The sequence below is a fragment of the Microtus oregoni genome, unplaced genomic scaffold (genome assembly GCF_018167655.1).
Source record: "Microtus oregoni isolate MIOR12 unplaced genomic scaffold, Mior012 000016F_ref0000370, whole genome shotgun sequence".
Lineage (NCBI taxonomy): Eukaryota > Metazoa > Chordata > Mammalia > Rodentia > Cricetidae > Microtus > Microtus oregoni.
The window spans coordinates 39398040-39470128 of NW_024543075.1; the positions used below are offsets into that span (position 1 = coordinate 39398040).

Sequence of the window (72089 nt, forward strand, 5' to 3'; positions counted from 1 at the left end):
TGGGACTGTTTAAATCTTTATCACCATCCAAGGTTTTGTTCAAATGAATTATTAGATCAGGTGTTATTCCAATAGCTGGTCGTAGACTGGAAATGTCTCCTAACAGTCTTTGAAAGTCATTAAGAGTCCGTAGGCGATCTCTCCTAATTTGTGCTTTTTGTGTCTTAATTTTTTGCAAACCTATTTTATAACCTAAATAATTAACAGAATCTCCCTTCTGAATCTTTTCAGGAGCGATTTGCAATCCCCATTTAGGTAAAAGTATCTTTATTTCTTCAAACAGTCTGTTCAAGGTATCCATGTTTGAATCGGATAACAAGATGTCGTCCATGTAATGGTATACTATAGATTTGGGAAATTTCTTGCGTATTATTTGCAATGGTTGGTTCACAAAATATTGGCACAGGGAGGGGCTATTTAACATACCCTGGGGGAGGACAGTCCAGTGGTACCTCCTCGAAGGTTGAGAATTGTTATAAGTAGGCACTGTGAAGGCAAATTTTTCTCTATCTTCTTTTTGCAAAGGTATAGTGAAAAAACAATCCTTTAAATCAATAACTATAAGAGGCCATCCTTTTGGTAATAAAGAGGGCAAAGGAATTCCAGATTGCAGAGGGCCCATAGGTTGAATAACCTTGTTGATGGCCCTGAGATCTGTCACCATTCTCCATTTACCTGATTTTTTCTTAACCACAAATACAGGAGAATTCCAAGGGCTGGTAGATTCTTCTATATGTCCAGCATCTAATTGTTCTTGTACCAGCTGTTCTAAAGCCTGTAACTTTTCCTCAGCTAAAGGCCATTGCTTTGTCCATATTGGTTTCTCAGTCAACCATTTTAGAGGCAAGGCTGTTGGTATCTCTGAAGGGACATCAATTGCTTGTTCTTGTACAGCCCGAATGGCCGGTTTTCTCCGTTTGTAATATCTTTTAATATTATTCTCAGAAATATAGGCTCTAGATTTAGCAGGAATGTTAATTTTGGTATTCCATTGTTGTAATAGGTCACGACCCCATAAATTCATTGCGATATTGGCTACATATGGCTTTAATTTTCCTATTTGTCCCTCTGGCCCTATACATTCAACCCATCTCGTGCTCTGCCTTACTCGAGATAGGGTTCCAATTCCCAGGAGCTGAACATTTACATTCTGAAGAGGCCAATACGGATGCCAAGATTCTGGGGTAATGATACTTACATCAGCACCTGTGTCCAGCAGGCCAGTAATAAAAATGCCATTTACACACACTCTCAGTTTAGGTCATTGATCATTTATAGAAGTTTGCCAAAATACACGTAACTTATCTTTCTGATCATTATTGCTTGTAACAGTAGGCATGGGGCTTCCTAATTGTCCTGATGAGGCACGTTCTCTGCAGAAACTGGATATGACTGAACCACGTTTGCCATGGGGGCCTGTGAGGCCCCCCTCTCACGTTTCCCGGCTGTATCAGGTTGCCTTGTCTATCTCTTGTAGACCTGCATTCATTCGTCCAATGTCTGCCCTTTCCACATCTTCTACATAAACCTGAAGGCTGAGTACTCCTATTTCTGTTATTTCTAGAAGATGCATTATTATTATTATTTCTGAAAGATGCATTATTATTATTATTTCTGAAAATCCATTGTCTACAATTCCTTTTAATATGACCCATTTTTCCACAATTAAAACATTTGGTATTCTGGTGTCTCCTTTTACCATTGGAAATTGCTTCTTCTACCCATGCTTCAGTGCCATAATCAAATGTATCAACATTGAGTGTATGCAAGACCCATTCTTCCAACGGCGCTGATCTGAGCTTTAAAGGACCCAAAATCCTTTTGCATTCCACATTTGCATTTTCATAAGCCAAAGACTCAATCATTATACGTCTTGCTTCTGGGTCAGATATTCCTATTTGTACAGCCTTAGTTAATCTTTGTAAAAAGTCACTAAAGGGTTCTCTCTGACCCTGTTTAACTCTGACAAATGATTCCATTCTCTGTCCTGGGTCTTGTACCCTGTCCCAAGCCCTTAAGGCTGCTGTAGTACACATGGAGAGTGTGTTTTCATCCAAATTAGCTTGTTCCTGAGGATCGGAAAAGAGCCCTTCACCTAGAATTTGATCTAGGGAAATGTCAATTCCCTTCGCTTTTTCCTGCTGTTCTAAGAGTCTAGCCTCTTGCCTGAATAAGCATTTCCATTTCAATTGCGGTCCACTCTCGAGTACCACGGAGCTCAGCTGGAGCCAGTCTGAGGGGCTTGCTCTGCTTGTCGTGGCCCAAGATCTTAGCATCTCTTTAACAAAAGAGGCTTGCATCCCAAAAGTCATGACAGCCTGTTTTATTTCCTTGAGATCATTCATACGCACAGGCTCCCATGTATCCTCCTTGATGACCCTAGGGTTTTTGGAACCAATCACCTTCTCTGTTGTTATTACTGGAAAGGCAGGTAGAGACTTGACAGCTCTCCTCTAGGGAGCAGACGCCTGAGAGAGATGCCATGCCCCGCTCCCAGCATGAAGCTCCGACCCAGGATGGACATAGGCTAGAATCTCCCCGGTAAGCGCACCTTGGGGTGCTACACACAGATGATTAGAAATGGGCTAAATTAATATGTGAGAATTAGCCTAGAAGAGAATGGGCCAAGCAGCCCCGCCGCCCTTATTACTTCACGGGGTCCCTTGAATTTTTCAAAGATGAGTGTTTTTCTGTGGAGATAAGAACAGAACCCTGCCCCCATTCTATATGTTTTTCTTACCACCTGTATGAATATCATCATTGTGGATAAGTTGTCATTTTTCCTTTCTAAGAGGTTTCTCCTCTTCAAATCGAAACTTTATTAATTTAGATGGTATCCACAATGTTGGGTTGAAGGCTCCATGTAGGCACCAGCTTGACTTTTCCATGTTCGATGAGTTGTGTAGGGGTTGTGTTCAGCAAGGGAAGTGTGCTATCAGTTTGTGGAGAATAACTGAGGGTCTTGGAAACAGCTTGGGTTGTTTGGGGATTCCTACAGTGCCCCTTTGGACAACAGTTCAATTAGATATCACCTAATTCTAGTACTAGGAGCTTCACTTGGTGACAAGAAATATCTAATTGGAACTTTATTTCCCTCATTATTGTTCAATTTCATTTATATCACCTTCATGTAAGTACATATTTTTCAAACTTGTACTGTATTGGGTTTCCATACTACCTCTCAAATGAGCATTAGTTTTTTTGCTGTCCTTTTTCCTATACTGCCCTTCATTTGCTTCTCTCCTCCTCCCAACATGGCTTTCTTGTTATAGTTCCCAAACACATCTATTTTTAAGGATCTACTCTGTCTCTTTTCAACAAGATCTATCTGTACACTTTAGTTCTTTACTCTATTCTTACTTTCTGTGGTGTGATGAATTGTATAGTTTGGTTAGCATTGATTTAACAACCAATATCCAAATATAAGTCAATGCATACCATAGTTTTCTCACTATGTCTTGAATATCTTACTCAGTAAGAGTTTTCTATTTCTACCCATTTGCCTGCAAATTTAATGATGTCATTTTTAATGGCTATGTAATACTCCATTATGTAATTGTTCCCCATTTTCATTACCCATTTTTCTGTTGCCAAACATCCAGTTTCCAGTTCCTGGCTATTGTCTATAAAGCAGCAATGAATATGACTGAGAAAGTTTCCTTCTGGTAGATACAGCTTGGGTTTATACCTAAGAGTGGTTGTGCTTTGCATTACCCTGATGGATAAGGATGTTGAACACTTCCTTAAGTGTTACTCAGTTATTTGGTTTTCCTTTATTGAGAATTATCAAATTAGAGCTGTATCCCAATTTTACTTGAGTTATTTGTTTTCTTAAGATCTAGTTTCTTGAATTCTAAATATATTTTGGATATTAATCCTCTATCTCTCAAATGAGTAGTTGGATAAAAAAAATTTCCCATTCTATAGGCTGTTGCCCTGTGAGAATGACAACGCCCTTTGCCTTATAGAATACTTTCAGTTTCATGAGGTCTTATTTATTACTTATTGATCCTACTGCCTGTTATAATGATTTTCTCTTGAAAAAGTTGTCTTCTGTGCCAATGCATTTAAGGCTATTCCCAACTTTATTAGGTTGAGCATATCTGGTTTTATATTGAGGTATTTGATCCATTTAAAGTTGAGTTTTGTGAAGATGATAAGCATGCATTTATTTAAATTCTTTTACAAGCAGTCAACCAACTTGATCAGCAACACCATTTGAAGAATTTGACATTATTTTCCAGTGTGTGTTCTTATCGTCTTTACAAAAAAAATCAGATATTATTAGCTGTATAAATTTATATTCATCTTCAATCAATTTCCTGGTCAACATGTCAGTTTTTATGATAATTACATGATGTGTTTTAAAATTATTATGATTTTGTAGTATAAGTTGAAATTAGGAAAAGTGTTTAGTGATACTTCCTCAAGTTTTTTACTTCTTACATTTCCTTTCATGGTTTCTGAAAAATTGTGTTAGAATTCTAATGGGGATTACTACTTTGAATCTGTAAACTGCTTTTAGTAGGATGGTCATGTTTAATATGTTTATCCTATCAAATCAAGAATATTGAAGATCTTTCCAGGCAGCTATTTTATACAATATCTCAAACATTTAACATTTTTTTAATCATATATGACATTTATTTACTTGGCTAGAGTTACCTTAACATATTTTATATGTTGTGAGACTTCATTGTAAAAGATATTATTTTGGATTCAATTGTAAAGAAAATGAAATTTGTTGGTAAATTAATAGAACTATAAAAGATCATATTGAATAAGGTAATCCTGACCCAGAAAGACAATGTCACATGTTCTTTCCCATGAGAGGCTCTGAGATCCAAATCTTCAGATGTAAGAAATATCCTGTAGTAACTTCAGAATCCAGGAAAGTAAAACAGATCTATTGTCAGGAAAAAGGTCTGGTGAGCAGCAGAGTAGGGGAATAGCAAGGTAAATATGGTCTGATCAGGTAAATGGATAAAGGATTCTTGATGGGTGGAGACAGGGGTAAACACAGAATATGAAGAGGTTGAGAAAGGAGAATAGCAGGGTACAAAAGCAGGCAGAAGAAATGGAAAAATGGAGGGTTCTCTAGAAAGGGAAGAGAAGGAATTACAGAAGAAAGAGGGTGGGGTAAAATAACAGTAATGACCTCTGTAAAAGTCTTAAAGAATCATACTACTCACTGTCTAAGAATAATCCAATGTAATTCTTTTCATAAATACTCATATATAGTTTTAATAAACTTTTTCCATTTTGGCTAACAATGCTCTCTCAAAAAGTCAAAGACCACCTAACAAAATCTCCCAAGCCAAGCATGAAAAATTTGTTTTTTGACTTGTTAGGCAAAGTTATGCCAAACAGAGGGCCTATTACTATTTCCCTTGGTTGTCCCTGTGAGGTTCTCTGCAGATGTCATAAAGGAAAGTGAATTGAACAAAGGGACAAGAAAAAAAACCCAGTCACAGCTGGAGGGCCCAGCTCCCTGAATCCTAGCCCCCAGAGACACATTCTATGAACCATCCCACCCAGATAGGCCACAGGGACCTGAGAGCAGTCTCCTCACAGACATATCCATCCCCTTCCACATCTCTGACCAAGGGAGACTTGGTCATGATTGGCGCTGGAGAGTGGTTGTCTGGGCAGTCACTTATGCATGAATCTATGTATCTATGACCACCTGAGCCTTGTCCCTGACTGCTCTTGGAGATGTGAGTCTGGGTTTATGGCTGGAGTGTTCAGCTCTCTGGATCCTAACTCATAGGGGAATATACCAAGCCGTACCCCGACTACCAAACCCCAGAGATCCCAGAGCATTCTGCCTACACCCGCTGCCATCACACACTGCAATTAAGAATTGGAGCCTCCCTGAGTTTCATCAACGACTTCCAGGGTCACATTTCCAATGGCACCAAGAGAAAGAGTGATCATCTAAGTCACAGGCTCCACCTGTATTAATTGGAGAAAAAGATAACTCCTAAAGAAGAGGCCCCACCAGCATCCCTCGGAAAAAGAGATGGGTAGGTCCCAATGCAATAATACATTCAACAACCAAAAGAGGAATATGGTAACACCTGAACCTTGAGGCCCTACAGAAGGTAGACATGAACATCCTAACCCAGAAGAAGCAGAAAAAAAAAATACTTGAATATAACTTTCTGAAGATGATAGAGACCCTTAATGAGGAAATAAAAAATCCCCTTAAAGAAATGGAGGAAAAGGATCTTTCGGCGCCAGGAGACCCAGCATTGGGGTGAGTTTCTGGCCCACGGCGCCAGCCTGGGACGGGGAGCTCGGGGGTTTCTTGGCCCCCTGTCCTGCTTGGGCTCTCTGCAGGGCCTCTACTCCCCGGGTGCTGCCTCTTTCTTCCTGGCCCACCCAGCTTCTGTCCAGAGCCCTCCCCACTTCGCCCCCACTGCCCTCTTTTGGCGCGTGGCATCGCCCAGCCTATCTGGGTGCTGGATCCGAGTACCCGGGGCTCCCAGGCGGGCAGCAGTTCCTTTGTTTCTGGGGCCTGCCTGCACCAAGCGGGGTCGGCGCTTTGTTTGCGAGCTGCCCAACCAGCACGGAGGCCTGATCTTTCGGCGCCAGGAGACCCAGCATTGGGAGAGCCAACATTGGGGAGAGACAGCGATTGGTAGGCAAGGAGACCTGATCCGGTAAAAGAAGATCCATAGGGAGCATTTGGAAGAAGAGATGGGCCGACGTCAAGGCAAGAATTCGCCCAACAAGCTGAAAAGCAACATGAAGCTACCAGAAACAAGCGAACTCACAACGGGAGGACAAGAACCCCTTAATCAAGAGGAAGGAGAAAAGATTGACTTCATGAAAGTGATTGACACCCTTAAACAGCATGTAAAAAAACGCCCTTATAGAAATGGATGAGAAATATAACAGAAAGTTTGAAGAATTGAATAAATCAGTGAATGATACCCTAGAAAACCAAGGAAAAACAATCAAACAGATAATGGAAACAGTTCAAGACCTGAAAACTGAAATGGAGGCAAAGAAGAAAACACAAACAGAGGGCCGTCTGGACATGGAAAATCTAGGTAAACAAATAGAGACTACAGAAACAAGCATAACCAGCAGAATACAAGAGATAGAAGAAAGACTCTCGGATTCTGAAGATACCATAGAGAAAATAAACACACTGATCAAAGAAAACAGCAAGTCCAACAAACTCTCATCACAAAACATTCAGGAAATATGGGACACAATAAAAAGACCAAACCTAAGAATAATAGGAGTAGAAGAAGGAGAAGAAGTGCAGCTCAATGGTCCAGAAAATATATTTAATAAAATTATAGAAGAAAACTTTCCCAACCTAACGAAAGATTTTCCTATGAAGGTGCAAGAAGCATACAGAACACCAAATAGGCTGGATCAAAAAAAAACATCCCATCGCCATATAATTATCAAAACACAAAGCATACAGAATAAGGAAAGAATATTAAGAGCTGCAAAGGAAAAAGGCCAAATTACTTATAAAGGTAAACCTATCAGACTTACACCTGACTTCTCCATGGAAACCATGAAAGCCAGAAGGTCCTGGATAGATGTACTGCAGAAACTGAGAGACCATGGGTGCAAGCCCAGATTACTATACCCAGCCAAGCTTTCATTCATTATAAATGGAGAAAATAAAATTTTCCAGGATAAAAACAAATTTAAACAATACGCAGCCACAAATCCAGCCTTACAGAAAGTAATTGAAGGAAAATCACTAACCAAGGAGTCCAACAATGACCACAATAACTCAGACATCTAGAGACCCTTCACCAACACAAAACAAAGAAGGGAAACACACAAACTCTACGACTAAAAAAAAAATGACCGGAGTTAACAACCACTGGTCATTAATATCACTTAATATCAATGGACTCAACTCACCTATAAAAAGGCACAGGCTAAGAGATTGGATAAGAAAACAGGATCCAACATTCTGCTGTTTACAAGAAACACACCTCAACCACAAAGACAGGCACCTACTCAGAGTAAAGGGCTGGGAAAAGGCCTATCAAGCAAATGGACCTAAGAAACAGGCAGGTGTGGCCATACTAATCTCTAACAAAGTTGACTTTAAACTTAAATCAATCAGAAGAGATGGAGAGGGGCATTTTATACTCATAACAGGAACAGTACATCAGGATGAAGTCTCAATCCTGAACATCTATGCCCCTAATATAAAAGCACCCACGTACATAAAAGAAACATTGCTAAAATTCAAGGCAGCCATCAAACCGCACACACTAATAGTAGGAGACTTCAACACTCCTCTCTCACCAATGGACAGGTCAATCAGACAGAAACCTAACAGAGAAATAAGAGAATTAATGGAGGTAATGAATCAAATGGACTTAACAGACATCTATAGAACATTCCATCCAAATAGGAAAGAATATACCTTCTTCTCTGCAGCTCATGGAACCTTCTCGAAAATCGACCACATAGTCGGTAACAAAGCAAACATCCACAGTTACAAAAAAATATTAGTAACCACCTGTGTCTTATCAGATCACCATGGATTAAAGTTAGAATTCAACAATAATGCTACCCCCAGAAAGCATACAAAGTCATGGAAACTGAACAGTCAACTATTGAACCATACCTGGATTAAGGAAGAAATAAAGAAAGAAATTAAAGTCTTCCTGGAATTCAATGAAAATAAAGAAACAACATACTCAAACTTATGGGACACTATGAAAGCAGTCCTAAGAAGAAAGTTCATAGCACTAAGTGCCCACTTAAAGAAAACAGAGAAAGCTCACATTGGAGACTTAACAGCCCACCTGAAAGCTCTAGAAAAAAAAGAAGCAGACTCACCTAGGAGGAGTAGAAGACTGGAAATAATCAAAATGAGGGCTGAAATCAACAAAATAGAAACACAGAAAACAATACAAAAAATCAATGAAACAAAAAGCTGGTTCCTGGAGAAAATCAACAAGATTGACAAACCACTATCCAAGCTAATCAAACGGCAGAGAGAGAATTTGCAAATTAATAAGATCAGAAATGAAAAGGGGGACATAACCACAGACACAGAGGAAATTCAGAGAATCATTAGATCTTACTACAAAAGCCTATATGCCACAAAATTGGAAAATGTAAAGGAAATGGATACTTTTTTAGATAAATATCATATACCAAAGTTAAATCAGGACCTGGTGAACAATCTAAATAGACCTGTTAGTCGCGAAGAATTAGAAGAGGTTATCAAAAACCTCCCTACCAAAAAAAGCCCAGGACCAGATGGTTTCAATGCAGAATTCTACCAGATCTTCCAAGAAGATCTAATACCTATACTCCTTAATGTATTCCACAAGATAGAAACAGAAGGGTCATTACCAAACTCCTTTTATGAAGCCACAATTACTCTGATACCAAAACCACTCAAAGACTCAACCAGGAAAGAGAACTACAGGCCAATCTCACTCATGAATATCGATGCAAAAATCCTCAACAAAATACTGGCAAATCGAATCCAAGAACACATCCGAAAATTATCCATTATGATCAAGTAGGCTTCATTCCTGAGATGCAGGGCTGGTTCAACATACGAAAATCTATCAATGTAATCCAGCATATAAATAAACTGAAAGAAAAAAACCATATGATCATTTCATTAGATGCTGAAAAAGCATTTGACAAAATTCAACATCCATTTATGTTAAAAGTCTTGGAGAGATTAGGGATACATGGGTCATACCTAAATATAATAAAAGCTATATACAGCAAGCCGACAGCTAATATCAAATTAAACGGAGAGAAACTCAAAGCCATCCCGCTTAACTCAGGAACACGACAAGGCTTTCCACTCTCGCCATACCTCATCAATATAGTGCTTGAAGTTCTAGCAATAGCAATAAGACAACATAATGGAATCAAGGGGATTCGAATTGGAAAGGAAGAAGTTAAACTTTCGTTATTTGCAGATGATATGATAGTGTACATAAGCGACCCCAAAAACTCCACCAAAAAACTTTTACAGCTGATAAACAGCTTTAGTAATGTGGCAGGATACAAGATCAACTCCAAAAAATCAGTCGCCCACTTATACACAAAGGATATGGAAGCAGAGAGGGAAATCAGAGAAGCTTCACCATTCACAATAGCCAAAAACAGCATAAAATATCTTGGGGTACATCTAACCAAGGAAGTGAAATATCTATTTGACAAGAACTCTAAGGCATTGAAGAAAGAAATTGAAGAGGATTCCAAAAAATGGATGGACCTCCCTTGCTCTTGGATTGGGAGGATCAACATAGTAAAAATGGTAATTCTACCTAAGGCAATTTATAGATTCAATGCAATCCCCATCAAGATCCCATCAAAATTCTTCACAGATCTGGAGAGGAAAATAATCAACTTTATATGGAAAAACAAAAAACCCAGGATAGCCAAAACAATCCTATACAATAAAGGATCTTCTGGAGGCATTACCATCCCTGACTCCAAACTCTATTACAGAGCTACAGTAATGAAAACAGTGTGGTACTGACATAAAAACAGAGAAGTCAACCAATGGAATCATATAGAAGACCCGGATTTTATCCCACAAACCTATGAACACCTCATTTTTGATAAAGGAGCTAAAAGTATACAATGGAAGAAAGAAAGCATCTTCAACAAATGGTGCTGGCACAACTGAATGTCATCCTGTAGAAGAATGAAAATAGATCCTTATCTATCACCGTGCCTAAAACTCAAGTCCAAATGGATTAAAGACCTCAATATCAGCCCGAACACACTGAACCTGATAGAAGAGAAAGTGGGAAGTACCCTACAGAAGATGGGCACAGGAGATCGCTTCCTATGTAATACTCCAGAAGCACAGACATTAAGGGCAACATTGAATAAATGGGACCTACTTAAACTGAGAAGCTTCTGTAAAGCAAAGGACATAGTCACTAAGACACAAAGGCAACCTACTGACTGGGAGAAGATCTTCACCAACCCCACAACAGACAAAGGTCTGATCTCCAAAATATATAAAGAACTCAAGAAACTAGACTTTAAAATGCTAATTAACCCAATTAAAAAATGGGGCACTGAACTGAACAGAGAATTCTCAGCAGAGGTAGTTCAAATGGCCAAAAGACACTTAAAGTCGTGCTCAACTTCCTTAGCAATCAGGGAAATGCAAATCAAAACAACTTTGAGATACCATCTTACACCTGTCAGAATGGCTAAAATCAAAAACACCAAGGATAACCTTTGCTGGAGAGGCTGTGGAGGAACGGGTACCCTCATCCATTGCTGGTGGGAATGCAATCTTGTGCAACCACTGTGGAAGTCAGTGTTTCGGTTTCTCAGGAAATTCGGGATCAACTTACCCCTGGACCCAGCAATACCACTCCTGGGAAAATACCCAAGAGATGCTCTATCATATGACAAAAGCATTTGTTCAACTATGTTCATAGCAGTATTATTTGTTATAGCCAGAACCTGGAAACAACCTAGATGCCCTTCAATGGAAGAATGGATGAAGAAAGTATGGAATATCTACACATTAGAGTACTACTCAGCGGTAAAAAACAATGACTTCTCGAATTTTGCATGCAAATGGATGGAAATAGAAAACACTATCCTGACTGAGGTGTCCCAGACCCAAAAAGATGAACATGGGATGTACTCGCTCATAATTGGTTTCTAGCCATAAATAAGGGCCACGGAGTCTAAAATAGGTGAACCTAAAGAAGCTAAGTAAGAAGGTGAACCCAAGGAAAAACATATAGTTGTCCTCTTGGCTAAGGGAATTAGACCAAATTGCCGGGGAGAAAATTAGGATCTTGGGGGTGGGGTGGGATGGGGGTAAGGGGAGATGGGGAGAGAAAAGGTAGAAGGGAAGGAGGGGGGACTTGGGGAATCAGGAGAATTGGGATAAAGGAAAGGTGGATAGGGGAGCACGGAACCACAATTCTTAGTTAAGGGAACCACTTTAGGGTGAGCAAGAGATTTGACCCTAGAGGGGCTCCCAAGTGCCCAACATGAGGTTCCCAGTTAGTTCCTTGGGCAGCTGATGATTGGGAACCTGAAATGACCCTATCCTAGAGCAATACTGACGAATATCTTGCATATCATCATAGAACCTTCATCTGGTGATGGATAGAGATAGAGACAGAGACCCACACTGGAGCACTGGACTGAACTCCCAAGGTCCCAATGAGGAGCAGAAGGAGGGAGAACATGAGCAAAGAAGTCAGGACCACGAGGCGTGCACCCACCCACTGAGACAGTGGAGCTGATCTACTGGGAGCTCACCAAAACCAGCTGGACTGTGACCGAAAAAGCATGGGATAAAACCGGACTCTCTGAACATGGCGAACAATGAGGGCTGATGAGACGCCAAGGACAATGGCATGGGGTTTTGATCCTACTTAATGTGCTGGCTTTGTGGAAGCCTAGCCAGTTTGGATGTTCACCTTCCTAGATATGGACGGAGGGGGGAGGACCTAGGACTTAACACAGGGCAGGGAACCCGGACTGCTCTGTGGCCTGGAGAGGGAGGGGGAGAGGAGTGGGGGGAGGGGGAGAAGGGTGGAAGGAGGGGGAGAAGGGTGGGAGGAGGGGGAGGGAAATGGGAGGCTGGGAGGAGGTGGAAACTTGTTTTTTGTTTATGTTTTTTTCTTCTTTTCTTAATAAAAAAATTATATAAAAAAAAAGAAATGGAGGAAAAGACAAACAAATTGGCAGAAATCAATAATTCACTTATGGTGCGGGAGAACTGTCTGTATTCTGTCAATTATATTTTTAATAAATGCTGATTGACCAGTAGCAGGGTGGGAAGTATAGGCAGAACAACCAGACAGGAAGTAGTGGTGGGTCAAGGAGAACAGGAGAATTCTGTCAAGGAGGAAGTTTGTTCCTCTGCAGTCCTGTCCAGACACCAAAGAAGCTGGATGTAACCTGCCCCATTGAAACATCTAGATGACAAATACAAATGAACCCACATATGTAAAAGAAACATTGCTAAAGGTTAAATCCCACATCAAACCCAACATACTAGACTTCAACACCCCACTCTCCCCATTGGACAAGTCAACCACTAAGTAAGTTATCAGAGAAATAAGAGAACTAACAGATGTTATGACTCAAATGGACTTAACAGATATTTACAGAACATTTCACCCAAACACAAAAGAATATGTCTTCTTCTCAGCATCTCATAGAACCTTCTATAAAACTGACCACAAACTCAGTGACAAAGTAAACCTCAGCAGATATAAAAACAAAATGGAATAACACCCTGTACCTTATTGGATCACCATGGCTTAATGTTAGAATTCAAGACCAACACTAATTGAAGGAAGGCTTCAAACTCATGGAAACTGAACAGACTCAATTTAATCACCCCTGGGTCAAGGAAGAAAGAAAGAAATTAAGGACTTCCTAGAATGCAATGAAAATGAATGTACAATATACCCAAAGCTACGGGATACTAGGAAAGCAGTGTTAAGAAGAAAGTGCATATCACTAAGTGCCTACTTAATATAATTGGAGAAATCTCACATTAGTGACTTAACAGCACACCTGAAAGCTCTAGAACAGAGAGAAGCAGACTCACCCGGGAGGAGTAGATGATAGGAAATAATCAAATTGAGAGCTGAAATCAATAAAATAGAAACAAAGAAAACAATGTAAAGAATTACCGAGTATATTTTTAATTTTTATTGCTTTATAAATAATACCATTTAAAATTTCCACTTCTTCCCCTCCTCCCATTTCTCTCCCGCTCTCCCCTCCTCCTCAGATTTTGGTATCCATAGGAATTAGGGTAGCAATCTCTGGCAAACACTGAGGGGTGACTAGGCTCCTATACCACAATCTCTCATCCTAATGGTACCTGCTGCTTCGGAGTTTACAAATGGGAAATTAGAGGAGAGTACACAGGCAGAAAGCTCTGAAACACTGGAGACTTTCTTATGTGAAACAACTATCAATAAATTTTTACTCTTTTCAAAAAAACAGAATTAATGAAATAAAGAGCCAGTTTTTAAGAAAATAAGCAAGATAGACAAACGCTTATTCAAACTAATCAAAAGGCAGAAAGAATATTCAAATTAATAAAATAACAGAATTGAAAAGGGGTACATAACAGCAGATACCCAGGAAGTACAGAGAATCATTAGGTCATTCTTCAAAAATGTGTACCTGTACTCCACAAAATTGAAAAATGTAGAGAAAAAGGGCAATTATCTGGATAGATATCACATACCAAAATTATATCAACAAAATGTGAACAATTTAAATAGACCTATAATCTGTAAGGAAATAGAAGCTTTCATCAAAAAAAATTCCAACCATCAAAAACACAGGGTAATATGGTTTCAGCCAAGAATTCCACCAGAACATCAAAGAAGAGCTAATAGCTATACCCCTCAAATTGTTCCACACAATAGAAACAGAAGGAACATTGTCAAACTCTTTTGATCAGTTTTCAGTTTCCCTGATACCAAAACCATGCAAAAACTCACCCAAGAAAAGGAATTACAAACCAATCTCCCTCATGAAAATGGATGCAAAAAACTTAATAACGTACTGGCAAACTGAATCCAAGAACACACACAAAAAAAGAACTATTCACCATGATCAGGTTGGCTTCATTGTTGAGATGCAGGGATAGTTCAACATACAAAAATATATCAGTGTAATCCATCATATAAATAAACTGGAAGGACCTTGAGATTTATGTCCGGTGCTCCAATGTGGGTCTCTGTCTCTGTCTCCTTTCATCGCCTGCTGAAGGTTAATATTCAGGAGGATTCCTATATGTTTTTCTTTGGGTTCTCCTTATTTAGCTTCTCTAGGATCCCTAATTATAGGCTCAATGTCCATGGTTTATGGCTAGAAACCAAATATGAGTGAGTACATCCCGTGTTCCTCTTTTTGGGTCTGGCTTACCTCACTCAGGATAGTGTTTTCTATTTCCATCCATTTGCATGCAAAATTCAAGAAGCCCTTGTTTTTTACTGCTGAGTAGTACTCTAATATGTATATATTCCATACTTTCTTCATCCATTCTTCTATTGAAGGGCATCTAGGTTGTTTCCAGGTTCTGGCTATCGCAAACAATGCTGCTATGAACATCGTAGAGCATATACTTTTGTTGTATGATAAGGCCTCTCTTGGGTATATTCCCAAGAGTGGTATTGCTGGGTCCAGGGGTAAGTTGATCCCGAATTTCCTGAGAAACCGCTACACTGCTTTCCAAAGTGGTTGCACAAGTTTGCATTCCCACCAGCAATGGATGAGTGTACCCCTTTCTCCACAACCTCTCCAGCAAAGGCTATCATTGGTGTTTTTATTTTAGCCATTCTGACAGGTGTAAGATGGTATCTTAAAGTAATAAACTGGAAGAAAAAAAAAACCATATGATCATCTCATTAGGTGGTGGAAAAACATTAGACAAAATCCAATACTCCTTCCTGATAAAGATCTTGAAGAGATCAAGGATACAAGGAACATATCTAAACATGATAAAATCAGTATACAGCAAGCCGACAGCCAACATCAAATTAAATGGAGAGAAACTCAAATCAATTCCACTAAAATCAGGAAGAAGACAACTCTCTCCATATTTGTTCAACATAGTTCTTGAAGTTCTAGCTAGAGTAATAAGACAACAAAAAGAGATCCAACAAATTGGAAAGGAAGAAGTCAAAATTTGGCTGTTTGTATGATAGTATACATAAGTAATCCCAAAAGTTTGATGTGGAAATTCCTACAATAGATAATCACCTTTAATAATGTGGCAAGATACAAGATTAACTAAAAGAAATCAGTAGCCTTCCTCTATACAAATGATAAAGGGCTGAGAAAGAAATCAAAGAAACATTACCTTTCTAAATAGCCACAAATAACATAAAATATTTTGGGTGAACCTAACCAAATGAGTGAGAGGCCTGTATGACAAGAACTTTAAGTCACTGAAGAAAGAAATTGAAGAAGATATCAGAAAGTGGAAAGATTTCTGATGCTCTTGAGTAGGTTGGATCGGCATTTCTACCAAAAGCAATCTACAGATTCAATGCAATCCCCATCAAAATCCCAATACAATTCTTTAAAGGCCTCAAAAGAGCAACTCAACTTCATATGGAAAAGCAAAAAACTCAGGATAGCCAAACAATTCTGTTTAATAAATGAACTTCTAGAGGCATCACCATCCCTATCATCTAGCTCTACTATATAGTTATTAGGGAGACATTGTGGGGCTAGTAATAATAAACACTTTGGTACTGGAATAAAAATGACATGTAAACCAATGGAATTGAATTGAAGACCCAGATATTAATCCACACAGCTAGGAACACCTGATATTTGATGAAGAAACTAAAATTAAATAGTGGCAAAGAAATCATCTTCATCAAATGGTGCTGGAATAACTGGATGTCAGCAAGTAGAAGAATGCAAATAGATCTATATCTATCACCATGCACAAAACTCAAGTACAAATAGAGGAAGGACCTCAGTATAAATCCAGCCACTCTGAACCTGATAGAAGAGAAAGTGGGACATAGCTGTCAATACTTTGACATAGAAGACAACTTCTTAAACATAACAGCAGTAACACAGACACTGAGAACAACAATAAGTAAATGGGACATTCTGAAACTGAGAAACTTCTGTAAAGCAAAGAACACAGTCAATAAGACAAAAGCCTACTGAATAGTAAAATATCTTCACCAATACCACATCAGAGAGAGGACTGATCTCCAAAATATATAAAGAACTCAAAAAACTAGACATCACAATTACAAATAATCCAATTAAAAATGGGGTACATGCAGTACGTGCACGTACTGGCTTTGTGGGAGCCTAGGCAGTTTGGATGCTCACCTTACGAGACCTGGATAGAGGTGGGCAGTCCTTGGGCTTCCCACAGGTCAGGGAACCCTGATTGCACTTCGAGCAGATGAGGGAGGGGTACTTGATCGGGGGAGGGGGAGGGAAATGGGAAGCGGTTGTGGGGACGAGGCAGAAATCCTTAATAAATAAATAAATTTAAATAAGAAAAAAAAGGAAATGTTCAATATCCTTAACCATGAGGGAAATGAAAATCAAAACAATTCTAAGATTCCATCCTACACCATTCAGAATGGCTAAGAAGAAACACCAATGATAGTTTACGCTGGAGAGCATGTGAAGTAAGAGCAACACTATTCCATTGCTGGGATTGCAAACTTGTACAGCAACATTAGAAATCAGTATGGCAGTTTCTCAGAAAATTTGGGACCCAGCAATACCATTCATTGGCATATACCCATAGGATGCTTAATCACACTATAAGGACATTTGCTCATCTCTTTTCATAGCAGCATTATTCATAATAACCAGAATCTGGAAACAACCTAGATGTCCCTCAACAGAAGAATGGATAAAAAAAATGTGGTACATTCACACAATGAAGTACTACTTAGTGGTAAAAAGTAATAGTGTCTTAAAATTTGCAGACAAAGGGATGAAACTAGGAAATCATCCTGAGTGAGGTAACTCAGACACAGAAATATAAACTCAGTATATACTCACTCATACGTAGATATCAGACATAAAGCAAACCCTATAGTCCATAAACCAAGAGAAGATAGGAAATAAAGAGAACCCTAAAAGAGAGATGCATGGATCCTGCAGGAAAGAAGAAGTACCAACTGCCAGCATCGTGCACTGAGTACATATAGTAGTGACATACATACCATGGCAGTAACCAAAAGTTCTGTAATTGAACTTAATAGCTGCTAAACAAGAGAGAAACTTCCCAACAACAATTGAATTTTTGTCCTTATATCAACAGCTGAGTGTTTCCTCACTTCTCATCAAGGAAATTCCTCTTGCAACAGAACAAATTCAATACAGAAAAGCCACAATCAGTTGCTGGTGGGAACGCAAGCTGATACAACCACTTTGGATATCAGTGTGGCGATTTCTCAGAAAATTAGGAAACAACCTTACTCAAGACCCAATAATACCACTTTTGGGTATATATCCAAAGGATGCCCAATCGTGCCACAAGAAAATGTGCTCAACTACGTTCATAGCAGCTTTGTTTGTCATAGGCAGAAGCTGGAAACAACCTAAATGCCCCTTGATCAAAGAATGGATAAGGAAAATGTGGTACATTTACACAATGGAGTACTACACAGCAGAAAAAGATAATGACAGCTTGAATTTTGCAGGAAAATGGATGGAGTTAGAAAGCATTATTTTGAGTGAGGTAACCCAGACACAGAAAGACATTTATCACAATTTAACACATGTACTCACTCATAGGTGGTTTTTAAGCATAAAGCAAAGAAAGCCAGCATACACACCACGATCCCAGAGAAGTTAGACAACAATATGGACAATAAGAAAGACTTACATAGCTATAATCTACATGAGGAGTAGAAAGTATAAAACGACAAGATCTCCTGAGTAAATTGGGAGCATGGGAACCTTGGGGGGGGGGGGGGATTGAAGCAGGGAGAGGACAGGCAGGGAGGAAAGCAGAGAAAAATATAGAGCTCAATAAAAATCAATAAAAAAGAAAGCATATATAAACACTGGACTTGAGAGCTGAGCATTTATTGCTCTCTCTTTCTTGACTAGTGATGCAGTGAGACCCTCTAACTCAAGTTCAAGCCTCTGAAATTTTCCCACTCTGAACTGAAACCATGAGCTGGAATTCTGCTTAAATTGATTTTGCCTGACCAATGTGCAATGTCACCTTATTACATTAGGTAGTTTCCTTTGTTTCAGATAAAATACCATAAGCAAAAGCTGCTTGCAGAAGGAAAAGATTGTTTTGACTGAGGTTCCAGAAGACAAAGTTTCTGTCACAGTGGGGAAGCACAGCATGTAGGAAAGGAGCCATAAACTGAGAGATCGCATCTCCATTGTACACAAGAAACACAGGGTGTGAACTGTAAGCAGATGGGTGTACAAACTATCAGGTCTGACTCCACTGTTAAACTTCCTACAGCAAATGTACATAGGCTGAGAAGAAATGAGGGATGTCTTAAAATTTTTACACCTTCATATATTCCAATATGTAAGCCCAAGGGTCATTTCTCACTTAAACCACAGTTTTCCATTCCTACACCCAGAGGCTCATGGCCATATCATAATGCAAAACCCATTAATCCAACACAAAATTTTCCATAGTATTTAACAGTCTTAACATTGTTTAAAACTCTAAAGTCTAAATAAATTCTGAGACTTAAAACTTAAACTCTTAACTTTGACCCAATGAACAATAATAAAAATAACAAAGATTTATAGTATAATTACAAATTTCCAACAGTGGCACAGAATATATGCTCCCAGTTCAAAATGGAAGATCGGGGGACTACAGTGAGGAAAGAGTAGGGCAAAGCATGACAGAAATCCAGCAGGGAAAACACCAAGTCCTGTAGCTCTGTTTCTGGTGTATGAGACTTCAGTCCCTAAGGAGTTTCCTAACTCCAAACACCCATTTCTTGCTTATGCCTGTTCTAGTCTTTGAAAGCAGCAGAACTTAGCAGATGCCTCATGTCTTAGACATCTCCAAAATTTTGGAAGCATGTGTTATGTCTAGTCCCATCATTTTGAGGATGATTCATATTAATTCCTATAGTGGCTCCAACAGTTTACACATCCACTCTCAAAGGACAAATGCTCTTCTTTCCCATAATCCTCACCAGCATTTACTGTGATTTGTGTTTTTGACCTTGGCCATTCTTGTTGTTTTACAGTAAGGTCCAAAGTAGTCTTACCTTGTATTTTCCTTAAGGGTAAGGATACATTACCTGGCCATTTGTATTTCTTCTTCTGAGAACTCTGTTTAGTTAAATTCCACATTTGTACTGAGATTATTTTCTTGGTGTTTAGTTTTTGGGGAGTTTATATATTCTATATAGTAACCCTCTGTTAGATATAAATCTGGTAAAGATTATTTTCCATTCTTCCTCTTACCAACATCATGATATTCTTTTCTATACAGAAGCTTTTTAGTCTCTTGAGTTCCCATTGGTCAATACCTGTGATGGTCCTTATTCAGAAAGTTTTCTTTTGGTTCTATAAGTTCAAGTATATTTCTTACTTTCTTCGCTATTGGATTGAGAGCATTAGATCACGCTGGTTAAATATTGTCTACCACACGCAAACTGAAGTTTCATGGGAGGAAGAAATCTCAATAAGGGAATTATCTCTATCAGATTGGCTTGTGGGTGTGTATCTTTAGGGCATTTTCTTGGATAATGATTGATATAGAAGTGCCAGTCCCATAGATATCATTGCCACTCCTGGACTGGTTACCTTAGGTTGTATAAGAACACAAGTTTAGCAAGTGATGAAGAACAAGCCAACATGCAGCAGTGCTCCGTGGCTCTGCTTTCATTCCTACCTCTAGGCTCATGCTTAATTTGCTCAGTGGTGGATTGCTAACAGATCAGAAGACAGATTATTTAGTTCCTCTCCAATTTGTTTCATTCAGTGTTTTATCAAGAGAAGCAAACTAGGACCTAGAATTGATATTGAGGTCCTTGATTTATGTGTGATTGGCTTTTGTGAAGTGGTGAGATGAAGTTTTAACTTTATTCTTCTACATAGAATTAAGCTAATGGTCAGTACCATTTATTGAAGATGTTATCATGTCTCCAGTGTTTATTTTTGGCCTCTTTTTCAAGAATCAGGTTGCTGTAAAGAGTGGGATTATATTTGCATTCTCTACATTTATTATTCTGTTACATTGATCAATGTGTTTTCTTTTATGGTGGTGTCTCTATAGCTCTGTTATATAACAAATGCCTTATTTCCTTCTCCTATGTGGATGCTAGCTTTGAACCTTCAAATGGGTGTGTTTACATTGAAGTATCCATAGAAGGCACAGAACTAGTAAGGTCCGAGGTGGGTGAGCTTTGAAGGGAGGTGAAAAGGGTGGAAGAAGAAGGGTAAAATGGTATAGAGGAATGAGACAACAAGACAGCAGGAGATATGATTTAAGATAACAAATTATTTCATCTGTCCACCAATTTAAAATGCCTCCACAGAAAAACATTAAAAATATTTACGTTTGGTTATTGATGTGGTTTTCTTTCCAATAGTAGGGTTTTTGCATATGTTTATGGGTATTTGTTAATGCTGAACTTTAATAAAGCTGTCGTTAATATATAAAACATAAATGTGTATGTATATTAAAAGTAGCTGTATTATATTTTTCTGGCAAATGATCTATTTCATGGTAAAATTACAGATTATTCAGATGAAGAAAGAATGGATGAAGAGACACTTTTATCTTATTTACTATAATGACACTTTTGTGTTTCATGTTATAAAAAGAATGTGTAGGTGGCCGTTATGAACAACTCCTTAAGGACATGCTACGAAATGTATTTCTTTGTTGTGAGTTGTACTTTAAAGCAGGTGATACTGACAGGAAGAAAGCAAGGCTCAACAGCCTCAGGGGTCTACAAATAAGAGATGATGATGTGGGCAAAATCCAGAAGATGATAGTGAGAGAGGTAATAGCTTTGCTGATCTCAAAGATAAGGCTGGCCACCTGACCAAACTGGACTTTGGATTGACTGATTGCCTTTGTTACCATTTCTTTTTAAGTGCCCTACTTGGAGATAAGCTAGGAAATCTCTGTAGAATATTGACTCAGTCTTCTTTGATTTCAGGCTTTTTAGAAGGGTTCTTTTGAAAGAACAATTCTTAGCTTTATATGGTTACAAACACAAAGGATAGCTAAAACAATTCTGAATAATGAAAGAATCGTTATATATATCACTATCCGTGATTTCACGTTGTTCTATAGAGCTATATTAGAAAAAATAACATGGTATTGACACAAATATAGATGAACCAATCAATGGAATCAAACTGAAAAGCCAGACATCATTCACATACCTACAGACAACTGAATTTTCATAAAGAAGCCAAATATATACTGGAAAAAAGTGAACATTTTCAATAACTGGTACTTCTCAAACTGGATGGTTAACTGCAGTAGAATCCAAATAGTTCTATACATATCACACTGAACAAAACTCAAACTGTAGTGGATCAAAGATCTCAACACAAAAGTAAAGCATGATTTTCAGTTTAGTGTTTTCATGAGATTCCTTAGTATACAAATGCGTGGATCATTGGCTTTTGTGCCTCATCTTGGGTTGTTTTCATTTCACTTGTTTACTTTTTCCAATTCTGATGAGCTAGTTTTTGTTTTATTTTATGTATTTTTATTAATATCCTTTAAATTCCTGTTTGGTTTTAAATGAGAGCCAGAGGGGAGTGGATCTAGGAGGGGTTGGGAGTGGAAAGGAACTGGCAGGAGTAGAGGGAGTAGATATGCCATTTGAAAAAAAATTCTATTACTAATGAAGCAAAATAGCAGAAAGCATAATAAAAGACTCAGTAATATCTGCAACATGGTTCTAGTTTAAAAATAGACTAATATATCAGTGTATTAGAAAAAAGGACCTTGAAATAAAATGACAAAGTTTTGCCCACTTAAATTTTCACAAGAGAAGCAAAACATAGATTGAAAAGAGTCCATCTGTTCAACAACCAGTGCTACAAAACTGAATTCTATCTGCAGAAACAAGGAAGAGGATTCATTTCTTTCACCATGTGCACACATCGATTCCAATCAAACAAAGACCTTTGTTTGAAGTTGGATGAACTGAAAGTACTAGAAAAAAATGGAGGATACCCTCAAAACCCCAAGGAAGATAAAAGCCTTTCTAATAGAATACCAACAGCACAGAACTTTCCCTCGGGATCAACAGATGGACCCATGAACATTACAAGCTTCTGTAAAACAATGAAAACACCAGGCGAGCAGACAGCATGCAGAATGGGAGAAAACCTTTACTAGTTACACTTCAGACATGGGACTTAAGTCAGAATTTATGAAGAACTGCAGAAATTAAGTACCAGGGAAAGAAAACTGCCAATCAGAAAACTGGCACATGAACTGAACAGAGAGGTTTTTTTTATTTTTTTTTTGTTGTTTTCATTTTTAAGAGAGAGAGAGAGAGAGAGAGAGAGAGAGAGAGAGAATCACAAATGATCAATGAGTATTTAGAAGATGTTCTATATTCCTAGTCATCAGAGAAATTCAAATAAAACTACTTTGAGATGCTACCTAACCTGGTGGGAATGGCTATCATCAACAAATCTAAGAATAAATGATAGGATGTGGTGAGAACACTCTTTACTTACCATAGGTGGGGGGAAATTTAGCACAGTCATGTGGAAATCAGGTTGGATATTTCTCAAAATCTTAAATATAGAAGTACTAAGTAACCTAACTATTTCTCTCCTGGCCATATACCCAAAGAACACCATACCCTATTATAGAAATTTTCACCCTCATGAATTTTTAATCATATTTTTATTTTTGACATTATAATACACTATGACTGCATCATTATCCTATTCCCTTTCTTTCCTATACCCTCATGTTTATCACTTTTTTATTCACTAAAGCAAAAAATTGGAATGAACTAATATGGCCATCAAAAGATGAAAGAATAATGAAAATTGTATACATACAAGTAGATATATATGAAAACAATAGAGCTTCCAAGAAAAATCTAATAGGAGCATTACATGAAAACTGATAAAATTAAAATGTATAATATTAAGTGAAGTCACACAATCTCAGGGAAAACACTCATTGTTTTCCTTCTATGCAGCACCTACAGCATGCAAATGTAGTCTGAGAAGTAGGAAAAGAAGCAAACAGGCTAAATACTAGGAGATAAGGAGGACTGGAGGCAAGTAATGGAAACAAGCAAGGAAAGAAAATACAAAGTTAACTATTTTTCTAATTCCAACCCCATTGTAGATGTTGTTGTTTGGTGGTAGATAAATGCATCAAAATAATTCATCAGAGGAAGTTAAAAATCCAGAGTGAAAACCATAGCTTCATAATGCAAATTCTGACTGTTCAAGGAGAGGTATAGGCTTTGATTTGGCAATTTTTTATTTATTTTCTGTCATATTTATTTATTTATTTATCTATTCACTTATAGTTTTCTGGAACAGGTTTTGAGTGTGTGTGTGTGTGTGTGTGTGTGTGTGTGTGTGTGTGTGTGTGTGTGAGAGAGAGAGAGAGAGAGAGAGAGAGAGAGAGAGAGAGAGACTCTGACTATTCCGGAACTCACTCTGTAGACCAGGCTGGCCTTAAACTCCGAGATGTGCCTGTCTCTGCCTCCCAAATGCTAGGATTAAATTTGTGCACTTCCAGCTGCAGCTCAGTTTGGTTAACCTTGTATAATTTTTTTCAAGTTTTTTTTTAATAATAAAGAGAATCATGTCAAATTAGTATCTCAAAAATAAAGAAGGAAACATTTGATTTGTATCTCTGAAATTTGGTATAGACATGATATAAATTATCCAAAAGATTGTAAGATTACAAAGACATATGATTTTTCCTTCTTTAAAACTCATGCAGAAGTTTGAGAGATGGGATCAGCATTTAAGTACTACTTGGAATGGCTAACCTTGCTTGCCGCCTTTGTTTAGAAAACCGGAAATAAAGCATTGCTCTTTCACAAGACCAGAGTTCTGTTTTCAGCACCAAATCAGGCAGCTTACATGTGCCTGAAAACTCTAGTTCCAGGATAAGCCTGCCTGCAGTGTGTGTGTGTGTGTGTGTGTGTGTGTGTGTGTACTGGTGTGTACTGGTGTGTACTGGTGTGTGTGTGCGCACATGATCATTTTAGAGGGTACATACCAATGTGCCCATATCTGTGTGAAGTCCTACTGTTGAAATTGGTTGTCTTCAAATACTCTCCACACAATTTGTTAAGTCCTGAACCTAGAGCTAACCAATTCTAGCTAGCTTGTTCTAGTTCTCTCTGTTGCCTTAGTGCTGGTATTAGACATCCATTATGCCTGCCTAACATTTATGTGGATTCTGGGTGTATGAACAATGGTCGTCACAGTTGCCTAGTCAGCACATTATCCATTGACCCATCTCACCAGCATCAGCCTGATTTTTTCATCTCTGATTCATGAAGCGGGGTTTTCTTCGTTCATTTAGCTCCTTCCTCCTAAAAGCTACTAAGATATATGAGTTTCCTGCCCTTGTCATTCTTCACTCAAGAGTCAATAAAATTGGATTCATAATTTCTTTATGTAGGATTAGTTACTTATAAATTGGACTCTACTCCAAGGTGACACAACACAATATAAACAGGAATAATACAAAACTCCTCCCAGTAAGAAGGAGAACATGAAATTTTATTGTGCTGAGAGTAAATTCAGCCTTTGCCCCCAGATAAATAACCCTCACTGTGCTGTAACTGACACTCTTCAGCCTTGCCTCCTCCAGGAAGGATCACACTCTCCCTGCATTTCTGTCTGGAGCAGACACCTGGCCTAAAGAGACAAGTAAGTGGAAGAGTAGATGGGAAGCAGGGTGGACAGATAAATACAAAATAGAATGAATGGAATAGACAATGCAAAATGGAAACTGATGGGAAAGATAAGGAGTCATTACAATTATGGCATGCTGAAGCCAAAGGCATTGTTTAGCACTGAATCTAAAGTTCATATTTCTGTTCCCCTGAAAAGAGGGACAAAGTCAACCCTGACTTTACTATCTCCAATTTCCATCTTCAAGAGTTAGTAATGGGAAAGACTTTTATGTCACTCCAGGGGAAATAGAGAAACTTCTGACTGAGCAGTCTTTGTCTTCAATCATAGAGGTTCTTGTTTTATTACAAGGATTAATTGGACCTCAGACTTTTACCTCTTGGAACCAGAAGCTGTATTTTAATTTAGACAAACACATTTCTTTTTCACAAGTGACCATAAATAAGCTGAAGTGAAGGGGGAAGGCACATGTGCCTCTCTTTACACATTAGCATACATGCAAAAGAGATGAGTCAATAAAAGGTAGGGGAAATAACTCTAGATAGAAGGCAAAGCAGTATAAAGCAAACCTAATGTAAAACCTTGCTATTTGGAGGAGGGGAAAGGAGAGAGAACTATCCCAATGTCTTCCTCATATTCACAAAGCCTGCAAACATTAAAAAAGACATCATAAACCGGTGGTGGTGACTCATGCCTTTAATACCAGTACTTGGGAGATGTAGGGAGGTAGGTCTCAATGAGTTCAAGGCCAGCCTGGTCTACAAGAGCAAGTTCCAGGATAACTTGGACTGTTACACAGAGAAGTGCTGTCTTGAGAAAAAAAGATATCATAGGTCCACATTTCATCATACTCTTAAAACTATTACCCCATAAACAAGCTAAAAGTATGGGAGAATAAAATTCTAAACCAAAATTTAATTTGGTGACTAATAGGAACAACAACATCAAAAAAAGTCCAGGCTTAAAGTGGGAGCCCGTCTTTGAAAGGATTATTTTAAACATTGGAAAGGGACAGACACAACAAGGGGAAAAACATATCATAAAACAGGCAGAAAATGATCTTTTAATTTTTAGGTATACATGTTATTGTTATTGTGACTTTTTGCATGCTGGGTAATCATATTTTCCATATCATACATGTGGAGGTCAGGAAACATCTGTGTGCATTATTTTCTCTTTTTTGACATTGTGTGGGTCCCAGGAATCCAGTTCACATTGTGAGGTCATGTGCAAGGGCTCACTGAACCATATCACTGACCAGACTAGGACCTTGCTCATGTGGGAGGACAGACATGATGAGGAAGAGGCCACTATGTGGCAGGTGGGTACTTAGAGACTGTTCTCCCTGTAGTCAGGAAATTGACCTAGGAGAAGGAAAAGAAAAGTTAATCATGGACTGTCACTGGAGGAGGGTCAGACAGAGTCCAGGGGATGTGAAAGAAGGCAAATTAGCTAAATTTGTCAGAGTTAATATTTGGCTATTAATAGATGAAAATGAGTAAATGATTCCAACAAGATTTATGAGACAATGAACTGGAATTTTGATAAGCTGTATCTGGCCTGTCTAGAGTTAAAAATGGGGAGAAACAGACATAGGTCTCATCTAAGCATTATACTGAAGTGTGATTCTTTATAAGACATTTTATTACCTTAAATCACATAATATGAGAGGTCATTCTGGATGAATAATTCTTTGCAATAAGAACCTGACCAAAGGTTTTAATATGAATCCAGGGATCCAAAGTAACAAACATCATGGCTTGTAAAAAAGTTAAATAAATGTATGGTGGTAAAAATAGAGAGGAGATTTGCTCTATATGACCATAATTGGAAGAAAAAATAGAACCAGTGGTACTTAAATCCATCTTCAGGGTATTAGTATGAATATTTTAGATTCAAATAGAAAATCAAAAGTATGCACAGTTAAGCAATCCTACTTTAGTTATAGTTCAACACTCCATGTATCCACGAATATCTCAACTACTAGAAAGTAGTCACTACTGCAAGATGGTCCAATAAATTGTTAAATTATTCATCTGTTCTTCCATCACAGATAATAAAGTCCAGTCTTCTGAAAAAAATCTCATTAAGAGATGAATTGTTTAACCATTTAGGTTTTCTTCTTCCTGGGATTTAATATCCCTTTAAAAGGAAATGTTAAGGACAACAACTTACCTCTGTTCCTTCAGTCAAATACAGACCAGGCACACAATGAAGACAAAGATGTCAGGCTTTCATCCTGCTTTAGATACTGTGGACAAAAGTGAAGAGTCAACATTTTTACACAAGTGCTCCACCAACTGGGTAACCAGAGTTCAAACAGATGAGCTAGCTCGTGAAGGGCTTTCCATATTGAAGCTCTTAATAGACATGTTGGTTGCCTCTGTTTAGATTAGCAAATATGAAAAATGGAAATCTTCCATTCAGTCTCTATTCAGATGTTTGTGTTAACTTAAGCTTTCAACATTTGTTTGAAATTACCAAGGATTAAGATTTCTTGGGTCGTACTCTAATATGTATATATTCCATACTTTCTTCATCCATTCTTCCATTGAAGGGCATCTAGGTTGATTCCAGGTTCTGGCTATTACAAACAATGCTGCTATGAACACAGTTGAGCATATACTTTTGTTGTACGATAGGGCATCTCTTGGGTATATTCCCAAGAGTGGTATTGCTGGGTCCAGGAGTAGGTTGATCCCGAATTTCCTGAGAAACTGCCACACTGCTTTCCAAAGTGTTTGCACACCAGCAATGGATGAGTGTACCGCGAGGGGTGCACCCACATACTGAGACAATGGGGGTGATCTATCGGGAACTCACCAAGGCCAGATGGACTGGGTCTGAATAAGCATGGGATAAAACCGGACTCGCTGAACATAGAGGACAATGAGGACTGCTGAGAAGTCAAGAACAATGGCACTGGGTTTTGATCCTACTGCACATACTGGCTTTGTGGGAGCCTAGGCAGTTTGGATGCTCACCTTACTAGACCTAGAAGGATGTGGGAGGTCCTTGGATTTCCCACAGGGCAGGGAACCCTCACTGCTCTTTGGGCTGATGAGGGAGGGGGAATTGATTGGGGGAGGTGGAGAGAAATGGGAGGAGATGGCGGGGAGGAGGCAGAAATCTTTAATAAATAAATTAATTAATTAAAAAAAGATTTCTTGGGTCTATAATAAATGTTTAATTTGGAAAGCATAAACTATCTTCAATAATGATGTTAACTTATTTGAATTCACATGACTTCCTCCACTTTTTTGCAAGTATTGTATATTACAAGGAATGCAGATAGTGATCAATTTAATAATTGTAATATATCATGATTGCAGTCATTTGCATTTTCCAAAAAACAAATCCTGAAAAAAATCATTTATAAACCTATAAATTATCTGTAACTCTTCTAGGTGAAGAGCTTGTTAGACCAAGTCTTTGCCCAAGGTTTTTACTATGTTGTTCATTTTCATGTTATTGGTTTTTAAGTGTTGTATATGTATAGAATGATATTACTTTATTAGATATTATATATTTTCTCTGAGCATATAAATTATGTCTTAGTTATTCTTCAATTATTGTGAAAAGACATCATGTTTTTACAACACTTATAACAGAAATCATTTATGTGAGACACTGTCAATTTCAGAAATTTAGTACATTTTCACAATGGCTGTGGATATGCCAGCATGCAGAAAGATATAATAGCTAAAAATTCTACATGTGGATCAATAGGCAGCAAGAGGACAGAGGCAAGGGGACTTGCTTGAGCCTTTGAAAGCCCAAATCCCAGTGACAGAGTTCTTCTAACAAGGCCATACCTGCTAATATACTCAGTTTCATGCCAAACCCTGGTGACCAAGTGCTCAAATCTATAGTGGACATTTTCTTTTCTATTTTCTTTTTTAAACAGTCTTTTTTATTTTACATAACAATCCAAGTTCTATCTCCCTCTTTTCCTCCCACTCCTCACTTTTCCCCCACCGTAATCCCCATCCATTCCTCAGAGAGGGTGAGGCTTTCCATGGGGAACAAAGAATATCTGTCATATCACTTAAGGCAGGGCGAAGGCTCTCTTCCCTGTATCTAGGCTGAGCAAGATATTCCTCCACAGGGAATGGGTTCTATCACATTCCACTCCCTGGCCTCCACTGGCCCAAAGCTATATCATAATGCAAAATGCATCCAGTCAAATTTTTAAAATCTGTATAGTCTATCACAGCTTCAACAATGTTTAAAAGTACCAAGTACAAAGTATCTTCTGAGATTCCAGGCAATCGCTTAACTATCTTCATTAATTAAACCAAATAAAAAAGCATACCACATACTTCCAACATATAATATCTCTCAATATACACTACTATTTCAAAAGTTGGGAAAAGGAGCATAGTGAGAACCATTCCAGAAGGTTCAGTCTCAAGTACAGAATGCTGCACTCCAAGTACACTGTAGTATATGAGTTCAGAGTTGGAAGCAAGGTTGAAAAGAGAGATGGTAAAGAATTTTCTGACACTCATAGAAGTTTCTTAAATGCAATTCCATATAAAATCAAAATAAATACTTCCAATGTATAATTATCCAGAATATGCATCACCATTCCAAAAGGGAGGAAAGAGAGCATAGTGAGGAAATACGAGACCAAAGCAAGATCAAAACCAACAGGACAAACTTCAATCTCAAAGTTTGATATCAAAGTAGTCTTCAGATTTCCTAGTCTTATCAGCTTTGTTGACTGAAACTCATGTTTCTCTCTTAGACTGTTTCCACACTAAGTCTGCAGCTTTCATTGGCAGGAATCTTATGTCTCTAAACAAAATTGAGGTTTCAACTTTACAGTTTAACAAAATGGCTTGTCTGGGCCACTATTCAGGGACATCCCTGAGACATATATGGCCTCATCGGTTTTCCTAAGCATGGAAGGATATTCTGCAGGTCCTTTCTTGTATCTTTTATTCTAAAGACAGAAACACTTGGCTGAAGCTGCCAAGGTCTGCTGCTTCCTAGGGCTGGAACTTTCCCCTTGGTCAAATTCAGTTGCACCAGTTTTCTGTTTCCTATTGTTTCCTTCACTTCTTGAGCTTGACTTTAAATCCTTTCCACAATTTTAAATTTACCTGGATGGGACCTTGTCCTGAGGGCATAAATCTCTTCATTCTATTTAACATCTGGCTTTCCTTTAAACTTTTTATCTCTCTCTCTCTTTTTTTTGCAATGGACTTGGAACCATTATTCTTCCTGCTTTTCTTTTCCCCTCAAGCCATACATGTTATAATTTTCTATATGCATTTTGCTCCTTTTCATTATAAATCTACATAAGAGTGAATTATAGTAACCATAGGATGAATCAGTACTGGGCTCTCTTGAAATGTCCTCTGCCTATACCAATAATCCCAAACTTTTTAAGTTATTCTCAGGCAGATATTTTGGAAAAGGTCAAAAAGCAGCCACTTTGTTTGTCAAAATATCACCACAATAGTCTCTAGAAAATTTACTAATATTATTCTCCTCTGAAATCTCCTGAATCATAATCTATGTTGCTCTCACCACCACTGTCTTCTATGCTTTCACTCATATGGCTCATTAAGTACTACTTAAGCAATCATTGCTTTTCTAATCAAAAGTTCCAGCATCCACATTCTGCCAACAACCAGTACAATCAGGCACATCACAGCATTACTCCATTCCTGGAACCAACTTCTGTCTTAAACAGAGTTCTATTGCTGTGAAGAGATACTATGACCTTGGAACATCTTATGAAAGAAAATTTTCAACTGGGGGTGGCTTACAGTTTGGGAAATTTTGTGCATTGTCTTCACAACAGCGAGAATGTTTACCCACAGGCAAGCATGATAGCAGAGAGTTGTACATCCAAATCCTGAAGACAGCAAGAAGAGTGAGCTATTGGGCCTACCTTGGTTTTTCAAACCTCAACATCCACCCTTAGTGACACTCTTAGTACACAAGACCAGATCTTCTGTTCCTTTCAAATAGTGCCAATTGCTGGGACTAAACATTCAGATACATAAACCTATAGGGAGGCATTCTTATACAAACAACCACCTTCCACTCACTGGGCTTGTATCCACATCATAACTCAAACATTATATTCTTGTTCTTTTCATTTTGTCTTTCAACGGATCATAAATTTTTACTTTCAATGGAGTTGCATGGTGATAGTCAGTTTTCTGTCACTGTGACTAAATCTCTGTAAAAATCAAATTAAAGGAGAAAGACTTGATTTTACTCAGAGTATCTGAGAATTCAGTCCATGATCAGCTCATTCCCTTACCTGGTTCTGTGATAAAGCATATCACCACAGTGCAAATGTAGGACAGAGTAAGATAATCACTTCATTGTAAACAAAATACGTAGACCGACAAATAGACAAAAAACAGAATACACAATCCAGAGGCTTGCTTCTGTATAACCTACTTCATCCAAATAGGCAGTACCTCCTAATGTTTATTAGGAGCACCAAATGGATACTAAGTCCTAACATGTCCTTTTGGAATGAAAGTTTAGATATGAATTGAAATGCTGACCAATCAATACATTATTTCATTTGGCTTATACCTAAAACATTCTCCCAAGGGAGAAGTAGGGTAGGTACCCAGCCAGTAGAGGAGTTTGGGCTGGTAGGTGGTAACTAAGGAGGAAGGGAGTGCCATAAAGGAACTTGAAAGGGCTTAGACCCATAGGAGAACATGGGGTGACCAAGAGAAAGATAAGGGCAATGGGGAGAAGGGAGGGCTCAGATAACCTGAATTCAATGGAAAGCTTGATTATTGTTGTTTGGTGAGTCCACTGGCCCTCTACACCTTTCCCAAGGATTGTGGGTGGTAAGGGATGTGGAACTTCCAGGAGATGTTGGGAGCTTCTGATGTGAGCTCCATGACCCTGGATGTGAAGGCTGGCCCATTGTTCATTTGGATGGTCTGTAGAATGCCAAACCAAGGAATGATGTAGTCTAGTAGTACCTGAGCCACCACATCTGCTGTTTCCATGGAGGCCAGAAACGTTTCTATCCATCCTGTAAAAGTGTTCACAAGTGTTAGGAGATAATAGAGGTTTTTTATGACGAAGCATATGAGTGAAATCAGCCCACATTTTTTACATGGTTGATGCCCATGAAGCTGATGCAGAGACTGACATATATGGACAACCCCTGTGGATTGGCCTTGGCACACACCTTTCAGGAGTAAACCTCTGAAATATGAGCTCGAAGATGGTTGAGGTCAAAGAGGGACTTTAAGAAATGGTATATAACTTTGGGGACTATGCATAAGGTCTGGTGGATGTCTGAAATGATCGACAATGTCTGGTCTTCAGGAAAGATGAGACAGTTATTTAAGCAGAACCATCCATCTTTTGTTTTTTTGGCCCCCTCTTTAATGAGTTCATCTCTCTCTTCTGGTTGATAACAGGGATGATAGGAGGGAGTCCAAAAAATGTGTTCTGTTAAATCAGAGGAGCTGTAGGCCAGGTGCTGGGACCACTGAGTCAGCTTTGGCATTGCCTAATGCCACTGGATCCTTGGAGAATTGTTGTCCCCAACAGTGAATTATGACTACTTCTGCAGGGAGCTGGAGGGCTTCCAAGAGATTGGCTATAAGGGGTCCAATAACTATGAAAGTATTCTTGGTAGTAAGGAAGCCCCTTTCTTTCCAAGCTACAGAATAGGTATGGGCTATTAAGAAGGCGTATTTGGAGTCAGTATAGATATTGGCTATCTGGAGTGCTCTAGTCAAGTCAATTAATTGGCCTTTTGTGAAGAGGTTCCCATTGGCAGGCAGGTCGCTTTAACTGTTTTATTGGGAGTGACCACTGCATATGCTGTCTGGCGGTTTCCTCATTTGTCTCTAAGGGAACTTACATTAGCAAACAGGGTGAATTGAGGATTTCTAAGTGGTTGATCTAAAAGTCTGGGCCAAGGTGAGCATAGGCCTCGGGGCAAGAATTAGAGGAAGTATCAGAGTGGGGAGGGAACAGGAAGGAGGTCTGCAGGGTTTAGGGCAGGACTAGAGGCCAAGGTAATTTGGGGTTTTCTAGAAACAGTGAGTAAATGACTTGGACTCATGAAGGCCCAAGGAAGGAGAGAGAATGACTTAGAAGGTCTGAGAGGCAGTGGGTGGAATATACCATGACTGGCCTGGACAGGGTGATCTTGAAAGCCTCCCGTGTGAGTTCAGTTGCTGCTGCTGGAGCTCTCAAGCATGTCTGCCATTCACAGATGGTTAGGTCCAGCTGTTTGGGCAAAAAGGTGACAGCCTGATTCAAAGGCCCAACCAGTTGTGTTAGAACTCCAGTGACCACTCCTAACTGTTCATCTGTATAAAGGTGGTAAGATCTTGTCGGGCATGGAAGAACAAAAGCAGGAACTGTTACAAGGACATCTTGTATCAGAGAGAAGTTAAGGGAGATGATGGCCATGTGAGTAACAGGCCCCTTGAGGGTCTATCTGGCTGCCTGGTACAGAGGCTTGACAATAATGGCAAAGTTAGGGATCCAATGACAAAAGAATCCCATCAAGCCCAAAAATGAGAGATTCTGAGTCACTGTGGTTGGGGGCTGTAAATCCTGCTATGGCCTCTTAATAATTTCTTAAAATTCACACATATACATTATAGATGGTAATAAATTTCATAAAAATATTTTAATTCAAGTATATCACATAGTTTGCCTATATTCAAAAGGTTTCATATTAGGAGTTCAAAGGGCTCTGTTTTTTATATATTTATTAGAAAAGTTACTAATGTCATATACAGACAAACAGACAGCAATACAGCAAAGATGCTAAGCCAGTATCAGGCAAACAAGACAAAAAGAATATCCCTTCTCATACACTTAAGAGAAAGAAGTAGGTTCTATGCCAGTGACTGATTGGCAGTCCATAATGAATGCATGCAGTCAGACTGTCTAATGGTTGCAGGGAGTCTGTCTCTCAGAGACATGTGCTAAACTCTTATATGGTTGTGATTAAGAGCAAAAATATAGAAGAAACAAGTTAATAGAATAGCTTTACAAAATGGTGGGGCTCTGCCTAATATGTTTATACTCTATAACATTCCTTCGCACCTCCCATCTCTTTGTCCCATTCATTCTCAACACAGTTTTTCTAAGTTTATTATTGCTAGTTATGTGCACCCATGGTTTGCCAGCATGAATGTTTGTGCACAGCATGCATGCCTGGTGGTTGTGGAGGCCAGAAGGCACATGGTCCACTAAAACTGTCATTACAGATAAATGTATGCTGCCATGTGGTTACTAGTAGCCAACGGCAGGTCTTCTGTAAGACCAAGTACTCTTAACCCCTGAGTCATCTCTCTAGGTCATTCACACAGTCTGCTTCTGTTTTAACATCATATAAGCTATATACTTACATATAAATGATCTCATCATCTATGTAACATGAAAATGCCATGAAAAGAATCAAATGTTGGGACCAATTACCTGTTCAGTATCAGAAATCTCCACTGGAACAGGTACAGGGGTGCAGTAGCTGAGCAAGTGAGCAAGGAAGGGCCAGAGACTACTGAGGGTCCAGACGTGAATCTGGGAGCTTCAAGGGAGTAGACCTAAGCCAGGACCTCTGCCAGTCTGAGCATGAATCTGGGACCTCTAAGGGAGTTGACAGGAACCAGAGATTTCTGCAGGTCCAGACGTGAGTCTGGGACCTCAGAAGGAGTAGGCCTGAGCTCTGTGGATCCTGGTATTTGTCTGGGACATCAAAGGGAATAGGCAGGAACCTGGAACCTCTGAGGGTCTGGAGTGTGAGTCTGGGACCTCTGAGGGAGTAAGCCTGAGCCAGGTTCTCTGTGGTTCTGGGCGTACCTAGAACTCTGAGCTTGGGAACTCTGAGGCACTAGACCAGAACCAAAAACCTTTGTAGAACCAACTCCAAGCCAGGGAGTTCTGCAGGAAAGGGATCCAGACCAGGATTTGCAGAAGCAGGTCAAGGCCTGTAACCTAGGCCAAAGTCAACCTGAGGCATGGAACTCCACCTTGAGCAACAAATTGAACAGAAGTGGAACTGAACCAGCTACCTAGGACAGAGTGGGACTAAGGAGGAAAGCTCCACTAGAGCAGAAGCCAGACGCCAATCCAGTCCCCGGACACCGGCAGATCAGGATTAAGCCAGCAACCAGATCCAGAGTCAGCGATCTCCGCTGGAACAGGTACAGGGGAGTAACTGCCGAGTAAGTGAGCCAGAGCCAGAGACTACTGAGAGTCCAGACATGAATCTGGGATCTTCAAGGGAGTAGACCTAAGCCAGGACACCTGTGGGTCAGAGCTTGAGTCTAGGGCCTCCCAGGAACTAGGCCTGAGCCAGGAACCTGCCAGTCTGGGCATGAATCTGTGACCTCTGAGGGAGTAGGCAGGAACCAGAGATCTCTGAGGGACCAGGCGTAAGTCTGGGACCTCAGAAGGAGTAGGCCTGAGCCAGGACTTCTGTGGGTCTGGGAATTGGTCTGGGACATCAAAGGGAATAGGCAGGAACCTAAAACCTCTGCTGGTCTGAATGTGAGTCTGGGACTTCTGAGGGAGTAATCCTGAGCCAGGTCCTCTCTGGTTCTGGGCACACCCGAGCTTGGGATCTCTGAGACAGTAGACCAGAGCCAAAAACCTTTGTAGAACCAACTCCAAGCCAGGGACTTCTACAGGAGGGAATCCAGACCCGGATTTACAGAAACAGTTCAAAGCTAGTAACCTAGACAAAGTAGACCTGAGACAGCAAACTCAAAGTAAACGAAACAAAGCACAGGAGCACTGAGCTACCTCCAGGAGCACAAAATAACCAACAGGGTAACTAGAACTGTTGCACTGACTGTACCACAAGGGCACAATCATCTGAGCTTTGGATTCTTTGGCACCTAGAAGATTATTCAACAAAATCTCAGACAACCCCAACCATATCTATTAGAGGAAAAGATGAGTAGAAAAAGTAAGAACACATGCAATACCACAATGAGCAACACAACACCAGTAAACAGCAAGACCTGAACAACCAAATATAGAAGAAGCAGAAGAAAATGACTAAAAAAATAACTTCAAGAGAATGTTTGAAACTCTTAAAGAGGAAATGAAAAATTCCCTTAAGGATATGGAGGAAAAGACAAACAAAAATTAGAAGACATCAGCAAATTCCTTAAAGGAAACCAAGAAAAAGAAATCAATCATATGGACTCCGAGGACTCCCCATGGCCCTGTGCGCGCTCACTAGTGCTCTGCGCTCTCTGAGCCTGGCATCCCTGGTCATTACCGCCCTGAATCCAACTCTGCTCCCGGCTGCCCAGACGCTGAGCAATGCCCTTCAGCAGCCCTCGGCCGTGTCATTGCCCTCTCAGCGCTCGGTGCATACATCTGTGGATCTTAATGCCAAGTTTGTGTCCTGGAAAAGTCGTACCAAGTACACAGTCAAACCTGTGAAGATGAGGAAGTCTGGGGGTCGAAACCATACAGGCCGCATCCGAGTACATGGTATTGGTGGGGGCCACAAACAAAATTACAGAATGATTGACTTCCTGCGGTTCCAGCCAGAGAAAGGAGAGCAAGCCAGAACCCTTTGAGGAGAAGGTTGTCGTCGTCCGCTACGATCCATGCAGGTCTGCAGACATAGCCCTGGTAGCTGGGGGCAGCCGGAAACGCTGGATCATTGCCACAGAAAACATGAAGGCAGGAGATACAATCCTGAACTCTAACCACATAGGCAGAATGGCAGTGGCAGCTCAGGAGGGCAATGCGTATCCTCTTGGGGCATTGCCTGTGGGGACCCTCAACAATGTGGAAAATGAGCCTGGCCGAGGAGCACAGTATATCCGAGCTGCAGGGACGTGTGGTGTGCTGCTTCGGAAGGTGAATGGAACAGCCATTATCCAGCTGCCCTCGAAGAGGCAAATGCAGGTGCTGGAGACATGCATTGCAACTGTAGGCCGAGTTTCCAACGTTAATCATAACCAGCGGATCATCCGCAAGGCAGGACGGAATCGCTGGCTGGGCAAGAGGCCTAACAGTGGGCTATGGCAACGCAAGGGAGGCTGGGCTGGCCGAAAGATTCGGCCACTGGCCCCAGTGAAGAGCTACGTGAAGCTGCCCTCTGTCGCTGCCCAAAGCTGACACCCCTGGACTCTAATAAAATGCCCCTTGTTTAAAAAAAAAAGAAATCAAACATATGAAAGACACTATTCAAGGTTTAAAAACTGAAATAGAGACAATAAAGCAAACACAACCGAGGGAATTATAGAAACAGAAATCATGAGAAAACAAACAGGAACCACAATTGCAAGCATGAACAGCAGAGTACAAGAGATGGAAGACTCTCAAGTGCTGAAGGTAAAATACAGGAAATAGACTCATCAGTTAAAGCAAATATTAAATCCAACAAAAGCTTAACCCAAAACATCCAGGAAATATGAGATACCATGAAAAAGCCAAATCTAAGAATAATAGGTATAAAAGAAGGAGGAGTTCAACTCAAAAGCAAAAAATATATACTTAACAAAATCATAGAAGAAAACTTTCTCAAACTAAAGAAAGATATGCCTGTGAAGCTTACAGAACATGAAATAAACTGGATCCAAATAAAACGTCTTTTTGCCACACAATAATCAAAACACTAAACATACAGAGTAAAGGGAGAACATTAAGAGCTGCAAAGAAAAAAGGCAAGTAACATAGCAGACCTATCAGAATTACACCTGACTTTTCATTGGAGATAATGAAAGCCAGAAGGTTGTGGTCAAGCATTATGCAGACATAAAAAGACCATAGATGTCAGCCCAGACTACTATACCAAGCAAAACTTTCAATCACCATAGAAGGACAAAACAAGATATTCTATGACAAAGCTAAATTTCACCGATACCTAGACACCAACCCAGCACTACACAAAAACTAGAAGAAAACGCAAACCCAAGGAAGCTGGCTATACCAACAAAAACACAGACAATTGATGATCTCATAGCAGCAAACCCCAAAGAAGGGGAAAACGCATAAATTAACATCACCAACAATGAAAATAAATTAACAGGAGATAGCAATCACTGGTCAGTAATATCCCGTAATGTAAATGGACTCAACTCACCTATAAAAAGTCAAAGGCTAACAGATTGGATACAAAAATAGAATCCATCCTTCTTCTGCATTCAAGAAACACATCTCAACCTCAAAGACAGACATTGTCTCAGAGTAAAGGGTTGGGAAAAATATACTAATCAAATGGACCTAAGAAACAAGCAGATGTAGTTATTCTAGTATCTAACAAAATAGACCTAAATTAAAATCAGTCAAAAGAGACAAAGAAGGTCATTTCATATTAATCACAGGAAAAATCCATCCAGAGGAAATCTCAATACTGAACATCTATGCCCCAAATACAAGGGCACCCTCACATGTAAAAGAAACACTTCTAAGGCTTAAATCATACATTAAACTTCCCACACTAATAGTGGGAGACTTCAACACTTCCTCCTCACCACTGGACAGGTCAGTCAGACAAAAAATGAACAGAGAAAATAAGAGAACTAACAGATGTTATGATTCAAATGACTTAACAGACATCTACAGAATATTCCATCCAAACATACAAATATATACCTTACTCAGCACAATGAAAGCAGTGTTAAGTGGAAAGTTCATAGCCCTAAATACCTACATAAAGAAGCTGGAAAAATCCCACACTAGTGAATTAACAGAACATTTAAAAACTTTAGAACAAAAAGAAGCAAACTCATCTAAGAGAACTAGACAGCAGGAAATATTCAAATTGAGAGCTGAAATCAACAAAATAGAAACAAAGAAAACAATATAAAAAAATCAATGAGACAAAGAGTTGGTTCTTCAAGAAAATCAACAAAATAAATGAAACTTTATCCAAACTAACCAAAAGGCAGAGAAGAATATCTAAAATCAGAAATGGAAAGGGGGACATAACAACAGACATGGAGGAAATACAGAGAATCATCAGGTCATATTTCCAAAACCTGTACTCCACAAAATTGGAAAACATAAAGGAAAAGGACAACTTTCTGGATAAATCTCATTTACCAAAATTAAATAAAGACCAGATATGCAAATTAAGCAGACATATAACTGCTAAAAAAATAGAAACAGTCATCAAAATTCTCACAACCAAAAAAGCCCAAGACCAGATGGTTTCAGCTCAAAATTCTACAAGACTTTCAAAGAAGAATTAATAATAATACTTGTCAAATTATTCTACACAATAGAAACAAAAGGAACAATTCCAAACTCTTTTTATGATGCTACAATTACCCTGATAACCAAACCACAAAAAGATATTACTAAGAAGGAGAATTTGCAGACAAATATCACTCATGAACATTGATGCAAAAGTACTAAATAAAACACTGGCAAATTGAATTCAAGAAAATATCAGAACCATCATCCACCATGATCAAGTCGGCTTCATCCCAGAGATACAGGGATGGTTCAACATACAAAAATCTTTCAATGTAATCCACCATATAAACAAAATGAAAAACAAAAACCACATGATCACCTCATTAGATGCCAAAAAAGTTTTCTACAAAATACAACATCCCTTCATGATAAAGGTCATGGAGAGAGCAGGAATACAAGGAACATACCTAAACACAATAAGGGCAATGTACACGAACTAAATGGAGAGAAACTGCCAGCGATCCCACTGAAATCAGGAACAAGACAAGGTTGTCCACTGTCTCCGTATCCATTCAATATAGTTTTGAGGTTCTAGCTAGAGCAATAAGACAACATAAGGAGAACAAGAGGATACAAATTGGAAAAGAAGAAGTGAAACTCTCACTATTTGCTGATGATATCATAGTTTACAAAAGCGATCCCAAAAATTCTATCAAAGAACTTCTACAACACATAAACACTTTCAGTAATGTAGCAGGATACAAGATTAACTCAAAAAAAAAATCAGTAGCTCTCCTGTACACAGACGATTAAAGGGCTGTGGAAGAAATCAGAGAAACATCACCCTTCATAATAGCCACAAATAGCATAAAATATCTCAGAGTATCTCTAACCAAGGAAGTGGAAGACTTGTATGACAAGAACATTATATCTTTGAAGAAAGAAATTGAAGAAGACACAAGAAAGTGGAAAGATCTCCCATGCTCTTGGATAGTCGGAATTAACATAGTAAAAATGGCAATCTTAACAAAAGCAATCTACAGATTGAACACAAAGCCCATCAAAATCCCAGCAAAATTCTTCACAGACCTCAAAAGAACAGTACTCAACTTCATATGGAAAATGAAAAATAAAAAACCCAGGATAGCAAAAACAATCCTGTACAATAAAATACTTCTGGATGCATCACAATCCCTGACTTGAAACTCTACTACAGAGCTACAGTACTGAAAACAGCCTGGTATTGGCATAAAAACAGACAGGAGGACTAATGTACCCTAATAGAAGCCCTAGATATTATTTCAAACACCAAATTTTTGACAAAGAAGCAAAAATATCAAGTGGAAAAAAAAGAAAGCATATATAATAAATGGTGCTGGCATAACTGGATATCAACCTTTAGAAGAATGAAAATAGACCCATATCTATCACCATGCACAAAACTCAAGTCCAAATGGATCAAAGACCTCAACATAAAGCCAGCCACATTGAACCTTAGATAAGAGAAAGTGGGACGTACACTTGAATGCATTGGCACAGAAGACCACTTCCTAGATATAACCCAAGCAGCACAGACACTGAGAGAAACAATTAGTAAATGGGACATCCTGAAACTGAAAAGCTTTTGCAAAGCAAAGGACACTATCAACAAGACAAAATGACAACCTGCAGAATGGAAAAAGATTTTCAACAACTCCACATCAGACGGAGGTATAATCTCCAAAATATACAAAGAACTCAAGAAATTAATCATTAAAAGAACAAATAATTCAATAAAAAATAGAGTACAGATCTAAACAGAGAGCCTTCAACAGTGGAATGCCCGAAAGACACTTAAGGAAAAATGTTCAATAGCCTTAGTCATCAGAGAAATGCAAATCAAAACAACTCTGAGATTCCATCTTAAACCTGTAAGAATGGCCAAGATCCAAAACTCTGATGACAACTTACGCTGGAGGGATTGTGGGGAAAAGGGAACACTTCTGCATTGCTGGTAGGAATACAAACTAGTACATCCCCTTTGGATGTCAGGGTGGCAATTTCTCAGAAAACTAGGAAACGACCTTCCTCAAGACCCAGTTATAGCACTTTTGGGTATATATTCAAAGGATACACAATGGTGCCACAAGAACATATGCTCAACTATGTTCATTGCAGCATTGTTTGTCATAGCCAGAACCTGGAAACAACCTAAATGCCCCTTGACTGAAGAATGGATAAGGAAAATGTGGTACATTTACACAATGGAGTACTGCACAGCAGAAAAAAAAAAATAACGACAGCTTGAATTTTGCAGAAAAATATAACAACAGCTAGAAAACATTATTTTGAGTGAGGTAACCCAGACACAGAAAGACATTTATCACAATTTATCACATGTACTTACTCATAGATGGTTTTTAAACATAAAGCAAAGAAAGCCAGCCTACAAACCATAGTCACAGAGAACATAGACAACAATGAGAACACTAAAAGAGACTTGCATAGATCTAATCTACATGGGAAGTAGAGAAAGAGAAGATCTACTGAGTAAATTGGGAGCATGGAGACCTTGGGGGAAGTTTGAAGCGGGGAGGGGAGAATTAGGGAGAAAAATGTAGAGCTCAATAAAAATCAATAAAAAAATGAAATCAAATGTTGCATTTATCATAGCCTGGTATATTTTATTTAATATGATTCTTTCTTTCTTTTTTTGTTTTTTTTTTTTTTGAGACAGGGTTTCTCTGTGGCTTTGGAGCCTGTCCTGGAATTAGCTCTGTAGACCAGGCTGGTCTCGAATTCACAGAGATCCACCTGCTTCTGCCTCCCGAGTGCTGGGATTAAAGGCATGCACCACCATCGCCCAGCTTTATTCATCCATTTTCCAGCAAATGATTTAATTATTTTGACAGAATAAAACATAAAGTACATATATTTTATATTTTTGGTTTTGTTAATATATTTATTTATTCATTTTCCAACCCAGCTACAGTTTCTCCTTCCTCTTTTCCTCCCATTTCCTCCCTCCTCTCCCCTCTCTTTTCAGCTCCAGTCCACTCCTCCTCCATTTCTGTTCAGGAAAGGGCAAGTCTTCCACGGATAGCAACAACACATGGCATATCAAGATACCCCATGTATTAAGATGACCAAGTGTGAGAAGTAGGGTCCCAATGCCAGTAAAACAGTTTTATTCCATATTTTTATTATTCATTCATTTATTGTGAATGAAATATTTTTTTATCAATTTCTTTCTTTTCAAGTTCATTATTGGTATTTGGAAACATCGTGATACTTTTACTATTTATATTGTATACTAATAGTGTGATGAAAGTGTTTTATCATGGAAGTTTTAGAATATCTAATGTATAGGATCACATCATCCTAAAATGGTAGTAATTGGATTTTTTTCCTTATTTGTTCACCTTTGTTTATTTCTGATTCCTAGATAATCTACCTAAGACCTTAAGGACTGTATGATTAAGAGGTCAGAAAATGGACTTCCTTGTCTCAACCCTGATTTTAAAGTAAGTACTCTGAATTTTTCCTCATTGATATAGTGTTGAATATATGTTTGTCAGAGGTGCCCTGTAGTATGTTGCAATGTGTTCCAAACTTTCAAACCTATCTAGTGTACAAGCTTTGTTATTCTATCTTGGCATTCATTCACTCTTTTAGTTTCCCACTGAATATTTAATATTAATATCAAGATTTATTTTGGGGTTAATCCCATTAAACCACCCAGGGTACAGAAAGATTCACAATGGCAGGCAAAACCTGGATAATTGGATCTGAGGGTAAACAGAATAAATCAACTCCTGTACGTTACCACTACATGCTCTTTATTCCTTCTTGAGAAGAAACAGGGAGAAGAACAAGGGGTGTCTCCATGAGGTTTCTAGTCTTTACAAACATAGTTGAAAAATTCCATAGACCAAGACAATGATAATATGCATATTAAGGTCACAAAAAGGGCAGTCACAAAACAGCACTCTGGAACAGGTGACACCACCCAGGAAACAGCCAGCATCCAAGGGTAAATATCTGACATTACAAACCATTAGATAAAGTTACTAAAGATTCCTGAACCTGGACTTCACCCACACCCAGACCTGCCAGTCTGGTAAGGGCTGGGCATACTGCCTATCTGCTCAGTGCCTATCTTTTATAAAAATTTCTATATGGTTTGTTAGCAAGTAATTTTGTGGGATTGAATCTCTGTAAATTTGACTGTTAGAATGAAGAGTGAATGTTTTGGCTTTAAGGTCTCATGGTGTGGGAGAATGGAAAGGACATTGCATTGCCCCTGCAGGAGAAGTTACACAGCTCATTGTTTTGGGAATGAATCCCATTTTTAAGGGAGAATCACTATGATTTCACAAGATTTAACAGAATTGACAGCAATTTATCCAAAAGTCAAGTCTTCTCACAGGCTCTGCAAAACGAGATGCCCCATAAGTTGTACACTTGTGGGTCTTCCTTTATTAATCTGTGAGCAGTACATTTATTGTACAATACTGTAGCTTCTGATATATTAATTGATTAATTTGCTTTTACACTCTGTCCATAGTTTTTTTTCTCCCTCTTCTTCCAGTCTCTCCCCCACCTCTAGCTTCGTTGTAGCCAGAGAAGCTAGAAAAATAAAGCCATCTAATGTCTACCCTTTGATGTCAGACATGCAGCTGTGGAATTTGCAGTGTGTCCTGCTGTATTTTGGTCTTGCATTGGTCCAGTATGCTCTCACTATACCCCTCTCCTCCTTTATGGAATGATAATTATAATTATTGCCCTTAGAAGTTGGAAGCACTCAATTTGCTTTTTGATTTTACAGAGTTACAATTCAGAAATTGTCTTTACTCTCAGAAGAATCTTTTGAACTTGGATTTTTAAAGTGTTGAGAATTGAAGATGATGAGACCATTTGAAGTTAGATGAAATGCATTTTGCATTATACATTTATTGGGGGCTAGAAGTAGAATACAGTGGTTGGAATGAAAATGATACTTGAATGTTTGTTCCACAGTGGTGGAAATTCTTTTTTTTTTTTTTTTTTTGATTTTTTGATACAGGGTTTCTCCACAGCTTTTGGTTCCTGTCCTGGAACTAGCTCTTGTAGACCAGGCTGGCCTCGAACTCACAGAGATCCACCTGCCTCTGCCTCCCGAGTGCTGGGATTAATGGCGTGCACCACCACCGTCCTGCTAGTGGTGGAAATTCTTGAGAAGAATTGGTAGTTGTGGACTTGTTGAAGGTTTGTCACTAGGTATGAGCTTTGAGGTTTTAAAAGACCCCAGCCATTCCTTACCTTTCTCTCTTTATTATGGTTTTGTCTTAAGACAAGAACTCTTATCTACTGTTCCAGTATTATGTCTTCCTGACTATTATCATCCTCCCTGCCATAATGGTGATAGACTCTAACCATGTGACATCACAAGCCCAAAATTAGACATTGTTTTTTAAGTTGCCTTGATCATTGTGTTTTATCACATCAATAGAAAAGATTCTAACACAATATCCTAGGGCAAGAGGAAATGTTAGAAGCAAGTGACCAAGCATAAAACAGAAATTCATTTATAATGATAAGAGACCAACACAATATTACATAATTTCATTTGTATTTAGGAAGATATAAATTACAACAGTCAACATAGTTTTCATAGAAACAAATACAGAAATGTTAATCAGGATAAGGAAATTATATTTTGTCAAATAAAAAGTTGGTTGTCACCCCTTAATGTATTAAAAATTTCACCATTAGTAATTCTGGCTTCAGTCAATGCAGAAGGAAATACCTGAAGCCAGTCTATTATATTGAAGCTCTTAATGGCAGCTAGACATATAAATTATGTACAGTAAACAGAAAACAACAGGACAAAAATTCTAAGTAAACATAAATTAGACAATTAAAAGAAAGCATAGAAATCTTCAATAACAAGCCTCCTAAGAAGACTTACACTTTGGGTCACACGGATCAGATATCTTACATTTGGACACAGATTAAATAAGTATCTGTTCTTCACAGAGCCATGGCATCAACGAAGCGCGTTCATTCCAGAAGCAGAAGGCAGCTAGATCTCCAGGAGAAGCTGACCAACATGGGGTTGTCTGTTGACTACTGGCTGCCTAAGCTTCAGAAAGACCTGGGTGTGACTAGTGCCCTGGACTTACAACACTTAGGAGAAAGAGAGATCCAGAAGCTGAAGTCCCAGATACAACACACATGGGAGGAAAAGGCTCTGGAAAAGCTGCTTGACATCTCACATCCAAACGGTGTTGCAGAGTTCCAGGAGACTGCAGGGGAGATGATAGAGAGCAGACAGCAGCAGGCAGGACAGGCACTGCAGGAACTGACAGCCTTGCAAATACAAGGGAAACACAGAGAAGACAAAGAAGTTAAGAAAAAAGAAGCAGAGCTGAGACAAGCAATGGAGATCCCTGAAGAATGCTGGATGGATGAGGCAAAAGAACAGTCACAGTGCTTCACCCATGAAAATAAAGAGACTAGTAACCAGCAGCATAATGAAAACAGCAAAGCAGAAATGATAGAAAAAGGATCTTTCTTAAGCTTACTACAACGCCTAGGCCTAGAACATCACTACCCAAAAAAGATGAGCAGAGCTGACTTCCATTTGATCTGCAAGAGTTCTGTACACAAGTCCAAACCAGCATCTGAACAGGAACTTCCCTTCTATTTCCTACAAAAGCTACTGATGCTAGATTGTGGGTTCAGACATCTGGTCCTCAAAGAGGCTGAAAATGAAAAAACCAATAGTTCTTTAGATCCCTGCTATGAGGAAACTGATACTTTTGATCCATTCGAAGACTTGTCTGATGACAGAGATGAACCTACTGATCCTCTGGACACAGAGTCCCAGCCACGCATTCACCCAATGGACATCCAGATGGCCATTTTTCATTGTGCAGATGATCTTGCCAGGCAATACATTTTGTCCAAACTCTCCATTTGTCAGTTTGCACTCCCCCTTTTGGTGCCAAATCCAAACACCTCTCAGATGGAATTCTTTCTCTGGTCTCTCAGACAAATCAGGAGAAGTTGGCAAGAGTCAAGTAAATCAGCACAGGACAAGAGCTACAGTCACAGGAATCAGCAGATGTGCTGTGTCTCTACCCCCATTGTGTCTTTCATTAGAGTTGGAAATGACTTCTCTGCTTCCAAATCTCAGATCATGAACTCTCTGCTCAGTAAAGGTAAACACGATGTGTTTTTTCACAGGTTCTGCAGAGAAAGCAGCAAATATTGTCTCCTGATGGAGGGAGTGGTGGAGATCTCCTGGTTCTGTCCTGGGGGTCAAGGTGAGGACACATTTGATAGGTGTATGGCCTTCACCAATCTTCATGGAGATGCCAAGGACCATAGGCAACAACTCAGCTTCCTGCAGGATATCTCTTCTGTCATTGTGATGGTCATGTCATCTACTGATGACAATAAAGAAAACCAGAATATTGTCAGACACTTGAGTGAGTCCTCAATACCTCTATTGTGTTTGTTGGATAATAAAAAAATTGTCTCAGTCAATAATTCTGGTAGAAGAGTAAGAATTGGCATCAGGAATAGAAATGGGGCAGAAATAAGAGAAGAACTCATAACTGCCATAAAACATTTATTAAAATACTCTAATACTTCTTTGAGCTTAGAAGATTGTTCACAGATGGCTCGAAAACAAGGATTCCTGGTTGATGAAGACCAGAAAGACTGCAAGAAAGCTAAAGAAAAGGCTGAGATTATAACGGCCCAACTAGCAAAACAGACATTATCAAAGATAAAAGAAAACTTACTACCACTTCAGGGAAATCTCTGGCATATTTGGTGTAAGAAGGACAAAGAACTCTATCATCTGACAGAAAAAGGAAATCGGAGTATTGAACAACATAAAAGTGATATTGAGGGAGAGAAACAAAAAATCCGCTTTCAACAATTAGAAAAAGCCTTTCCTCTCAATGATGTAATGTGCTCTTTCCTTAAAACTTTTCAAGAAAATGAAGAAACTCCTTCCAAAGAGTATATCTTGACCTGGTTGAATCTGCTTTTACATAACTTAACTAAAGATCATTTAGAAAAATTACAGGAGAAACAAAGGTCTTTGTGGTTATTAGAACAAACAGAAGGACATAGAAAGTGTAAAAGCAACTTCTTGATTGACCAGCAGAATCAGATAGAAGCCATCACCAAAGAGATTTATGACTGTACATTTGGCATTGAGCACCTACTCCGAGAAGTTGCCCAGATTTATGAAGTTCTGGAAGAAACTTCCTCCCCTAGAGACAGCATTATTCTCTGCCTCCCCCAGATTGCTGCAGACCTGATGGTAGCTGGTCTTCCCATTGAGCTGATGGATGGGGATGCTTCATATGTGCCTCTAAAGTGGGTGGCAGCTGTTTTTGACAAGATCTCTGAGAAAGTTGGAGACAAAAGGTTGTTTGTTCTCTCTATCCTTGGCCTACAGAGCTCAGGGAAGTCCACCCTACTGAATGCACTGTTTGGGCTGCAGTTCACAGCCAGTGCAGGCAGGTGCACCAAGGGGGCCTACATGCAGCTCCTGAAGGTGGAAGAGACATTCACAGAAGAACTTGGCTTTGATTTTCTGCTCGTTGTAGACACAGAAGGACTGCAGGCTCCAGAACTCAACAGCAAATCCCAGAATTGGGACAATGAGTTGGCAACATTTGTTACTTGTCTTGGAAACTTGACTCTGATCAATATATTTGGGGAGAATCCAGCAGAGATGCAGGATATCCTTCAAATAGTTGTCCAGGCTTTTCTCAGAATGAAACAAGTGAAAATCTCCCCAAGTTGTATCTTTGTCCATCAGAATGTGGGAGAAGTTACAGCTAAAGACCAAACTATGGAAGGACGAAGGAGACTGGAGCAGAGACTGGATGAGATGACCGCATTAGTTGCTGAGTTAGAAGAATGCTCAAACATAACCCGCTTCAGCGATGTAATCAAATTTGATGTTAAGAATCATGTCTATTACTTTGCTCACCTCTGGGATGGCAATCCCCCAATGGCCTCTCCCAATCCTTATTATAGCTACAATGTCCAGGAATTGAAGAGTGTGATTCTTCAGACTGCCCAGCAGGAATCCAGGGGAAGGATCAAGAAAATCTCAGATATAAAATTCCGAGTTCAAAATTTGTGGAAAGCCCTGGTCAGTGAAAATTTCATTTTCAATTTCAGAAACACTAAGGAAGTCATAGCCATGAACAAACTGGAAACTATGTATAATCACTGGACCTGGGAGTTGAGGAGTTATGTTCTGGAATTACAGAACCAGTTGAACAATCAGATTCAGAATTCAAAAATAAAGACGATCACAATCAATACACTAGAGGGTCCACTTCACAGAAAATATGAAACCATCAAGAAAGAGTTTGACAAGTATTTTGAAGAAGATCCAGAGAGTGAAATATTGATTCAGTGGAAAACTTATTTTGAGCAGAAGCTACAAATGCTTAACGAATCACTTATTTTAGATACCAGAAAGAAAAGCAATGAGCTTATCAATCTTAAACAAAGCCAAGAAAGACTAGATAACCAAATATCACAATATGAAAATGAACTGTTAGAGAAGAGCCGAGAGTTGGCTTTAAGTGTGAAGGGTAAAGAATTCAGTGATGAAGAGTTACATGAGAAATTCAATCAACTTTGGACAAATTGGATCTCCAATGTGACTCCAAGTGTTCCTCTTGTGACAGATCCTAACATTGATTTGGATTCTGAAAATATCCTTCTGGAGCATTTCAAGAAAGAGAAAAATATTATAGAAAAACTAAAAAGGGACTCTGGAGACATGTTTGAAATAAACTATGACAAACATATCCAAATGAAAAAACGACATGGCTTAATCCGCATGAGTTTAGAAACCTCACATAAAGAATCTATTAAAATTTTTACTTCTAATATTGATTTAAGATTTAATGAAACAATCAAAAATATTTGGAAGCAACAGTGTGGTTACAATCAGAATGATTTCCATGAAATCCTGAGGATAGTAGAAAATGAAGTGAAATCTCTTCCCCAGGAGGAGGACTACATATTAACCAGAGACTACATCATTGACTTATCCTTGTGCTTATTCCAGAAAGCATCAAAGATTTTCAAGGAAATGCATGAGGCATTCAAGATGGCAAATGATCCTGTGAACTATATGAAGAGAAAGAAAGAGGATTTTTTCATGAGTTTTAAGATGCACTGCCAAGGTACCACCTCCATCACATCCATTGTTGTCTTCCTTTGGCTTAAGCTTACTCCTGCTATATCTGCCACTGTATGGAGGGAAATGGTTAGTAAAGTAACTGGGGATATGCAATCCATGTGCCCTGCATTCAATGGAAACAGGGCTAACCTGGAGAAACACATTCTCATTTCTCTGGCAGAAGAAGAAAATTTTGAGAAGTATTGGAAATATGTTCATTATCCAGAACCATTTTTTAGAGAATACATTACAGAGCACATTATAAGGTACTGCTCAGAAAAAGGTGAGAAATTAAAGACATTTTTAAAAATAAGTTTAGAGGACATCAAGAACACCATCCTCTCTGCTGTTCAAAATGCCACAGAAGTAACTAAAGATGATAGCAGCACTGCTTCTCGCTGGTTGGATTTGTTCTGTGATCATCTAGGGAGCCACGTGATCTTTCCAAAAAGAGACCTGATAAGCATAGAGCACCTGGAGATAAAGGACACTGAGTTTCTCAAAGAATCCATGAGTGCAGCTTTGGATCCTGCACTGAGGAAAGTCAAAGAGGACTGCTCAAGTAAGCCCATAGATGAAATGGTTCCTGACATTGAGAAAATTCTCTCTGCCCAGCTCTGTGGCTGCTGGAAACAGTGTCCTTTCTGTAAAGCAGTTTGTACCAACACCATTCCTGAACACGAAGGAGACCACAGTGTGTCACTCCACCGTCCTCAGGCTGTACGTGGAGCTAAATGGAACAAAACAGAGGACTTTGTCATTGAATTCTGTACTAGTTTAGTAGCAAGTGATTATCCTTTTTTTGTAAATGACTTGCAATATTCATACAAAAGATATCGAGAAGCAGGAGATAACTACGCCAGGTGGAGCATCACTCCAGACTCATCTCCCCAGTCATACTGGAAATGGTTTGTCTGCCACTTTAAAACAGAGCTAGAAAACAAATATGGCAAAAAGTTTATTGAAAAAGGAACAATACCAGATTCATGGTTCAAAATCACAAAGCAAGAAGTACTCGATTACTTAAAAAGTCACAAATAGAATACTAGTAGTTCCAAAGAAATTTCAAATTAATCAAGGGACCCTAATATCAATTTAGGAGCTACATTCAAGATACCTTATAAATCAAGAAAATAACCATTAATAAGCTACTATTTCCATATTAGAAGATTTTCTACTAAGAAGATTTTTGCAATGTGTTTATTATTCCTGCTTCATATATAATGTACTATATATATGAAAATATGTATAGACCAATATCCTATCAATAGTCTACTTCACAGTTTATATTCTTAATGTTTCTTTAAGCATATAGCATACACATGGAAAGTTATGTTATTAGACAAATATTCTAGCCTTTCAGGCTGCCACAGATCTCTAGATACACTGATGGAAAAGGCTTTAAAATACTTGTCTGAGGAAAAGCCTTTAAGTCGATTTTCCCCTCTTTAAATAATAAGAAACCTTGCCAACTTTAATGTAACAATCTTCCTTGAGAATTGAGGATCCCAAAGCAGAACAATTGAAGAAGCCTCTGTTTTGTAAAATAGTTAAGCAGGTTTGATCAGGACAAACCCATGATGTCAATGATCATTACCAATCCAATAAAGGAAAGATAAACAAGAACAATTTTTCTGACCATGGTTTTACTCTTTTCATACTTTCTGTCTTGGCATTTTTCTGTTCATTTTATAAAAAGAAAGAACAAATCAAAAATATTAGTACTTAAAAACAGCATTGCCCAACTACTAACCCCAAAACAACAGTTACCTGCCTTCAAGATAAACTTGTTCAATACTGGCACATATATTGTGGGATCAACTGACACTTTCTGATTTGATTTATGGCCCACTCCATACAATGAAACCTATATGTATACTGCTTAAGGAGCCAAGAACCTCAGATTAGATAGATCTCATACCTAGGGGAAACCTTTTACTATAATTCTGCTAAAGTAACATAGCATTAAAATGATTGCTATATCAATAAATCAGTGCATTGATCAACACACATCAGAGAAGTTTCTTCTTATAGTCTATGGGAATTAATACAGAAACCCACTGTGAGAAAATATATAGAGAGTGAGAGACTTTGGAACACTCAGTCCTAAATAGGAAGTTTTCATCAAATCATCCTCTTGTCCCAGGTAGCTTTACAGTAGAGGAGGCTGAAAGTTTGGAAGATTTAGATGTCATGTACAACTTCAAGAAAACAGTACGAGCAAGCATAACAGGACTGATGTGCATAGGAACTCACGGAGACTGTAGCAATGCACACAATGTCTTGATGAATTCAATGCAGACACTGTTGCAGCACTAAAAGGGAGAAGTGAACACAGGGTCCCACCCTCAAATAAGTTGTCTGCAATTTATACACACTGAAAAGGAAAAAATCAGTTTCAACCAATGAAACCCCATAGGTATATTATCTATACTGCAGTACATGTCCCATGCACATGAGTATTTGACTAATAAAAAACAAACTCAATGGTATTTTTACCAGAATTTTTGTCTACAGTCACCTAGGAGACAAGACTCCAGGAACATACCAGCAAAAGTTTTTGTTTTTTTTTTTCAGATTATATTAGTCTATGCCTTGAGAGATTGATGGAGGAAGGTCATTGGCTAATAAAGGAACTGCCTTGGCCCATTTTATTGGTTAGAGGATAGGTGGGAGGAGTAGGCAGAACAGGACGCTGGGAGGAGGAGGAAGTGAGCTCAGTCTCAGCCTGCCCCTCTCTCTCTCTCTCTCTCTCTCTCTCTCTCTCTCTCTCTTTGCGCAGGGGCCATGCTAATCTTCTCTGTATCGTTCCAAATTTAGTATATGTGCTGCGGAAGCGAGAGAGAGAGAGGGGGGGGGCAGGCTGAGACTGAGCTCACTTCCTCTTCCTCCCAGCGTCCTGTTCTGCCTACTCCTCCCACCTATCCTCTAACCAATAAAATGGGCCAAGGCAGTTCCTTTATTAGCCAATGACCTTCCTCCATCAAGAGATAATACTGATTAGATTCCTGGAGGTGGGAGGACCTTCCCTAACTGGTAAGCCCCGTTTCCTGGGCTTAAGAAAAAGGAGGAAGTGACCTGAACACAGGGCATTCACTGCTCTCCATTTACTGACTGGAAATGTAATGAGATCACTTGGATCTAGCTCCTGCAGCTCTAATTTTCTCACTCTGAAGTCAAACCATGAGCTGGAACTCTTCTTCCTTCAGTTGAATTTGTCAGGTATTTTAGTCAGCAATGTGTACTGTTACCTAATTATAACCAGTTAGTTTTCAATTCTTGACATAAATTAAACGAGTTTAATGTATCAACATTAATCAAAACTCTAAAATCCAAAGTCAATTCTCAGACATAAAGATAACTCTTCACTGCGACCACCTGAACAATGACTAAAAGTAAACAGATTTTAGAAAGAATTACATCTTCCCCCAAACAGTAGAAAATAGACCTTCCTATTTTTTTTGAAATATGGGGATGGAGATATAGTAAGGAAAGAGTAAAACAATGCAAGACAGAAATCAATCAGAGAAAATACCAAATCCAGGATCCAGCTCTGTGTCTGGCATTTGATGCTTTAGTCTTCAAGGACTTTGATGACTCCAGCTCTCCAGCTTTGCTCCCCACAACATAGAATTCTTAATTATGCTTATTCTAATATTTGTACTTCCCTTGGCAAATATCTTATGTCTCGGATATACTAACACCTTGGGGACCTGGGCACTTCTATTTTTCTCTTTATGAGAAAGCTTTACATTGGTTCCCATATTGGCTGTAATAGTTTGCACTCCATCCCACAGTGAAGAAGTGATCCCCTTTCCTCAAATACTCACAAGAATTTCTTGTAGTTTGTATTCTTGACTTTGGAATTTCTGACTATTTTACAAGGAAATCTGAAGTAGTTTTACTTTGCATTTCACTGAGGGTGAAGGACATTGAACACTGTAGACTATATATTACTATTTGAGTTTAGTTCTATACCCTATTCTGTAATGGAGATGATTTCTTGGTCTTCAGTTTTTTGGTGTTTTATATATTCTAGACAATAACCCTCTGTCATAAGTAAAGCTGGTAAAGTTTTTTTTTTTCGTTCTTTTTCTTTATTGTCATGATCATATTCTTTGCTCTTTAGTCTCATGAGGTCCAATTAGTCAATTGTGGTCTTAATGTCTGTGATACCAGAGTCCTTGTTCAGAAAGTATTCTCTTATGCATGCTAATTGAAATGTATTTTCTGGTTTTTCATCTATGGGATTCGGACTGTTAGGTTGTGTTAGTGAAATATTGTCCACATAACACAAACTAGGATTTTATGGGAGGAAGGAATATCAATTTGGGAATTGCCTTTATCAGATTAGCTCATTTGTCAATTTTTCAGGTTACTTCCTGGATTAATCCCATTCTTTTTCAAAAGTTTCTTTCTTTAGACTTAAGCTACATACCTTTACATAGATACAAGTATATATTATAGGTCAGATCTGCATATGAGAGGGGTAATATTATTTTTGCCTTTCTGAACTTATGTAGCTTCATTTAAATATATCTTTTCCATGTCCACTGAACTCTGATTGTGGAATATCTAGGTGGGTTAGCCTGGGGACTTGGTCATAGAGAAGAGACAGGTTAGCCATGGTCAAGAGCATTCACATATGATTACTGAACTGAGGAGTGCTCAGATGTTACTTAAAGGCTTTCTGAGAAAAATTTCAGTTCCTGTTTTTCAGGGGAAAAAACAAGTGTTTTAGCATGCCCAAACCATGATGAGAGTTGGACAATCTCCCTAAAATATTTCCATCAGCACTGCCATTTTGGAGGCCCTGTCTTGGAGCCCTAATATCTCTATTCCCTCATCGCAGCGCTAAAGTTGGATGGGACCTGGATTGTTTTAAATCCCCTTCAGACATTCAGAAGAACTTCTTTAAGTCCAATTTATTAAACAAGTTCAGACTTTTTCAAACAGGTTTTAAACTTGGAAGGTGAGAGTAAGAGGAAGAAGAGGAAGGAAAAGAAGAAGAAGAAGAAGGAGGAGGAGGAGGAGGAGGAGGAGAAGAGAAGAAGAAGATGATGATGAAGAAGAAGAAGCAGAGGAGGACGAGGAGGAAGAGGAACCTGGGGGGTAATACAGTTTATAAAAATATTCATAACTCAAAATAAACAGATTGGTTCCCTGAGATAAGAAAAATCATGTCCGATAAATTTGGGGAAAGTGTGAATCTTATACTAGTTCTAACCAGACAAAATTACAGGATAGCAGAAAGAGTTATTAGCTGAAGTACCACTGTCATATGATAGCATCTGGGAGTGGGAAACTAACTCCAGTTCAGGTCCCACTCCCACCAGTAAGTAGACAACCCAAACTTGACTCAATGTTAGAAAAAAAAAAGAAGTAGAATGAAGAGGAAGAGAAACAGGAAGAGAAGATAGCATCTCAAATTTAGTTGAATTGGGAGTTAAGGACAGAGAACATGACCTGTGAAAAATTGAGATTAATATTATGTTCAAAGTATATTATCTTAAATTCTCAAGGAATTATTAAAAATAATTTTTGAGTTGAATTTGTAACTTCACCTGAGAGTAATACGTTTTTTTTTATTCTTTTGGGCTACTGCTTGTAATCATTTATAATAACTGCTAAAAGAAACCAATATACTTAAGGAACGTACTCAACTAATAGAAAGACACTGGAGATCAAGCCAAGGTCATCAAGAATGCTAGACTTTCTTGTGAGTCATTACCTTCTTCTTTTAGTTTTTGCTTTTATTTAAAAATCCCACATTTTGAATTCAGGCAGACACCCCCTGCTCAAACACTGGCCACATATTCCATGAGACCAGTTAGGCCATTCACTCTCAGAACATCCCCAACTCCACCTTCCTTTTTTTAATTAACATAAAAATTTCCTTCACTACTGAAACAAAATGTCTTATCCTTCCCAAAATACCGTAAACTGAAATGAATGCATTAGTAAGCACAGATTTACTGCAACATGTCTTTGTCTCAGAGTAATGATGATGATCTTGTTATCAGCGAATGTCAGCTTTCACTAAATCAAGGCATCTGTAAGGTAAGCCTACATGTCACCACAGACAGAAAACATAAGTTCCAGGGGATGAGGGAGGTTCCCAAGTAATTTTGAGGAATAAGAAGATATTACAGAATTGTATTTGGAGACAATCTTACTTTTGGTCAATAAATGTTATTGTTGTGTGCTGTATATACTGAAGAATTTGGTGAAATTACTTTTGATGCTTTCATTGTGAAGGAGAGATAAGAATTCACACAGACAGATGTGTTTAACAGAATTACGTGGTGTATACATACATCAAAACAAGTAGTTAAATGTAATATACAATCATGTGGTTTTATGTATGTGTGAATATTTACCATTGTTTTTGCCAAATAAATAGTGAAATTTGGTCAGAAAAAAAAATTTCCAGCTCCTCCCCTCCCCCCATATCCCTCCCCCTCCCCCCATTCCCTTCCACTCCCTCTCCAGTCCAAAGAGCAGTCATGGTTACCTGTCCTGTGGGAAGTCCAAGGTCCTCCCCTCTCCATCCAGGTCCAGGAATGTGAGCATCCAAACAGACTAGGCTCCCATAAAGCCAGTCCATGCAGTGGAATCAAAACCCAGTGCCATTGTCTTTGGCTTCTCAGTCAGCCCTCATTGTCAGTCATGTTCAAAGAGTCCGGTTTGATCACATGCTCCATCAGTCCCAGTCCAACTGGCCTTGGTGAGCTCCCATTAGATCAGCTCCACCATCTCTGTGGGTGGATATACCCCTCGAGATCCTGACTTCTTGCTCCCATTATCCCTCCTTCTGCTCCTCATTTGGACCTTAGGAGCTCAGTCCAGTGATCCAATGTGGGTCTCTGTCTCTATCTCCATCTTTCACCAGATGAAGTTTCTATGGTGATATGCAAGATATTCATCAGTGTGGCTATAGGATAGGGCCAGTTCAGGTGCCCTCTCCTCAGCTGTCCAAGGAACAAGCTGGGAATATCTCCTTGGACACCTTGGAACTTGTCTAGAGTCAAGTCTCTTGCCAACCCTCAAATGGCTGCCTGAATTAAGATATATAATTCCCTGCTCTAATATCCACCCTTCCTCCATTCCAACAGTCTGATTTCCCCAAGCTCTCCCCATCCTACCCTTCTCACTTCTCTCTTTCCATCTCCCCTTACTCTCACCCCACTCCCACCCCCAAGCTCCCAATTTTTGCCTGGCAATCTTGTCTACTTCCAATATCCAAGAGGATAACGATATATTTTTCATTGGGTACACCTTCTTATTTAGCTTCTCTAGGATCACTAATAGTAGGCTCAATGTCCTTTATTTATGGCTAGAATCCACCTATGAGTGAGTACATACCATATTCATCTTTTCGGGTCTGGGTTACCTCACTCAGGATAGTGTTTTCTATTTCCATCCATTTGCATGCAAAATTCAAGATGTTGTTGCTTTTTACCACTGAGTAGTACTCTAATGCGTATATATTCTACACTTTCTTTATCCATTCTTCCACTGAGGGGCATCTAGGTTGTTTCCAGGTGCTGGTTATTACAAATAATACTGCTATGAACATAGTTGAACAAATGCTTTTGTAATATGATAGGGCATCTCTTGGGTATATTCCCAAGAGTGGTATTACTGGATCCTGGGGTAGGTTGATCCTGAATTTCCTGAGAAACCTCCACACTGATTTCCAAAGTGGTTGTACAAGTTTGCATTCCCACCAGCAATGGATGAGTGTACCCCTTCCTCCACAGCCTCTCCAGCAAAGGCCATCATTGGTGTTTTTTATTTTAGCCATTCTTACAGGTGTAAGATGGTATCTCAAAGTTGTTTTGATTTGCATTTCCCTGATTGCGAAGGAGGTTGAGCATGACCTTAAGTGTCTTTTGCCCATATGAACTTCTTCTGTTGAAAAGTCTCTGCTCAGTTCAGTGCTCCATTTTTTAATTAGGTTAATTAGTATTTTAAAGTCTACTTTCATGAATTCTTTATATATTTTGAAGATCAGACCATTGTCTGTTGCGGGGTTGGTTAATATCTTCTCCCAATCAGTAGGTTGCCTTTTTGTCTTTATGACAGGGTTCTTTGCTTTACAGAAGCTTCTCAGTTTTAGGAGGTCCCATTTATTCAATGTTGCTCTTATTGTCTGTGCTACTGGGGTTATATATAGGAAGTGGTCTCCTGTGCCTATGTGTTGCAGACTATGTCCCACTTTCTCTTCTATCAGGTTCAGTGTGTTCGGACTGATATGGAGGTCTTTCATCCATTTGGATTTGAGTTTTGTGCATGCTGATAGATATGGATCTATTTTCATTCTTCTACAGGTTGATAACCAGTTCTGCCAGCACCATTTGTTGAAGATGATTTTAGCTCCTTTGTAGAAAATCAGGTGTTCATAGTTTTGTGGGTTAATATTCCGGTCGTCTATTTGATTCCATTGATCATCTTCTCTGATTTTATGCCAATACCAAGCTGTTTTAATTACTGTAGCTCTGTAATAGAGTTTGAAGTCAGGGATGGTAATGCCTCCAGAAGTTCCTTTATTGTATAAGATTGTTTTGGCTATCCTGGGTTTTTTGTTTTTCCATATAAAGTTGATTATTGTCCTCTCAAGGTCTATGAAGAATTTTGTTGGTATTTTAATGGGGATTGCATTGAAGTTATAGATTGCCTTTGGTAGAATTGCCATTTTTACTATGTTGATCCTACCCATCCAAGAGCATGGGAGATCCTTCCATTTTCTGGTGTTCTCTTCAATTTCTTTCTTCAATGCCTGAAAGTTCTTGTCAAATAGATTTTTCACTTCCTTGGTTAGAGTTATCCCAAGATACTTTATGCTATTTGTGGCTATCATAAAAGGTGACGTTTCTCTGATTTCCCTCTCTGCTTCTCTATCCTTTGTGTATAGGAGGGCTACTGATTTTTTTGAGTTGATCTGGTAACCTGCCACATCACTGAATTTTTTTATCAACTCTAGGAGTTCTTTGGTAGAGTTTTTGAAGTCACTAATGTACACTATCATTTCATCTGCAAATAATGAAAGTTTGACTTCTTTCTTTTCAATTCAAATCTCCTTGATCTCCTTATGTTTTCTTATTGCTATTGCTAGAACTTCAAGAACTATGTAGAAGAAATATGTTAAGAGTGGACAGCCTTGTCTTGTTCCTGGTTTTAGTGGAATGGTTTTGAGTTTCTCTCCATTTAGTTTGATATTAGTTGTTGGCTTGTTATATATTGCTTTTATTATATTTAGGTACGATACTTGTATCCCTAACCTCTCCAAAACCTTTATCATAAATGGGTTTTGAATTTTGTCAAATGCTTTATCCACATCTAATGAAATGATCATATGATTTTTTTCTTTCAGTTTATTTATATGATGGATTACATTGATAGATTTTCGTATGTTGAACCAGCCCTGCATCTCTGGGATGAAGCCTACTTGATCATAATAGATATATTTTTAAAGTGCTCTTGGATTCTGTTTGCCAGAATTATATTGAGAATTTTTGCATCAATGTTCATGAGTCATATTGGTCTGTAATTCTCTTTCTTTGTTGGGTCTTTGTGTGTTTTTGGAATCAGGGTGACTATAACTTCATAAAAAGAGTTTGGCAATGACTATTCTGATTCTATTATGTGGAACACATTAAGGAGAATAGGTATCAACTCTTCTTGGAAGTTCTGATAAAATTCTGCATTAAAATCATCAGGTCCTGGGCTATTTTCAGTTGAGAGGTTTTTTTTTATGACAGCTTCTTTTTCCTCAAGACTTATAGGTCTATTTAAATTGTTCACCTGGTCTTGATTTAATTTTGGTATATGTTACTTATCTAAAACCAAGTTCATTTATTTTACATTTTCCAATTTTGTGGCATATAAGCTTTTGTAGTAAGACCTAATGATTCTGTGAATTTCCTCATTGTCTGTTGCTATGTCCCTCTTTTCATTTCTGATCTTGTTAATTTGCATATTCTCTCTCTGCCTTTTGATTAGTTTGGATAAAGGTTTGTCAATCTTGTTGACTTTTTCAACCAACCAGCTTTGTTTCATTGATTCTTTGGATTGTTTTCTGTGTTTCTATTTTGTTGATTTCAGCCTTCAGTTTGATTATTTCCAGTCTTATTCTCCTCCTGTGTGAGTCTGCTTCTTTTTCTAGAGCCTTCAGCTGTGCTGTTAAGTCTCTAATGTGAGCTTTCTCTGTTTCTTTAATATGGGCAATTAGAGCTATGAACTTTCCTCTTAGCACTGCTTTCAATGTATCCCAGAGGTTTGCATATGTTGTGCCTTTATTTTCATTGAATTCAAGACAGACATTAATTCCTTTCTTTATTTATTCCCTGACTCAGGGGTGGTTCAGTAGTTGACTGTTCAGTTTCCATGAGTTTGTAGGCTTTCTAGATTTATTGTGAAATTCTAACTTTATTCCATGTTGATCCGATAAGACACAGGTGGTTACTAATATTTCTTTGTATCTGTGGAAGTTTGCTTTGTTACCAAGTATGTGGTCAATTTTCGAGAAGGTTCCATAAGATGCTGAGAAGAAGGTATATTCTTTCCTATTTGGGTGGAATGCTCTATTGATATCTGTTAAGTCCATTTGATTCATTACCTCCATTAATTCTCTTATTTCTCTATTAGGTTTCTGTCTGATTGACCTGTCCATTGGTGAGAGAGGAGTGTTGATGTCTCCTACTTTAGTGTGTGTGGTTTGATGTCTGCCTTGAGTTCTAGTAATATTTCTTTTACATAAGTGGGTGCTTTTATATTAAGGGCATAGATATTCAGGATTGAGACTCCATCCTGATGAATTGTTCCTTTTATGATCTCTTCTTATTGATTTTAGTTTGAAGTAAATTTTGTTAGAAATTAGTATGGCTACTTCTGCTTGTTTCTTAGTTCCATTTGATTGAAAAACCTTTTCCCAACCCTTCACTCTGAGTAGATGTCTGTCTTTGTGATTGAGATGTGTTTCTTTGTAAACAGCAGAATGTTGGATCCTGTTTTCGCATTCAATCTCTTAGCCTGTGCCTTTTTAGAGGTGAATTGAGTCCATTGATATTAAGTGGTATTAATGATCAGTTCTTGTTTACTTCAGTTATTTTCTTTTTGGGTAGTAGAGTTTGTGTGTTTCCCTTCTTTGAGTTGTGCTGGTGAAGGGTCACTAGATGTCATATTTATTGTGGGCATTGTTGGGTTCCTTGGGTTGTGATTTGCCTTCTATTACTTTTGAAAGGCTGGATTTGTGGCTATGCATTGTTTAAATTTGTTTTTATCCTTGAATATTTTGTTTTCTACATTGATAGTGAATGAAAGCTTTTCTGGGTATAGTAGTCTGGGCTTGCATCCATAGTCTCTTAGTTTCTGCAGCACATCTGTCCAGGACCTTCTGACTTTCATGGTTTCCATAGAGAAGTCAGGTGTAAGTCTGATAGGTTTACCTTTAGAAGTTACTTGATCTTTTTCCTTTGCAGCTTTTAATATTCATTCTTTATTCTGTATGTTTTGTGTTTTGATTATTATATGGCAAGGGGATTTTTTTTTTGATCCACTGTATTTGGTGTTCTGTATGCTTCTTGTACCTTCATAGGAATATCTTTCTTTAGGATGGGAAAGTTTTCTTCTATAATTTTTGAACATATATTCTGGGCCTTTGAGGTGTAATAATTCTTCTTCTTCTACCCCTATTATTCTTAGGTTTGGTCTTTTTATTGTGTCCCTCATTTCCTGGATGTTTTGTGATAAGAATTTGTTGGGTTTGCTTTTTTCTTTGATCAGTGAATTTATTTTCTCTATGGTGTCTTCAGCATCTCAGATTCTTTCTTCTATCTTGTGTATTCTGTTGGTTATGCTTGTCTCTGTCATCTCTGTTTATTTACCTAGATTTTCCATATCCAGATGGCCCTTGGTTTGTGTTTTCTTCATTGCCTCCATTTCAGTTTTCAAGTCTTGATCTGTTCCCATTATCAGTTTGATTGTTTTTTCTAGGTTTCCTAGGATATCTTTTACAGATTTACTTATTTCTTCAAACTTTTTGTTATTCTCATCCATTTCATTAAGGGAGTGTTTAACATCCTGTTTAAGGAACTCTATCACTTTCATAATGTCAATTTATTCTACTTCTTCCAGAATAGGGTATTCAAGTCTTGCTGCCATATGTTCACTGGTTTCTGGTGTTATGTTTTTCAGATTGTTGAGGAATTCTTGCATTGGCGCCTACCCATCTCTTCCTTCAAATGCTCTCCAATGGATCTTCTGGTCCAGGATCAGGGCCCCTTGCTGTCCAGGGACCTAGCAGACAAAAGTCCTAGCTTGCTGCCTGAGGCTTAGTGAAACAAAGAAACTCCTGCCTGATTACACTCACAACCCCGTCCCAGCCCCAAACAGACTGAGGTGGGGGATCTTATGGCCCTAAAGAAGGAAAGGGCTGCCTGGGCACAAGCTGGGATGGGCTAGGAAGAGAGAGGGAGTAGCTGGGGAGAGAATCCCCTACAGAATGACCAGAAAGATTAGGGGGTTGAGGAATGTCCATGATCCATTTCCGGGGCTTCTGCCACCGGTCAAGAACACACTCACCCCTCTGATGGATCTTCTGATGCAGAATCAGGGCCCCTTGCTGGCCAGGAACCTCACAGACAAAAGGCCTAGCTTGCTGCCTGAGGCTTAGTCCACTCTCTACCTTTCAATAGAAGTTAACCCTCCCATGTGTCATGATTACTCAGGCAGATATTTTCTATTCAAACAGTCCATGCCTACCAAAAAAGCAGATAGGCCACCCACCCCAAGACCTTCTCCCCTCTCTCTGTTCCCCCAATTCGAATCCTTAGGGTATTCTCTAGCCCTACAACAGAACATCAAGGGGAGCTTCCTCTCCAACTCCCATCCATGATTCTTGAAAATCTCACAGGCCAGTGACCTCTGTACACTTCTTCCCCTAGCTTCCAACAATCTCCTAAAATCCAGAGGGGAAACAAAAACCAAACAACAAAACAGCCTTCTAAAAAAAAAAAAAACCAGAAATCAACATCTATACCTATAATCACCCTAAACCCAGATGACTAGATGTCAGAATAAGAACAAAATCAATAGCAATCAGAGAAAAATGTCTCCACCAGAGTCCAGCAATCCTACCACAGCATGCCCTAGATATTGCAACATAGCTGTAGCATAAGAAAAAGAATTTAAAAACTAACTGTAAGAATATGATAGCGTTCTGTAAAAAGGAAGTGAATAAATCTCCAATGGAAAATCAGGTCTGTGAAAAATTGTGTTGGAATTTTGATGGGGATTGCATTGAATCTAAAGACTGTTTTGGGTATGATTGCCATTTTTATTATGTTGATCCTACCTATTCAAGAGCATGGAAGATCTTTCAATTTTCTGGTATCTTCTTCAGTTTCTTTCTTCAAAAATTTAAAGTTCTTTCACTTCTTTTATTAGTATTACTCCAAGGTATTTTATGTTAATTTCAGTTAATGTGAAGGGCAAGTTTTCTCTGGTTTCTTTCTCAGTTCCTTTATTGTTTGTATACAGGAGGGCTAGTAATTTTTTTTTTTTGAGTTGATCTAGTATCCTGCCACCTTACTGAAGGTGTTTGTCAACTGAGAGTTCCCTGGTAAAATTCTTGGAGTCATTTATGTATATTATCATATCATCTATGAATAGCAAAACTTTGACTTCTTCCTTTCCAATTTGAATCCCCTTGATCTTTCATTGTCTTACTGCTCTAGCTATAACTACAAGAATTATGATGAATAGATATACAGAGAGAGGACAGCCCTTGTGTTGTTCCTAATTTTAGTGGTATTGCTTTGAGTTTCTGTCCATTTAATTTGATGTTGGTTGTTGGCTTGCTATATTGATTTTATTATGTTTAGATATGTTTCTTGTATCCCTGATCTCTCCAAGACCCTCATCATGAAGGAGTATTGGATTTTGTCGAATGCTTTCTCAGCATCTAACCAGATGATCATATTTTATTTATCTTTCAGCTTATTAATATGGAATATATATATATTTATAACCAGCCCTGCATGTATGGGATTAAGCCAACTTGATCACTTGATCATGGTGGATGATTTTTTGATGTGTTTTTTGATTCGGTTTGCCAGTATTTTACTGAATATTTTTACATCAGTTTTCATGAAGGAGATTGGCCTGTAATTCTCTTTCTTGGTTGAGTCTTTGTGTGGTTTTGGTATCAGAGTAAGTCTAGCCATATAAAAGGAGTTTGGCAATGTTCCTTCAGTTTCTATTATGCAGAACAATCTGAGCAGTATAGGTATTAATTCTTCTTAGGATATTCAATGCCTTCTTCTGACCTCTGGGGGCACCAGGCAACCATGTGGTACACATCCACACTCTCAGGAAAAATATTCATCCATGTAAAATAATAAAAATATATCTTGGAAGGTCTTCTAAACCCATTATTTACTTGGATACATGTCTTCTGTATATAAATGGCCATTGATTCATTGTGTATTTCTGGCATTACCCACAGTTAGACAGTTAGAATCCCTAACTGGAAGAAAAAAGGTCCTAAAAGTTGAGGTACTGACTGGGTGGGCCAGGGATGAGAAATAGAGAAAATGAGAAATAAAGACTCCAAAAGCAATACATGGGACCAGGATGTCTTGCATAAGCAGATCACTTGTGTCTAGCAAGTTTATTAGAAGTACAGTACCACATAACTATTTACAGGGGGAAATGCCTAAGGTCAGGAGGGATCTAAGTCAGACAATGTTGGCAAAGAATATGAGGGATACCTCAGACACAGCTGACTATAGACTGATAACTACTTTCCAGGGGGAAGAGTCAGGATCCCAGAAACTGCAACCTTGACCCTTAAGAGGAAGCACTGGCTCCAGCCCTAGACTGGCCTTGCAAACTTCACTCCTGAACAAGGGCACAGAACTGAAATTCCCTTTCTCCTTGTTTCAGAGCCTCCGAGAAAACCTCCAGAGCTCAGCAAAGATTTCGTGAACTCCTTTCAAATAAAATTATTCCAGCTTCTCTTGCATCAAGGTGGAACTGTGCTTTAAAAAATCAACACGTATTAGCTACAAAAAAAAAAAAAAGAGATTGCTGGAGCAAAGATGAAAAGAATGCTCCTGTTGTTTCTTCATTGTAGACCTGAAAACATCAGGCTATTGTATTCCCATCTCCTTTCTTTCTGGATGATTAGTGTGAACAGCTATGAGAAAGGGAGATAAGAGAGGTAGCAAGAAATTTCAATCCAGCCACTGAACACTGAGACTTTGATGTTTTCATATATGCACTTACTTACAAACTCTCAAACAATTCTATAATTATCACAAACACAAACAAACAAACACACACACAAAGAGAGAGAGAGAGAGAGAGAGAGAGAGAGAGAGATTGAAAGAATGAAGAATGTGGGAATTTCTCTCAGTCTTTCCTAAGGATATATTGTAACTAGACATAGACTGAATATAAGGGAAAAAGCCAAGCACCAATGCCAAACACCTAGAATGTAAATGCACATTAAGTGATACTGCAGTCTACAGTGCCCCTGGCAGTAATATATGCTGAGTGTGTGAACTCTGCTTCAACCCCCACAGCACTGTTGTGTACCTGCCTATCTGCTCTTATAGATCTCTTTCTTAAGGAACAGTCTGCCTCGGTTTCCTTCTTTTCAAAAACTTCTGAGCCTGGGAGAAGACTGATGGAGGGAGATTGTGCTTTGGGGCCACTTCTACCCTTGCTGTGCTTCCTCCACCACAAGCACTGGCTCTATGCACCATTATGGTGAGGGAAGTTAGTTCAGCAGGCATGAGAAAAGATGTTTTATGGATATGTACGAGGCCCAAGAGTGTGGAATTACAAATGGAAGAAGTCTACACAAGAATGAGAAGCCTAAAGGTGAGGACACAATGACATCGCCACAAAGTAAAACCATTGGAATGAAGGTTTGGAAGAGGATTTGAGGGGAAAGTGGGCACTTTTTTCCTCAAGTAGTTAGTAGTAAAATGAACATTTATCTGAGTGATTATTGCTTGCAATGGACTAGAATTTTATAAGTAACTTAAATGTTCTCCATTTGAGAATATGGTTGGATTGGAAGAAAAGTTTAAAAAATTATAACAAATAGGACATTGAAATACTCCATGAAACCCAAAGTAATCCTTATGAGAATAATATTTTTAACTACATTGCTTTGAAATTGGTGGATGAAGACCTTTGAATTGAATGAAAGATTTTCCCTCCACTCTTACTTTAGGAGATTATTCAGATATTTGTCTATAAGACAGATAACCACTTTTCTAGGGAAAGTGTAGATTACCAGGGAGTAAGGAAGAAACTTGACAGTCAACAGAAGATGCTCCTCCTTGCATCTTAGCAGCATTTGGTCTGGTTATTTGCACAACTATTGTTTATAGTGGGCTCTGGGACTCAACCCACTCCAGGATAGCTGGAGTGAAACAGCTTTTGCCTTCCATCATGGATCTACTGTACACAGCATGCCAGTGTCCTCAAACAATACTGTTGAGGACTGGGGAAGCTTTTCTAAGGCCCTGAACATAACAGAAAATAGGACTGTTCTATGAAGTCTTCTTACTTCAAATTTCAATGTTACAAATTTGTTAAATGACAGCACAAGAAAAAAAAGAATAAGGAAAGGAAGAAAGAGAGAGAGAGAGAGAGAGAGAGAGAGAAAGGAAGGAAAAAAGGAAGGAAGGAAGGAAGGAAGAAAGGAAGAAAGAAAGAAAGAAAGAAAGAAAAGAAAAGAAAGGAAAACATCAAAAAATACCTTGCCAAAAAAAAAAAACCCACTGGTTAATCAACAGACACACAGTTGGCTGACAACTCTCCATTTACATGTGAATATAAATAAGCATTTCTGAGAAAAGGACTTTGAGTGAGAAATGAGACTGAAAGCTTCTGTTCCATAGTGAGGCACGGCTGACTAAACGTTAAGAAGAAACTATTAACTGATGTTTTGGGATAGGGGGAGGTTGAATCTACACTAAACTTCCTACAAGGCTGACTTACTAGAACTCCAAATATTCTGGAGAGTTGGAATTCTGTGTGTCTCAAGTTATCCTGGGCTATCTTAGCCCCTAAAAAGATATTTAATCCTCTTCTTTATTTGCAGTAACAACTGTGTAACTATGAGAGAAGTATTTCAGAAAATACACACCTCTACCTTCTACCAAATTAAAGATTAAAAAATGTCATCAGATAGGATCTGAGACCCAAAACAGAGATTCTGTGACTCTGATGGTCACTGCCTCACTCATGTTTCTGCCAATGTGTTGAAAAGGAATTGATTCATGATTTTCATTTTTCTGTGACTATGAAAATTTCCCTGGACTGCTACCATAATGGAACAAAATATTTGAATGAAGCCCAATCATTCCTGGGTCATGGTCACTCACATTTAACTACAGAATAAATTATCTTATATCCACTGAAGTGAGAGAATTTGTTTTGTTTTCTCTTTAGTTGGGTTTTTGTTTGCTTGTTTGTTTTGTATCAACAGAGCTGTACTGTGGAAAGAAATCTTTGTCTAATTCATAAAACACAATACTGTGGCCACTCCATAGTCAGAGCTGCCTCACTCTCTGGAATCTGTAATTAGACAGATCCAAACTCTTTTTAGATAACAGCACACAAATAGAACAACAGCACTAATGCAAGACTTAGCGGACAGTAAAATGATAAACAAGTTCAGACATATCATAACTCTTGTCCTTGGGCATCTGTGAATGTCACAATTGAGGTCTCTTTGCCTGGACACTAACACTGACAAACTGCCAAGGAAGATAATTGCAGGAAGTCAGACTTCTAAGTTTATAGTTGAGAGAACAAGGGAATTAACAGTGATTACATTCTTGTCAGAATCATGTACTGCTGGGTGGAGTCATCCAATATATCAGTGCATAAGGAAAACTATGCTCAGTAAACTATTAACACACTATAGTGCTATGGGAAGAATTCCCAAACTATAATCTAAGGGAAAGAGGTCTTCACACAGACGTCTGCAAAGAGACAGCTTTAAACATTCAGAGGCACTATTGCATACTGTCTTGCAGAAAACGTTAAGAAGATGTGCATCTCTGGTAACGATACTCCTCATGCCTTGATAAATGAGGTGTGTCCCACATGAGACAAGCATCTGTGCTGAGTGGACCCCTGAAGACTGTGCTGAACTCTCACTGCATGATCTTGCAGTTGGTAGCATAATCCAAAGAGCCCTGACAATTATTTGGACATGAAAGTTATTGTCCCAGAAACTTCAATAAATATGATACATAGGAAAACAAGGTAAGGAGGGAAAAGAATTGCTCCTTCAGTTAGATATTTACCCAGGATCTCTTTCCACAGCACAGGTGCCCTCTGCTATGTGTCCTTTTTCTGAGTTTTGACTCAGAAAAAAAAGATTTATTTCTTTATTATTTTTTTGCAATTTCTTTATTTGGTGTGGGCAGGGCATGTGTATGGTAGAGCACTAAACAGATGTCAGCAGACAAATTGTAATAGTTGGTTCAATATTTGATACCCAGAGCTCAGACTCAGGTCATCATATGTGAGGGAGAGTGCCTATACACTGAGCCCTCTCACTGGCCTGTCTCTACTTTTTTTAGATAGAGTATGATAATGAAAGCCTAGCTGATGCTAAATTCTTGGCAATCCTCCTGCCTCAGCCTCATCAGTGCTAGGATTTGACGAGTATGAAACTATGCCTATCCCATGTCACTCTTTTAAGTACAGTCTAAAATTCTAAGTTCACTTTCTGGGGACATTCTGTATAACATAAGGGAGCCTGCTTGTTGGGATTTCTGTCCTGTCTGGTACCCCACAGCCAGCAAGCCCCAAAGAAATAACACAGAGATCTCCATAAGTTATAAATCTGATTAGCCCATTAGCTCCAACCTCTTACTGGCTAACTCTCACATCTTGATTAACCCATTTTTCTGATCTCTTTTAGCCATGTGGTTCAGTACCTTTTTCAATGGGGCAGACCACATCCTGCTGCTTTGGTGGTCTGGGCAGGAGTGGGAGGAATCAACTTCCTCCTTCCCAGAATTCTCCTGTTCTCATTACATCATTTCTACTTCCTGTCTGGTTTTCCTGTCTATACTTCCTGCTTGGCCAATCAACGTTTATTTAAAACATGATTGACAGATTACAGACAATTCTCCTGAACCAATTCTGAGTGTTTTCACTCTTTCAATCACCCATCTATACTGCCTGCACTGTTTTACTTGATGCTTAGAGTATTTGAAGCGATTTTGTGCTCTTTAACTCTAGATTCTCCTCTGGAAATACCTATAACCTCATGTGGAGAATCTTGCTTGCAGAGCAGGAATGAATATATTCTAAAGAGAAACTGTGCTACATTTTCGCTACCAGATTATGAAAACCATGGGCTATTAAGAACTTGAAATTGCCCAGGGATTTCAGGCAAGGAGAAGAGGAAGCCTAAATCCTGCCTAGCCAGTGCAGAAACCTCTTCTCTAGGAAAGAGATTTTCAGCTTGTCAGACTTTCTTAAAGAAGGGACAAAGATGGCAAATGGCATGTGTGCTACTCTATTTAAACTTCAGCTCACTTCAGGTTCCTGAAGATAGACTTGCAGGGTGTTACTGGATCTTTTTCCCTTTTCACAATGGTTCCACATTGAACAAATCTTGTTTCTCTGTTCTCTTTTATTGTAATCAAGGACAGGTATCAAAACCTGACTCCCTGGGGCACATGATGCTGGCCTTTTACAGCTAGCTGACTATAACTCTTACCTGTGGTTCCTCATTTGATCTTTTTTATTAACTCAGATTTTAGTTTGAGGAAGTAAATGAACAGTTATATTACAGAGGAAATTAGGTAACAATATAGTATTCTTTCAAATGTTCTTTTAACAAAATTATATTTTCCCATTTTTAAATACATTAATAAAAGGCTGGATTAGGTTGAAATCACAATCTTATAATCTTTAACTTGGTCTAATTATAGTATTTAGGAAGGGAAATAGGGCTCTATCTGTCTTTATTATGGCAGAGTTTAACTCCTTTTTGAGTGAAAAATGTTAATTTTTATACATATCAACTATTTCTTTTAAAAAGTATTATTCTTAAAAATACGAATATTTTAAAGCTCTGGAAAAGAATATTACAGAATACCATTAAAAGTCAAGAAAGTTCTCTAGGATATAAAACACCATGAGTCAGTGTCTCAGTCTGTGTTTCTATTTATTTGAAGAGACACTACGACCACAATCACCCTTACATAGGAAAACTTTTACTGGGGCTAACTTACAGTCTCAGAGGTTTGGTCCATTATCACCATGGTGGTGGCATTCAGGCAGATGGGTGCTGGAGAAGGAGGAGAGATCCATAGGCAGCAGATGCAATATGTGTCACACTGAACACTGTGAGCAAAGAAGACCTCAAAGCCAATCCCGCAGTGACACACTTCCTCTAACAAGTTCACACCTACTCCAACAAAGTCACATCTCCACAGCCTTTTCTGCCTTTGCCTCCCGTGTTCCCAACCCCGAAATCAGCTGGTAACAGCCAAACAGGGCCACTGTGTGGGAATTCTAGGTTGGGCGCCAAGTGTCAAGAATTAGCCCTTTGAGTGAGCAGCTCTGCTGCCACTGCCATGGGCAAAGACCGTCTTTATGCACTTTCCCTGCACCCTTCTGGGGCTGCAGACCCCACTGCTCCCAGCATGAGCCCAGCCACCATGGCTGTTGCTGCTGCCGCAGCCAGAGCAGGAGACCTGTCTAGTGTGGTTATTAAACAGCCAAGGACCTTCACAGACATACAGTCTGTGATTTATACTAAAAAAACTTCTTGATTTGAGTATACTTTTCAGCATTTAACCTAAAATTAGATCTTATCCACGCATGTGGATTCAAGTACACTCAAACACCTACTGGCAGATGACAGTTTATTGTCCCTACTCCAGCTGATTAAACCAAAGGTGAGCTTTTTTATTCTAACTATAATTCATAAATTACTGATTTAAAATGGGCAATATGTCAGACAATCTAACCATTCAAGGTTTCAATAGCCTTTTCTTTTACACCATGTGTGAGGTTTTACAAGACACCTATGATGTCACTTCTACATTGCTATTCCTATTCCAAGGGTTTAGTTTTGTACTCAATAATCTTTTCCTAAAAAATATAGTTTGATAATAGGAAAATGATGCAGTCTTTACTACTGAATTCAGGCTTCTTAGGAAAAAAGTTGGAAATCTAAGGAAGGATATGACCATCTCAACTAACATTTTTCAGCCAGCAGAGGTACTTTTAAACATGGTACAAACTGGTTCCAAGCTTCTTGAAGAGGAGGTCATACATCTACAGGAGAATACAAACACTTTAAGTACCAAAACTTAGTGGAATGCGGTGCTTTTAAAAGTGATACAGACTAATAACAAACTTTTCGAAAAAGAGATTGCACATCTGAAGGAAGATACTAGGACTTTGTTTAATAAGACTCAGTCACCTGAGATATTTTTGGAAAAGGTACAGTCTGATAGTAATTTATTTAAAGAGAGATTCAACACTCTGGAGAAAAAAAAACTGATTTGGCATATAATAGTAATTTATTTAATGAGAGATTCAGCCGTCTGGAGGAAAAAAACAGAGATTTGGCACATTATAGTAATTTATTTAAAGAGAGATTCCGCACTCTGGAGAAGGAAACCCCAGATTTGGCAAATAATAGTATTTATTTAGAGAGAGATTCAGCACTCTGGAGGAGGTAACAGCTAACTTGACACATAAAAGTAATTCATTTAAAGAGAGATTCAGCACTCTGGAGAAGGAAACAGCTGATTTGGCACATAAAACTCAGTCTGTGACAGTGGGTACTGAAACATTATTTGAGAGAATTCACACTGTTGAATGTATTACTCAGACTCTGTCAAAGGGGTATGACAGATTGACTGATAGAATGTCTCTCCAAGAAGGTAATATGCATGCCATGAAGATTATGTCCAAGGATGACCCATTATCTTTACTAGACAGACTTCATACTTTATAATCCTCAATGAGGGCATTACAGCAGAATACTGGACAGGAGGTCCAGACATTACAAAAGGCTGTAGTAAATAGATTTGAAAAGATTGAGAAAATATCAACTTTGATGACCAGGAGAAAAAGATAAAAAGGGAAAATTTAACCTCATCAGTATGTAAAAATCTCTGAGATAGCTTCCCGAGAAATCTACCTGCCTTTCCAGTAATAACATCAGAAAAGGTATCTGGCTCCAAATACCCTAAGGTTGTCAAGGAATATACATGGGAGCTATACATATGACAGATCTAATAGAAATTAGACAATCAATTGTGACTTGCAGACTACACTTGTCCTTTGTTAGGGAGATGGTCAAAACCTGGGCTTTCAGTAACAAAGCCAGACCTCATGATTGGGC

At 38.7% G+C, this 72089-nt stretch overlaps 1 protein-coding gene, 1 long non-coding RNA gene and 2 pseudogenes across 2 annotated transcripts; 3 read left to right on the forward strand and 1 right to left on the reverse strand.

Moving 5' to 3' along the window:
• Positions 1 to 25244: 25244 nt before the first annotated feature.
• LOC121457979 lies at positions 25245 to 45640 on the forward strand. The gene is made up of 3 exons (XR_005975795.1): positions 25245 to 25365; positions 42908 to 42986; positions 45481 to 45640. It is a non-coding gene; the product is annotated as an uncharacterized LOC121457979 (long non-coding RNA).
• LOC121457978 lies at positions 36543 to 37539 on the forward strand (annotated as a pseudogene).
• Positions 45641 to 45679: 39 nt separating the features above from the next.
• LOC121457977 (interferon-induced very large GTPase 1-like) lies at positions 45680 to 51301 on the forward strand. Its single transcript, XM_041667087.1, has one exon. It carries the CDS (start codon positions 45761 to 45763, stop codon positions 50714 to 50716), a length of 4956 nt encoding a protein of 1651 aa, XP_041523021.1. The 5' UTR covers positions 45680 to 45760; the 3' UTR covers positions 50717 to 51301.
• A 1145-nt stretch (positions 51302 to 52446) lies between these two features.
• LOC121458172 lies at positions 52447 to 52515 on the reverse strand (annotated as a pseudogene).
• Positions 52516 to 72089: the final 19574 nt, after the last annotated feature.

Bases quoted from the DNA above. Each gene is read 5' to 3' on its own strand.
- LOC121457977 (XM_041667087.1), top strand. From the start codon at position 45,761: ATGATAGAGAGCAGACAGCAGCAGGCAGGACAGGCACTGCAGGAACTG.